Source organism: Coffea arabica, chromosome 9c (genome assembly GCF_036785885.1).
Source record: "Coffea arabica cultivar ET-39 chromosome 9c, Coffea Arabica ET-39 HiFi, whole genome shotgun sequence".
In the NCBI taxonomy this organism is placed as follows: Eukaryota; Viridiplantae; Streptophyta; class Magnoliopsida; order Gentianales; family Rubiaceae; genus Coffea; species Coffea arabica.
Genome location: NC_092326.1, coordinates 28,926,832 through 28,998,920, shown reverse-complemented (window position 1 = coordinate 28,998,920; position 72,089 = coordinate 28,926,832). Strand labels below are relative to the sequence as shown.

Genomic DNA, 72,089 nt, shown 5'->3' with positions numbered 1-72,089 from the left:
TCGGACGTCCAACAGATTCCTTTTGGACGTCCGACATGAGTGTCCTGTTTTTGCTTTTTCTTTTGGTTGATTTGCATTCCATGACATATTCGTACCTGATTCTTTGATAGGCAAAAACACTTATATTTGAAGAAAGTTAGATAAACATTTCAAAGTACTTTGTGATCATCAAAACCAAAAATAACATCAATCAACTCCCCATGAGGTTGAACTCAGATTTAACAGGAAGGTCGTTGGATGCAGTTCCAAACGACATTATAACAGGCGCAGGTAACAGATTCAAGTATATACAGGAAACAAGTCACACAGGCCAGAGAGCGAGTGTGATAAAGTACACCCTCGTCTCGTACAAAATAAACAGTCGGGAAATACATTCAAATAGCAATTTGCAATTATAGATAGCCAGTTTAGCAATAATTTAGGGGAGTGGTACACTCACCTGTTCAAATATAGATACTTCGAAAGTTTTCACTTCAAACTGGCTTTAATCGCCAAGAAACCCTAAAATCACCAAAGTAAAACAATTGAAGATTTCACATCCAAAATCGAGTAAATGAAATGCACAAGTGAGGCTCGACTACATGTCGTACGCCATTCCAGGTTAGGTACTAGTACAAAAGAATAAAATATGACTTTTGGACAAAAAGATAACAGTTGGTTTTAGGGTTACAAACAACCCCCAAAACCCTTCATTTTTACAAAGATCAACTCAACTTGAAGGAATCGCGTAGCCCTAAAATTTTGGGCAGCATGCCCTCTGTATTTTGCTATATTCCAGCCATTTATGGCTTCATTATTTTTTCTCAACTCAATCCAATCGAACACATAAGAAATCTCAATACAATAGCCCTGCAACTAGGCTCAAGTTCATCCAAATACAAAGCAAGTCTAGGAATGCAACTGAAAATCAAGTTTTAAGGACAATAGCTAAATAGCAGGTTTGATGTCTCTTAGCGTATCGGTCACAACCGAAGCTATGCTTATTGGATTGGGAAGCAATTTATATTGTTTTGAACCTAAGACATAGAGCTACAACTTTGATGAAGACCACTCAGTCCAGTTCCTAGTGTATCTAGGTCAAATTGTCAAATTATAGAACCAAAATCTCACAATCAGACTAGTTAACCACACTATGATTGAATGACAATAACTCTGGCTACCGAAGTCCGATTGAGGTTTATCTTATGGCATTTTGAAGCCAAGACATATACCTACATTTATTATGCAGACCTCCAAAGCCAAATCATGCATTTTCATGGTCAAATTGGAAAAACCCACGAAAACAGAAATCTGTCCTTGAAACAGGGTTCATAGGCAGTCAAGGGTATTTCGGTCATTTCACATGCTACAGTGCTCCGATTGTGCTGAAATTTTGTAGGCTACTAGTTAACACCATTTGATACAACTTTTATGTTTTAATCTAAGCCTGATTTGGCCTCTAATATGGTCAAACAGAATCGGGCAGAACAGGGCAAATTGGAACCCTAACACTGAAATTTTCCGCACAAGCTGAAATTTTCCGCAAATAACCGTAATTAACGTACAAGGGATCCATTTAACACAATTTAGAGCCATCAACCCAAGGCCAATCATAATCATCATATGAAAACAGAAAAATCTCAAAAAAAATCAGAAATTTAACTAATTTCACTTTAATCCATGAAATCTTCCATAAAATAACATACTTAGCCACTACAAACCACTAATTGATCATTATTAGGAACAAAAGTAAGTTTCCAAGCAAAATACCTTAACCCCTCAAGAAAGGTAGTGGCTTAGTGGTTCCTTCTCCAAAATAACTCCACCAACTTCTTCAATACCACTTAACAAAGGATTTTTATGGAGTAAATTTGAAGTTCTATGGTTGAATCACAAGATTTGGGCAAGAAATGGATGAAGTAAGTTGAAGACTTTCCTTTCTTTTTCTTCTTATGAGTTTCGGCCAAGGGGATGCATATGAAGATGAATTTTGGGTCAATTGTGGTTATTTGATAAAGTTGAGGTAAGATGGTCAAGTCCAATGTTGAATCATAAAGTGACACATGTCGCCTTTTTAAGTTTAAACTTATCCTTTTGTCTTTTCAAGGTTAATCCATCTAGGTAATCTCTAATTATTTCCTAACACCTAGTAATTAAATCCCTCTATGCACAACTTAACTTAATTGGCCGAATTTCTCTCAATTAACGCACTAGCGGATCCCAGGTTCAATATACGCTCGTAATTTCTCATGAACTAACTTATACTAAAAAAAATGATTTAAAACTATATTTACTTATAAAATCTCTGGAAAATCAATATATTAGGGTATAATGAAGAAAATGCATGCGAGAAAATAAAATAAAATATTCTAAAATAAAGAAAATTTACGGGTCCTCACACTCTCTCCCCCTTAAAGAAATTTCGTCCTCGAAATTTTCTTATCACACGGATCTATAAAATCTAACGTAAATGGCGGATCGTACCTTCTACGTCCTCAGACGGGTCAGGGGTTGGATGTGAATCTAGGGAATACACCCGAGCCGACACCTTTGGTCCAGTCCTTTCCCCCTTCGACTGGTTAGAGTTGGTCTTGGTTGATTGTCGATTCTCACCCCTTTCTCGAGATCTGCTTGGGCAATTAGCGATTTGATGATCTGCACTCCCGCAACGTAGGCATTTTTTTCCTTTCTTCTAGCAGACATCCTCCGTGTGATTCGGCTTTCCACAGTACCCGCAGGGACCATGGGAAGTGGAGCCCGAGCCTCTCGGTGAAGCACCACTTGACATTCCAGGAAATCTTACCCCTTCAGTTCCTTTTCCGAGCATGGGAGGTGTACTCGTATCTTTTTGTCCCATGCTACTTTCAGGAACAGCTCTTTTCTTCGCCTGAAAGGTCCTAACTTGCAACCTCGCGCTTTTTACTCGTTGAGCCTTTTCCACCGCGTCACTGAAGGCATTCAGTTGGGCTACGGCCAGATCCTTCTGAATCTCAACATTTAAGCCCTGGACAAAACGCCTTATCTTCATTTGCTCAGTTAAAATTAGCTCGGGAGCGAACTTAGACAACTTGGTGAACTGGCTCTCATATTCGGCAATAGTCTGAGCTCTTTGGCGAAACCTAATGAATTCATCTTCTTTCTTTTCCTGAATTAAAGGTGAAAAATACTTCGTATTGAACTCTCTCATGAAATTTACCGTGTTCTCGGTGTTTGTTCTCTTTCCCATTTTAGTCTTATGATATTCCACTAAGAACGGGCCGCTCCCTCCAGTTGGAAGACGGCAAATGTCACCTGTTGCTCCTCAGTATAGTGTAACGCAGCAAAAATATCAATCATCTTCTCTAGCCACCTCTCGGTCACGTCAGGGTCGGGTCCTCCAAGAAATTTCGGTGGCGAGAACTTCTGAAATCGTTCGAGAGCCCTATCCTCCCCCTCTATATGGTTACCAGGGTTTTCAGGTTGAGGAATAGGGTTTTGGCCCTGATGCTCTACTAAGTGAGCTAATAGGTCGGTCATGCGCTGGATAGCGGCATCTACTTGAACGTTAGGATCCACTCCAGGTTCGGGATTAGGTTCAGGTATTGGTTCCCGATTCCCCTCTTCATTCGAGGGTTGCCTACGTCCATGGCCCCGACCTCGTCTACTACGTGTTCCTTCCATTGGATTAACTAATCTAGGCTCGAGGCGCGAATACAAGATACAAACTAGCGAGGTCAGTCAGTTAGATATATATATATTATACATCCGAATCAATTCCAAAACAAATATACATATAACACGACTATATCAACGAATCACACAGTAACAGTCAGTCAGATACAAGCAAAGGAAATCCTATAGAAATGAGAGGGTCATTCGGTAGTACACAGAACTAGACCAAGAGTACAAAAGCAACTAACGAGAAGCTTTTTTCCCCCCTTACCCCTAGGGTTCCATCCATAATTTACAAGAATATCACAATTTATATCTTAGGCAGGGTTAATCATCCTTAGTGATCTCTACACATCATATAAAGTTTCGTAGAATCAGATTTCTAATTCGCCCAAGTCATTTCTAACCTAAACTTTCATCCCTTTTCGTATTCGGGTACAAGAATCCAAAATAAAATAATTCACCACTCGAGCTGGCCACTCCCAAGAGTAAATCATCCATATTTGTAATTCCTACCGGACATACAGATCTATAGTCTCCAAGTTCCAGACTAATGTTTTGAACCCTATAGTATACCATGATTCATAGCCTATGCACAAAAGAGTACTTAGTCCCTTACATTCATTCACATGAGCGAGACCACAACACCACTTAGCCCCAAACTCACTCCGCGTAGAGACCACGCGAATCGGCTCTGATACCACCTGTGACAGCCCCACCTTACCCTAAGGCGAATCAAAGGGTTCGGCGGATGGCCTGCCCAACTCTCGCCAGGACTACTAAGACAGTTATACACAATCTAAGACATTTCGAAGGAAAATAGCGCGCTTACACGATTCAAAATTGCAAAACGAAAACGAAAAAATGAAAAAAATCGGAACCGCAAATGAATAGTGACTGCCACGTCACCATCCAGCCAAAATCCAATCGAATACAGATAACGTTATATAACTCAGGAGCAAACATTTCCAAACCAAATAGGATGTATGAACATGGTTAAACAGTTTTATACACATACGTTTCAAATTTACAAATTAAAAGAAAAATATTTGGATCAAGGTACATTTAGGATTTTCCAACTTCCAAGGATCTATGCAAAAAGGTATTTATACAAGCTCAACTCATTCTTCAAAATGATCATTAGTCCAAAAGATGGTTCCCTGTAAGGAAAACAAGGATAACGGAACGGGGTGAGCTAGAAGCTCAATGAGGTACCAAAAGTATAAACAGTAGAAATCATGAGAAATCACTTTTAAGGCACTTATTCACATCAAATACGAGAAATGAATGAACACCACAAGGTAAAGGATACAGGTGGCTCTCAGGAGCCAAATCCCCATTGCTATACTTGATCCAGCCTCGTTGACCCTTCGTCAACGTTCGAATAAAGGAACCAGTCCAGTAGAACACCAGTTTAACGCCAAAATCCCGTTCACCAAACATACCCCCTTACCGGGCCCGAACGCCAAACAGGAACAGGAATGGTAATACTCGAGTATACCGGAAATCCAGAATCTCCAATACCCATAGATTCCCCAGGAACAGGCACCCATGGATTGTCAATTTCCTCGATCAGGCCCTTGCTGGCTCGATTCAATCAACTCCTCATGAGGTTGAACTCAGATTTAACAGGAAGGTCGTTGGATGCAGTTCCAAACGACATTATAACAGGTGCATGTAACAGATTCAAGTATATACAGGAAACAAGTCACACAGGCCAGAGAGCGAGTGTGATAAATTATACCCTCGTCTCGTACAAAATAAACAGTCGGGAAATACATTCAAATAGCAATTTGCAATTATAGATAACCAGTTTAGCAATAATTCAGGGGAGTGGTACACTCACCTGTTCAAATATAGATACTTCGAAAGTTTTCACTTCAAACTGGCTTTAATCGCCAAGAAACCCTAAAATCACCAAAGTAAAACAATTGAAGATTTCACATCCAAAATCGAGTAAATGGAATGCACAAGTGAGGCTCGACTACTTGTCGTACGCCTTTCCAGGTTAAGTACTAGTACAAAAGAATAAAATATGACTTTTGGGCAAAAAGATAACAGTTGGTCTTAGGGTTACAAACAACCCCCAAAACCCTTCATTTTTACTAAGATCAACTCAACTTGAAGAAATCGCATAACCCTAAAATTTTGGGCAGCATGCCCTCTGTATTTTGCTATATTCCAGCCATTTATGGCTTCATTATTTTTACTCAACTCAATCCAATCGAACACATAAGAAATCTCAATACAATAGCCCTGCAACTAGGCTCAAGTTCATCCAAATACAAAGCAAGTCTAGGAATGCAACTGGAAATCAAGTTTTAAGGACAATAGCTAAATAGCAGGTTTGATGTCTCTTAGCGTATTGGTCACAACCGAAGCTATGCTTATTGGATTGGGATGCAATTTATACCGTTTCGAACCTAAGACACAGAGCTACAACTTTGATGAAGACCACTTAGTCCAGTTCCTAGTGTATCTAGGTCAAATTTTCAAATTACAGAACCAAAATCTCACAATCAGACTAGTTAACCACACTATGATTAAATGACAATAACTCAGGCTACCGAAGTCCGATTGAGGTGTATCTTATGGAATTTCGAAGCCAAGACATATACCTGCATTTATTATGAAGACCTCCAAAGCCAAATCATGCATTTTCATGGTCAAAAATGGAAAAATCCACGAAAATAGAAATCTGTCCGCGAAACAGGGTTCATGGGCAGTCAAGGGTATTTCGGTCATTTCACATGCTACAGTGCTCCGATTGAGTTGAAATTTTGTAGGCTACTAGTTAACACCATTTGATACAACTTTTATGTTTTAACTTAAGCCTGATTTGGCCTCTAATATGGTCCTCACAATTAGAAGTTACTAAACTTAAATAGTTATTTTTAGTGAATTTTTACTTTTGTGAGGGTAAAATTAAAATATCAAAAGACGGTGTAAAATTATTACACCAAACTCCATACTCATGCTTTATACATGGAAAAAGATATCTGTAAATAGTCCAAAACTTTTTGGTTGGCGATATTTTCAGAACAATAATGTTCCTGCTGGAGCAAATTTTTCTCAAATGCTAAGATTATTCTCAATCAATCAACTCCATATATTTTTCTTGATTTTTTTTAGGTCCATTAAGCACTAATTACTGCTATTCTTCTCTTTCCAATTAAAGTTTTTCCTACTCACTTATTTAGATTCTTCTCTCTCTCTCTCTCTCTCTCTCTCTCTCTCTCTCTAATTCATCAATAATTTTCACGATTTACTAAATTGTTCTTGGTTTTACTCCTATTCTTCTCTTTCCAATTAAAGTTTTTCCTACTCACTTATTTAGATTCTTCTCTCTCTCTCTCTCTCTCTAATTCATCAATAATTTTCATGATTTACTAAATTGTTCTTGGTTTTTATAATTTCTTGTATACTAATTCAATCTACTTGTTCTTATATTTTTATTTTTAAAATTTTACTTGAAAGGTTTCTTTTTTGAAACACAATGCAATTCAAGTCAAAATAAATATTATTTTAACATGAAAATAATCTCAAAAAATAGCCTTACTTTCCCTTCAATATTCATGGAATATGTAATGTAATGAATTTAAACTTACTTTCATCTAATTATTAGAGAATATCAATACTTGACAGAAATCAAGTCTTACATGATAAATATGAATATTTGATAAATGACAAAAGTCAAGATTTTCAAGACAAGTATAAAAGAGAAAAAGATAGTAAAATCTTAATAGTATTAGTTTCTCAAAGGCATGATAAACAGTATTATTGCATGATAAACAAACAGAAAAATGTATATTTCATGGCAAAAAAATTTTATGCTAAAATGTTGAGTTGCAATGATATTATAATAACAATTATTTTAACCTGAAATTTATAGGAGTTAAATGAAGTTCTATTTGCAAAAAATAAATATGAATAAATAAAAGTTTAGAATTGAATAAAAAAAAGCAAGAGCGGATAGAACTAAAAAGATACAAGAAAGATTAAGGCAAAAACTACGTTATTTAATTATAAAATAATATATCTATTAGTGTGTGAGTGAGAAAGAGAGAAATGAGAATAATAGGAAGAAGAGTGAGAGACACTAATAGAAAATACTTAATTAGAGAGAGAAAAGAGAAGTAATTAATAAATAATGCATCGTAGGAAAATCAATGAACATATATAAAGTTGATTGATTGAGAATAATTTTGGCATTTGAGTAAAATGCTCTTTGGCAAGAAGATAATTGCTCTGACAATATCGCTTGCTAAACTTTTCACTAATTGTTATCGTTTCATAAACTCCCAAAGCACCAATACCATCCAAAACAAAGAACTTTCCTTTGACAAAAATTGAAAATAAAAAGGAACTTTCCATTGTTGAAAATTAGTTTACATTGAGATGGATAGATGAGATATTATTTTCAAATTCTTGCACATTCTAATTGTGTTCCCATCACTTAAAAGTTGAGACGGTCTCTTGTTTATTGAAGATTGGCCAAGATACTAACTATCAATTTGTTGAAATCCTTTGATATCAGATGTTTTGCTGTCTCATCAATAAGAACTTGATTATTTGTATACATATAATAGTAGATAGACTAGATACAACACTTTGTATATACTGAATCTTTGTTACTAATGGGAATCCTAATGCAACTAGCCAAAGTCCTTGTCAACTTGTATGAACGGTCTTATGACAATTATGGTAAATCTTTTTGTTTCGTTTTAGGTATGGAGAGTTACAATTTTGAACCTTAATATTTAAGGCATGAACCAAAAAGGTCTCTTTTACATTCGCTAAAAAAAATTTAAAATTTAAGTCACCAAGTACATTCCAAAGAGAACCTTTTTTTTCTTTTCTAAAAAGTATTTTTTTAATCTTTTTCTAAAGAGTACTTTTGTTATCTCTTTTCTAAAGAGTACTTTGTTATCAAGAGAGAAAGGGTGAGATATAAGAAGTGAAAATAGGGGATTTAAACCCAAGATCTCTAATTTTTCGAGTCTCAACCTTAGCTAGAAAACTAAGGTCTCCTCAACTTTCCAAAGAGTACTTGAATATCAGTAGTGCTATAAATATTAGGGATCATTTTACAAATTTCCTAAGAGTTTTGATAATTTCACTGAGAACCGCAATCATTTTACAAATTTCCTAAGAGTTTTGATAATTTCACTGAGAACCCTTGCGGTTATCAAAAATTATGCCCACCTCCCTTGTCTAGTTGTCTATTTAAAATGATCATAATAACATGTAAATGCTTATATTATAAATGATTATTTTTTCTTTTCATTTTTCCTTCTTATTCCTCATTTTGAAGTTTCGCTGTCAAAATCTTGGGATTGACGCTATTGCCCCAATCATTTGCTATAACTTATGTAAGATGATGATATTTGTGACAAGCTAACATTTGAATTTGATCACTTGTTGTGCCTTTTTTTTTTGCATAAAAAACAGCAATAACTCAATGAAAGTTGCCAAAATCACAAGCTAGCAATGATGGCTCCACCACTCCAAAGATCTACAAACCCAAAGATATAATTTTTTATGCCAATATTGTCTTCTCAATTATACAAATCTATATCCCCAATAAATCACGGTCAAAAAGCAAGTTATTGTAGTGATAGAGTGATAATAATAGATGCTAATCAAATAAGAGAAACTGATACGAAAAACTTGACTTACATTCTTTATAATTGTGCTCAATTATTTTACAATTGTGTGGGAGAGTTGTACATTACATGAGAGAATTTTAGGTTACTCATTTAAAATTTTAACCAATTCAATGTTGTTTTAAAGTTTTGTTACTAAAGCTGTCAAATCATGAGCAATAGATGTAATTTTTGAAACATAAAGAGTGCTTAGTGAAATTGCCAAAAATCTTAGAAGAGGTTTCTAAAATTATTCAAAAATAAATTTAGAATAGGAAAGAACCAAAGGAATCTTTTTGTGCATTGTACAAATTTAACTGCAATACTTAAGGAATTTTACATTATATGGAAATTAATGTTAAATGCAAGAAAAAAGTAATTTTAAGGCCCCTTTCTATGTCAAATTTTATTACCATAATCTAGTGATAATGAATTTATTTACTTATCTACATTTTTTGGGTAGTGTTGATCTTGATCCCTATCTTTTGATGTTTACAAAACAAATGGATGATACTAATATTTCTTCAAGATATACTTTCATTTTTGAAGTTATTTGATTCCATGAACAAGTACAATTGAAAGAAGACAAAGGTTGTTGAAAGCTGTCGGACGCTCAAAAAGACTGCATCGGACGTCCGACAACCATTGAGTATCTTCGGACGCAGAAAACCAGTCTACCGGACGTCCTAAGGAATTGAAGAAAATTTCTCAGTTTTACATCATACCTTTGGACGCAGAAAACCAGCCTACCAGACGTCCGAAAAGAATTGAAGAAAATTTCTCAAACTCACTGCCTGCTGTCGGACGCATAAAACAGTGCTATCGGACGTCCGACACTACCAACGACTAGTTGACTGTTCAGCTACTTTCTATTCGTTGGAAGCATTAATGAGGCACTTTCTTGGTCCTATATAAATAGTGGTTGGTCAGACACTTCAAACAACTTTGGCACACTGAAGATACAAAAGATCTAGAGAGATTTTAGTGAGAAAATACTCTTCAAAAAAGATTTGTAGTCTTAGTGGTGTGAGGTTCATTGTAAGTTTTTCATTTGTGAGTGAATACTTCATGAGTGTAGCTCTGTGAGGGTTATCCGAGTGATAGTAAAACTTTCTTGCTTGACCAAGTACGGCTTGGGGCGAGGAGGAAGTGATCCTTCCTTTGTACACAATAGTGATTGTAATTCATCAACTTGAAGTAGATTGTTTGAATCAATCTACAAGCTCAAGAGGAGTTGGGTAGTTAATTGGTTTGCAATTCTTTCCTTTTTATTTACTTATTCTTACGTTTATGATCTTTAAATTGTTTATCTCTTCTACTCACAAGCACTTGTGCTTTCTTATCAACTGCTCCATTGTGTGGTCGTCTAGAAAAAGGTTGTTTTCGGGCCTTACAATTGGTATCAGAGCTTGGTCTCCTAGAGATTAAGCTCAATCGGTTTTGGAGTAAAGATGACAATCAACAATGCTATGTTCTTTGAAGGGCATTCTGTCATTAGACCACCTATGTTTAATGGGTCAAATTATGTGAGTTGGAAAGAAAGAACGATTATTTTTTTGCAATCTATTGATATTGAATTGTGGTTTATTATTAGTGAAGGTCCATATGATGCCTCTCTTATAGATGAAAATACTCAGAGATCTAGACCAAAAACAAGAAGTGAACTGACTGCTGCGGATAAAGCTCATCTCACATTAAATGCAAAAGTCATGAATGTGTTATATTGTGCTTTAGATTCAAATGAATTTATTAGAGTCAAAGGCTGCAAGTCAACCAAGGAAATTTGGGATAAACTGAGAGAAATTCATGAAGGTAGTGAGAATGTTAGAAAACAAAAGAAGTCCATTCTAGTTACAAAGTATGAATCGTTCAAGATGCAACCTCATGAAAATATTGATGAGATGTATTGTAGATTTAATGACCTTATTAAGGATTTGGAGGTGCTGGAAAAAGAATATTCTCTTGGTGAGAAAAATAGAAAAATCCTGAATGCTTTGTTCAATGATTGGGAAAATAAAGTGACTGCTATTGAGGAGGCTAAAGATTTGAATACTATACCTATTGAATCTCTTATTAATTCTCTAACCTCTTATGAGTTGAACCTTAAGTCCAAAATGCAAGAGAATGAGGATGCGAAAGTAAGAAAGAGCATTGCTCTAAAGGCATCTCAAAATGAAGATGATTCTGCCTCCCTAGATGAAGAAGATGTGGAAGGTGATGACAATGATATCGCTCTCATCACAAGAAGTTTCAAACGAATACTCAACAAGAAGAGATTCAGAAAAGGTGGACCTAGCAATTCATTCCCAAATCAGTTCAACAACTCGAGAAATAAAGGGAAGCTAGAGTTCAACAAAAGGCAAACTGATAAGTGTTTTAAATGTGGCCAACCTGGACACTATGCAAGTGAATGTCCAGTGATGAAGAAGAAAGAAGGAAAAAAACCAAGATTCAACAAATTTCAGTTCACATGAAATGAGTGCAACTCCGATGGTGAAATTGAAGAGGATGAAAAATCTGCTCAATTGGCTTTCATGGCCATTGGAGATGATGAGGTAACATCTTCTAACTCTCAATTTGAAAGTGATGATGAAACTGATGATGATCTTGAATCTTTCATTATAAAATTGCATGATAGTTTGAAAAAATCTTATGCTAGAAACAAGAAGTTAAAACAGAAAATTAGTTTTTTGTTTCGAGATAATGCAAATCTTTTTCAACAAAATAAAAAGTTGAAAGCTGAAAATGATTACTTCAAAAAGAGTGAGACTGCTTTACACTTTGAACTTGATAGAAAAACAAAACTTTGTGAATTGTTCAAAAAGGAACAAGGTGATTTGGAAAGAAGAATGGATGGTCTAAATGAGTTGCTTAAACACAAGAAACAAATCTGTTTTCAAATGAATAGGTTGAATTCTAATTCCAATGAATTTGCTATCCACAAGAAAAGGCAAGTCAGATTTATTAAACCCGTTCATGTGAATCACTCTTTGGTTATGTGTAATTTCTGTTGTCAAAAAGGTCACATGAAAAGTGATTGTTATGTGAGAAAGAATATAAAAAAAGGCATGAAATGCATGTGGATAGTTAGACATGATGCTAACTCTAACAAGTAGGAGATTTTGTTAATCATTGCAATGATTCTTGTTCATAATATTTTTTTTTGATATTTCTGACACTTTGATATGAGTTTTTGAATTTTACTGAATCTGTATGATATCAAAAGGGAAAGAAAAGAACAATTCTGATCTAAAGATGGTTTGCTTTGTCAAAACTCTCTGTCATATGTTGATTCTTCTTTTGATATCAAATTCTCTGTGATATGTTGGTGATTGCTGTCATTTTCTGTTTTTATACTCTGTTATTGTTGTTGGATTATGATAGTTGATTTTTTTATTCTCATCTTATGATGACAAAAAGGGAGAGAGATGGATGCTATGTGTAAGGGGGAGTTTCTCTGAAATTATAAGTTTTGGATGCGATGATTGAGGGGGAGCTTATACTTATTTTTGTTTCTTTCCATCCATTGTTTTGTCATCATCAAAAAGGGGGAGAATGTTGATCTTGATCCCTATCTTTTGATATTTACAAAGCAAATGGATGATACTAATATTTCTTCAAGATATACTTTCAGTTTTGAAGTTATTTGATTCCATGAACAAGTGCAATTGAAAGAAGACAAAGGTTGTTGAAAGCTGTCGGACGCTCAAAAAGACTGCATCAGGCGTCCGACAACCATTGAGTATCTTCGGACGCAGAAAATCAGTCTACCGGATGTCCTAAGGAATTGAAGAAAAATTTCCAGTTTTACATCATACCTTCGGACGCAGAAAACCAGCCTACCGGACGTCCGAAAGAATTGAAGAAAATTTCTCAAACTCACTGCCTGCTGTCGGACGCATAAAACAGTGCTATCGGACGTCCGACACTACCAACGGCTAGTTGACTGTTCAGCTACTTTCTATCCGTTGGAAGCATTAATGAGGAACTTTCTTGGTCCTATATAAATAGTGGTTGGTCAGACACTTCAAACAACTTTGGCACACTGAAGATACAAAAGATCTAAAAAGATTTTAGTGAGAAAATACTCTTCAAAGAAGATTTGTAGTCTTAGTGGTGTGAGATTCATTGTAAACTTTTCATTTGTGAGTGAATACTTCATGAGTGTAGCTCTGTGAGGGTTATCCGAGTGATAGTAAAACTTTCTTGGTCCTATATAAATAGTGGTTGGTCAGACACTTCAAACAATTTTGGCACACTGAAAATACAAAAGATCTAGAGAAATTTTAGTGAGAAAATACTCTTCAAAGAAGATTTGTAACCTTAGTGGTGTGAGGTTCATTGTAAACTTTTCATTTGTGAGGGAATACTTCATGAGTGTAAATCTGTGAGGGTTATCCGAGTGATAGTAAAACTTTCTTGCTTGACTAAGTGCGGCTTGGGGCGAGGAGGAAGTGATCCTTCCTTTGTACACAAGAGTGATTGTAATTCATCAACTTGAAGTAGCTTGTTTGAATCAATCTACAAGTTCAAGAGAAGTTGGGTAGTTAATTGGTTTGCAATTCTTTCCTTTTTATTTATTTATTCTTACGTTTATGATCTTTAAATTGTTTATCTCTTCTACTCACAAGCACTTGTGCTTTCTTATCAACTGCTCCATTGTGTGGTCGCCTAAAAAAAAGTTGTTTTCGGGCCTTACAGGTAGTTATCACAGTTAATATGTGACAATTTTATCTTGTAACGAAAGAAGAGAAAAACTACCATAAGTTATATAAAGGAGTCCTTATAAGTTACTAATTAAGTGTTTATTAGGGTCCTTAATTAGTCAATAGTGGGCGTGATCCAATTTCCCTTTGATGTTCCACATAAATTTTAACTTTTTGTAAAATAGCTAAGGAGATCTTAGTCTTGCGGTAAAAATTGAGATCTCAAGAATTAGAAGTCTTGGGTTCAAATCCCTTTGTCCCTTCCACACTTCTTAAGTCTCATCTCTCCCTTGTTTAGAAAATTTTTATAAAGGAAAAAACTATTTTGGTAGGAGATTATTTTTTTTAGGTTTTGATAGGAAATTAATATTTTTGCGAAAAATTTTTATAAAGAAAAAGAATATTTTGGTAGGAGATTAATTTTTTTTTAGATTTTGATAGGCAATTAATATTTTTAGGTTAAAACAAATGATTAATTTTCCCTTCACTAATAATGTATACGATCTAGATGCATTTCACATTTTTTAGGTTAAAACAAATGATTAATTTTTCCTCCAGTAACAGCTTATACGATCTAGATGTATGCCACATAATCTCAATTTGAATATAAATACCAAGCTTTGCATATGGGCTATGTAGCTAAGCGTGCTAGTGTACAATAAAAGGGACTATTTTGATACATGATCCAAACATTGGGACTAAAATTACAATTCCCTCAAATTGGGTACCTTTTTGTCCGTTACACATTCCACTTCTCAAGATGGATATCTGCAAAGATTTTGGCCGCATTATATCGGGGAGCTGAAATCCTGAAAAAGCACATTTGGTGCCCCAACAATCACTTCTTCGCTACGTTAGAGCACCAGTAAGAATCAATTACTTTTTATAAAACAAAACGACGCCGCATCTCGACAAATTAAAAGAATCAAAATACAAAACGACGCCGTATCTCGACAAATTAAAGAATCAAACTCTATCTTGAAAAGATGCAACGGTATAGAAGGAGGAGAAACAGAGCAGCGAAAAAATACTGTGAAAGACAGAACTTCAGAAGCAGATTATTGAAGAAGAGATGGCAAGCAAGCGGCCTTACCAGCAGTTAATGAAGAGAATTTGCAGCAGTATGAGAAGGGATGCTAGGAATTTCAGTGCTGTTCCTCAAGGCACTGCCAGTGCTTTGTCTTCTCAACATATCATTAACCTGGAGTACAAGTACAGTGCTCACAAGTAAAGAAAACTTGTTCCTTTCTGGGCTGTGATTGAATATTTAAATGATCATGTGCTATGTATTGATTATTTGTTTTTCTTTCATATTTAATTAGTGATTCTGTGCCTTTCCATACTTTTTGTGATTGTTACTTGAATAAGTTGTGAGGTTCTTGTGTGCGGGATGGTTGAAATGTGGCATGTCAAAGCTGTAGCATAGGGGAAGTTCTCAGTTGCTGTAGATTTTGCGAGTAACTGATTAATCAGAATCAGTAAAAATTAATCTTGGTGGATTCTTGATTTGAGTTTGTTTTACCTATTTTGTAAATCTAAAATCTGGATTCAAGAGCAAACGAGATAAAAAAAAATTGATTTTTGAAAATTGAAATCTAAAATCAGGTTAAACAATCAAATAGGAGCACCCCTTTTGAAGGTGAAATATTTGGCATTTATGCTGTTTGGTGAAGTGTTTTGGGGTGGTCAGGTTGTGCTAGCTGGGGCGCCTCCATGAGAAAATGATCAGACAACCTAATTTAATTTTTGTTTCTGGAAGGACACTCTGATATAAATTGATAATGAAGAGAGAAGTGAATAAAAGTGATAATTTGGGAGTATATTTTGCTGTTATGGATGTGAGGTTGCATGGGGTATTTATAGACAAAATTGGATACTGCCAGTAAGTTCAATATATGGCTAGCGTGCTCCTACAACTTGTCTTTGACTGGCCATGTGGCACTCCTGTATTGAGTGCACATTTCTTGTATCATCAAAAATTGATCTTTTGTTTGTGCTTGAACAACTAAATAATCTATTGTAAACATGCAATCCGTCGTATTGTTTCAGGTAATTAGGATCAATCATTGGTCTCTGCAGGTTTAGTTGGAACTTGATAGGGCCAAAAACATGAGTTGCCTCACCTGTATATCAAATGGTACTATAAAATTTTCCTCAAATGGAAGTTGGTATAAATAAAAGACTAAAGAAGCACATTTGATTTGTGGGTCTGATGCTAACAATCATGGTTTTCAACCTTAAGTGTCTTGCTTTTAGATGCACAGATTTCTTCCGTACTTAAGTCTTAATATAGGAAATCGTATTATATCTATAGATTAAAACACTGAACTCCCTTTAACCTTTCCTTAGCTTAAGTTCGTGACATTGAAATGAATCTTGTTCCTGAAACATAGTGCCTTTAAAATGAGAGTTAAGTTTCTAGATGTGTGCTAATTGCTTTAAGTGTATTCAAAGCGAATGGAGAGCATGAGAACCCATTTCTTCGAATATGTTATGCCTTTCCATTTTTCCTGTAACTCCTTTCTGTTCAAAGTAGGTACAAGGTAATACTATATCATTTTCAGGTACAATGCTGGTGTAATGAGATTCGAAACTTAATTAAGCAAATTTATAAAGTTTGGGTACAGATGCCTATGTTACAACTGACAGGCAATTATTTGTAAAGAACTGTGCCTGAGAATTTGGGTGGGGATCCACTCCTGCTATAGGGTTGTAGAAGGTTTTCCAAAATTTGTGAAAAATTCTGAACACTTTGACAGCTTTTTTGTGGCTATGGTTTTACAGGATGAATAGATAGCTTGAAGTACTGCTTTGATATGTTTCCTTGTTTGGTTAAGTTTGAGTGCTTGGTTGGGATGATGTTGGGTATGATGGGTTGCTGTCTCTGGTTAGACCTTTTTACCAGCTTGGACCCCTCTCTCTGATAAATGAATGCATAAATCCACAGTGAAGAAAGCGAAAGTGATGCTTACTCAAGGAAAATGTTATCAAGGATAAAGAAAGATCGCTAGACTTTCTTCATCCGAGCTTTGAAAGTTAAAGAAAACTTTGAGAAACTCCTTTCTGATGCATTAAATGATGTTGGCAAAGTTATGATCTTATCCTAGTTATTCAAGACATACATTTTCTCTAGTCAGTATGCTGGTCACAGTATTTTGTTATAATTGTAGTTATTATCCAAAAGACTTTTCTTCATCTGAGCTTTGAAAGTTAAACTACAAGAAAATTTCGAGAAACTCCATAATTAAGTTATTGAATATGAATTTTCTGATGCATTAAATGAATTTCACAAAGTTATGCCTCATCCTAGTCATTCTAAACAAAAATTTCCATTTTTTAGTACACTAGTATCACACTATTTTGTTGTAATTGCAGTTATCATCCAATTCCTATGGTTTTTTCTCAAGCAAAGGGGTGTTCCATATGGGATCCAGAAGGGAACAAGTATCTTGATTTTCTCTCCTCTTACTCTGCTGTAAATCAGGTAACAACAAAAAAAAAAAGAAAATGAACTCAAAAATCGAAGCATAGTGACAAAAGTTGGATGCCTTTTTGTCAGTTTTTGAACAAAAAAAGAAAACTGAATTGTTCTGTCATATCTCTTGTTCTAGACTCTGTACAACATTTATACAAATGGAATTGGACTTTTGTCAATTCCATGAAATCTGTAATTTCCTAAAAATTAGGAGCTAATTTATTCTATCCTAAAATACATTAGGAGTAAATTATTCTATCCTAAAATAGAGCAGAAATCATGGGATATAGCAGAAATCATGGGATATACATAAAAAAAGATATTCTAGATTTTCAACACTCCCCCTCAAGATGGTGAATAGATATTTTCCATTCCCATCTTGCATGTAATGTCTTCAAAGTTGGAAGTTGGCATTCCCTTAGTTAAGACATCTGCCAATTGATTATTTGATGCTACATATGGAGTGCAAATCATGCCACTGTCCAGCTTTTCTTTAATAAAATGTCTATCAACTTCGATGTGCTTTGTGCGATCATGTTGCACTGGATTGTGTGCAATGTTGATGGCAGACTTGTTGTCGCAATAGAGTTTCATAGGTCCTTCACTCTTGATTTTAAGATCATCAAGTATTATTTTGAGCCATAGCAATTCACAAACTCCATGAGCCATAGCTCTAAACTCTGCTTCAGCACTTGATCTTGCAACAACCGATTGCTTCTTACTCCTCCATGTCACTAGGTTCCCACCAAGAAATGTACAATATCCTGAAGTTGATCTACGATCTACAACAGAACCTGCATAATCAGCATCAGTATAAGCCTCTATGAGCAATCCTTCATTTTTCTTGAACAAAATTCCTCTACCCGGTGTCCCTTTGAGGTAGGATAGAATTTTATTGACAGCCTGCAAGTGTTTCTCTCTTGGATCATGCATAAATTGGCTTACTACACTTACAGCAAATGCTATGTCCGGCCTTGTATGGGACAAGTATATCAGTTTCCCAACCAACCGCTGATATCTTCCCTTATCTACTGTGATATCATCCTTCCCTTCATTCAATCTCAAGTTAGGCTCAATGGGTGTGCTTGCTGCCTTGCATCCAAGATTGCCTGTTTCTTTAAGCAAGTCTAAGACATACTTTTGTTGGGAAACAAAGATGCCTTTTCTTGAGTATGCCACCTCAATGCCTAAAAAATACTTCAGCCTCCCTAGTTCTTTAATTTCAAACTCCTTTGCTAAGCACTTTTTGAGTGTTTCTCTTTCAATTGGATCATTCCCGGTGATGATGATGTCATCTACATATACAAGTAGAGCTGTAACACCTCCTTTTGAATGTTTTATGAACAAAGTATGATCTCCTTGACTTTGTTTGTATTGCATTGCTAACATCACTTTAGTAAATCTTCCGAACCAAGCCCTTGGCGATTGTTTTAATCCATATAAAGCTTTCTTTAACCTGCACACTTTCTTTTCAAAAAACATTTCATTGAAACCCGGTGGAGGTTCCATGTACACCTCTTCTTCTAAATCCCCATGTAAGAATGCATTCTTCACATCAAATTGCTGTAAACACCAACCAAAGTTAGCAGCTAAAGACAAAAGAACACGCACAGTATTCATTTTTGCAACGGGTGCAAAGGTCTCTTGGTAATCTATCCCATATGTCTGTGTATATCCTTTTGCGACCAACCGAGCTTTATGCCTTTCTAATGAACCATCAGCTCTATATTTCAAAGTAAACACCCATTTACACCCCACTGTTTTCTTTCCTTTGGGTAGGTTTACAATTTCCCAAGTCTTATTTCTCTAGAGGGCATTCATCTCCTCTTTCATAGCATGTAACCAATTCTTATTTCTAAGTGCCTCTTGTAGTGTTTGTGGAATTGAAATAGAGTTGATGGTGGTAAGGAAAGTTTTATGTTGTGGAGAGAATCTATGGAAAGACACGAAATTTGAGATTGGATGCTTAGTGCATTCTCGTGTTCCTTTTCGAACAGCAATAGGCAGGTCTAAATCATTAAATTCACAAGGAGCAGAGTCAGATTGAACACACAAAGGAACAGAATTTTCAGTACCTGATTGTGGTTCAGATTCTTGGATTTGCACAGGTTCAGAAATATGAACTTTCTTCCTTGAGTAGACCTTGAGTGGTGTAGTTGGATTTAAACCAGATTTTCCCTCAACTCCAAGATCAGGTTCAATTTCTTTACTGGCATGTTCAACTTCAAATTCAGGTTCAGGTTCACTGCTAGTATGTTCTCCTTTAGAATTTGGTGTATGGTCCGGCTTGAAAGACTATAAGTTTAGTGTAGAACTTTGAAGATCAAGGAGAAATTCCTTATCTTCCCAAGAACTCTCCCCCTGGGGATGAGGATTGTTACTTTGAGAGTAAGGTTCATTTTCAACAAATGTGACATCCATAGAGGTAAAAAATTTTTTTGAAGGAGGATGATAACATTTATATCCTTTCTTTGTGTTTGAGTATCCCACAAAAATACATTTTAAAGCTCTTGGATCAAGTTTCCCTCTTTGGTGTGCATGAACATGTACAAAAGCAACACAACCAAACACCTTTGGTGACAATGTGCAAGAGACATTAAAATCAGGGAAAAAACCAGAAAGAGCAGCAATGGGACTTTGATTATTTAGTACTTTTGAAGGTACTCTATTTATCAAATGTGCAGCAGTTAAAACAGCCTCCCCCCAAAAAGTTTTTGGAACTTTATGTTGAAACAAAATTGCTCGAGTCACATTGAGTAAATGTCTATTTTTTCGTTCAGCAATCCCATTTTGTTGGGGTGTATCTACACAAGATGACTCATGTATTATACCCTCTTTTTGGAAAAAAGATGAGAGAATTTGATTAAAATAGTCTCTTGCATTATCAGATCTTACTCTTTTAATCAAACTTCCAAATTGTGTACAAATCATTTTATGAAACATTGGAAAAATACTGCTTACTTCTGATTTTTCTTTCATAAGAAATAACCAAGTAGTTCTAGTACAATCATCAATGAATGTGACAAACCATTTTGCTCCAGAAATACTAGAAATTCTACAAGGTCCCCAAATATCAGTATGTATCAAAGAAAAAGGTCTAGTAGATCTTGTATTACTCAATGGAAATGATAGTCTATGATGTTTAGCAATTTCACATGTATCACAATGGAAACTACTAACATCTTCATTCTTGAAAAGTGAAGGAAACATGCTTTTAAGTAGCATAAAAGATGGATGACCAAGACGGAAATGATGAAGCCAAATTTCAGATTTATTATTTGAGGAGCAGGTGAGGGATAACTGATTTTTGTTCTTCTTGTTGCCACTCATCTCCTCAAGGTAATAAAGCCCGTCATTCACCTTAGCAAGTCCAATCGTCCTCCCCGTAACCAAATCCTGAAAAACACAGTGAGTAGTATAGAAAATTACTCTACAGTTCAGATCTTTGGTAATTTGATGGATGGATATGAGATTGGAGGACAATTTTGGGACATGCAACACATTATTTAGGGACAAAGAATTTGATAGATTTACTGTCCCTTGGCCTGCAACAGTTATAGGAGATCCATCCGCAACAGTAATTTTTCTATTTCCAGGACATGGGTTGTATGTTCTAAATCTGATTGGGCTGTGAGTCATATGGTCAGTAGCTCCTGAGTCGATGACCCAAGAGCCTAGAGAAGACATGCTTGAGGCACTTAAAGCATAAGAGTTAAGGTACTTACCTGATTGAGCCAATGAACACGTACTAGAGGACTTTTCAAGGGAATTTAGGAGGTTTCTTAGCTTTTCAATTTCTTCTTTCTTGAATTCTCCCATACCAGTCTGGTTGGATTTTTCTTGTGTTTGGTCTTCTCCAGCAGTTAAGTGGGCTTTTCCCCCTTTGAATCCTCCTTTACGACTAAGGACTTGTTCCTTCCCATGGAGTTTGAAGCAATCATCTCGCGTATGGCGTGATTTTTTGCAGTACGTGCACCAAATTGTGTCTTTATTTGACTTTGTAGAAATCATTGCCGAGCCTTCTAATGTTTTAGGCTCTAACATGACTTCTCGCCTATTCTCTTCAGCTCGAACCAATGATATTGTCTCATTCAGAGATGATAATCTTTCCTTCCCCAATATCTGGACTCTGACCTGATCAAATTCCACATTCAGACCTGCAAGGAAGTCATAAACTCTATCCTTTTCGATAAAGTTTTTCAAGGTGGCTGCATCTTCACTACACAACATCTGAACACACCGATATTGGTCCAGTTCCTGCCATAGATTTTGCAAAAGGTTGGCATATTGAGTAACAGAAAAGTTGCCCTGTTTAGTGGCTGAGATCTTTGTTTTGATCTCATAGATTAGGGCAGCATCTCCTGCCTTTGAATAGGTCTGTCGAATAGTAGACCATATATCTTGAGCTGTTGATAGGAACATGCAAGTATCGCTTATTTCAGGTAACATGGAGTTCCACAGCCATGACATGACCATAGAATCCTCTTCATCCCAAGCAGCGAATTTAGGATCTCCCTTTTTCGGTCCAGTTCCAAGCAAGTGGCTGATTTTGCCCTTTCCTTTGAGAAATGTTTGAACAAATTGTGACCACTTCAAATAGTTTTTCCTGTTGAGCCTGTAGGCTGCCTGGATATTCTGCAAATCCCCTGTTTGTGGAATATTTGAGGTCTCTTCTGATTTGGTATTGGAGTGGATTTCTGATGTTTCAGTTTCAGACATGTTGGAGGTTTCAAAGAAAAATTGGCAATGAAGGCCTAATGAAAAATATCAGCAATGAAGGCTGGAAATTGCACTTGGCAATAAAGACTTGAAGAGAGGAAAGCACTCAGCAATGAAGGCTGACAAGAAGAGGTCCCAAGAGCAAAAGCTCTGATACCATGAACAAAAAAAGAAAACTGAATTGTTCTGTCATATCTCTTGTTCTAGACTCTGTACAACATTTATACAAATGGAATTGGACTTTTGTCAATTCCATGAAATCTGTAATTTCCTAAAAATTAGGAGCTAATTTATTCTATCCTAAAATACATTAGGAGTAAATTATTCTATCCTAAAATAGAGCAGAAATCATGGGATATAGCAGAAATCATGGGATATACATAAAAAAAGATATTCTAGATTTTCAACAGTTTTACCTACCAGAACTTAGTCATGTATTTCTTTTCTTCGTCTAACTGCCTAATTTCTCTCCTTACCAACTTATGTTTATGAAAACCTTTCATTTGGTTGAATGGCAAGCCCTAAGGTTGTTTCTCTGTATTGGGTTTCCTGTACTATGTTGATCTTTTAGCTAGGGTGGATGGCAGTGACTGGATGAGTCAGAATCACACGTTAAAGCACTTTTTTTTGTCTGGCTGATCTTAGCTATGCCCATAGTACTTAAGCTGGACTTTTAATATTTTGCTGCAGGGGCATTGTCATCCCAAGATCATGAAAGCATTGGTAGAACAGGCTGAAAAGCTCACTCTTAGTTCTCGAGCCTTCTATAATGATAAATTTCCAGTATATGCTGAGCGTCTAACGAGCATGTTTGGATATGAGATGGTGCTACCAATGAATACAGGTGCTGAAGGTGTAGAGACAGCTTTGAAGTTAGCAAGGAAATGGGGATACATGAAGAAATCAATACCAAGAGACGAGGTACAAAATCTTTTTTTTTTTTTGGCTGCTTCCCTGGTTAATGCTACAGCCTTGCGAAGGAATTTATTTTAATTACAGTAGCTACCACTAGCAGTGAAGATAGTATAAAAGCTGCATGGTTGTGTATTTTTAGGCCTTTTTGTCACATTAGGAGAAAACTAATAGTTGAGGCTGCTTAAATGTGGCAATCTTTCATTTATCTTCTGGTGGGTGAGGTAGTAGTACTTGTGTCAAAGTCTGTTAGACAGCTATTCTAAATTTCAATTGCTCAACAATTATACAGACTGGTCGAAGTGAGAAGACAAAAAAGTATGAGATGAATCCAAAAAGTGCCATTGGGCTTCTATGTGCTGTCAGTTTCACCTCTGTGGCTCTTGATTCTCTAAATATATAATTGGGCAGAAGTTTGGTTTGCTAGGGAGATGGAGGACAAAATACCCCCTTGTTATTTAGTTCAACTGACAGAAGATTCTTTAAGTAGCTGATGGGTATGCATTAACTGAAATCTGCTCTCTCGAATGGGTGACAAAGTTGATTTGATGTCATGTTCTACAGAGTCAATTGATGTGTTTGCTAATGACCTTTGGCTGATGGTTGAAGTGAAGGTAGAATGTTAGGCTTAAACAGGATTTGATATAGTTTGCACGGTAGTATGTTTTATAGTGGGTCTTGCCACAAAAATAGGGTTAACCATCTTAGTTCATTATTTGGTGGTAGTTGCAAAAACATTCTCTGATTCATTTCAGGACATGAATTGTTATTATCTATCTTTTTAAATTTAGAGCTTGGATTTTTGTAATTTTGTGCCTTGGACTCTTTAAACAAATTTTTTGAATTAAAAACTTTTAAATTTCAAGATCTGTTCCACTCTTGCTCTCCCGAATTATTAAGATTGTCCAAATTTGTCCCTTAGATGGACTCAGTAGAAGTTGAAACATTGTAAGAAATGTATATTCTCCATCTAAAATGCGTAAGTGAGAGGACAAACTTAAGGTGGTCCATTCAAGGTTAGCTTTAATGTCTTTGATGGACAGCTTTTGCAGTTTTCTCCATTGTAGATGTCATTCTCTTATCTGACATACTTGTTTCTTTGCTATAACTTGTGCTTTATAGGACTTTCTAGCATTATGAAACATGCTATAATGGTAAGGAGCAGTATTTTCTCATTGTTTTCCTATCCTTTTGTCATGAAGTCTTAGAAATTCAAACTATACAGCTAACATACTGAACATTGATTGAAACCAGTGAAGTTTATTTTGGATAGAAATTTCATCTAAAGGTTGTGTAGAATGCTATAGAGGCTACCAAATACAAAATCTGCCTCTCTAGTGTAAACTTCATGTTCTTGTACTTCTGGTTCATTTATCAGCATTTGGCAAATATGTTGTCCTTCATTCTCATCGGTGACAACAAAATGAGATGACAGCTAGTCTTTCTTCTGTCAATTATGGAAGCAATAGATTTGAAAACCTCAAATTTTCTAACTATGTTGCTTCTTTTTCCCCCTCATCCCACATAATTACTAACTCTTCTTTTGAACTTTGAGGGATTAATCCACATTTTTGTTCTTCAATTTCTTCAAGCTAATAAACTCTCTAAGATTTTCATGAGTAGAGCCTCTTACTTGTCTAAATTTCAAACATAGTGGTTGTAGCTAGAGTCCCGTTGGTTCTGCAATGGAAAGAGGAATGACTGTAAAATAAGAATGTAGAGATTCCCTGGTTCAACTTCTCATCACGCTCATGATTCTAAGGTTGAGTTTCTGGCAGCATCTATATCTTTCAATCTTCAAAATAACAGGGTTAGTCTCTCCTTGACGTGTACACCTCATGTAGAATTTGGCTAAATTGTTATGTATTTGACTGTTTTGGGCCTACCGCTATCTTCATATAAATTGAAGAAACTGCATCTAACTTCAACTTGTCCAATATGCTGCTTCATTTATTTTATTTTCTGCAATTAATTCACTTTTGATTTCATTTTGTCACCATAGGATAGTGTTCCTGGATTGGCTAGAGAATAAAACATGATAAAAAAGGGAAAAAAAGAAATAGGAAAGAATAATTTATACGCGTCAGAACGAACAAAAATTGCTGGAGAGCAATGATAATTGCGGTGATGATTCAGAGCTTATGGATTTCTAACTAGGAAATCTAAGAATAGGTGTGATTGTAGGCTCTATAAAGGTGAGATGATAGTCAGTCTCGTTATTTGTGTGCTGATTAGCAAGGTGTTCAAGAATATATTGACCCAAATTATCCTGATGATTGAGAATGGACATACAGAGGATAAAAAATCGTAGGGCCAAATGACCAAAATTACATTGGAAAAATAATCAGAATGAGGAAGAGTTTGTGTTTATCTAGATTTTGATACACCTTTCTCTGTTTTGAAACATATAGTGGACTTAACATATACTGATTGGACTATGATGAGGCTAGAGGAAACTCTCTTTTACTTAGCAGCTTTGTATTAAGGATTTTGGGTCTGTTTTGCCACCTTGAATAGTGCATGTGACCACATGGGTGAGAATAAGAGAAGATGATGTTGGTGCAGAAGTTGATGAGAAGGTGACAACAATGAAATATCCTCTAAGTCAAGTTAAATTCTCATTAATCGACTCTGTCAAAGAATTAGTTAATTGAGTGATTTTGTATAGACTAGATTGTCTGCTAACCTGAATGTAACATGATAAGATTAGAATTGCATGACTAGTAGACTCTAAGATTCATCTAAGTCATCCAGCAACAAATAGTAATTTGAATATAATTAATTACTAAATTCGCATTATTAACCAGAATAACGTTGCAGTGAGAAGGAAGAAGAAAGTATTGTTGACTCCTAAAGGTCAAACAAACAACTCCTAAGCTAAGAACAGCTATCCAGCATCTTTTCAACTGTAGTATAGACTCTTTGGGCTATCGCGTAGCCTTCCCTTAGTTTCAGAAGCATATCCTTCTAGGCTTCCAATAGGTCCATGGCTTCTATGCAGCCAACTTTAAGCCACTGAACTATGATACTGGATGCTAAATTAGGGAAAAGATTGATATTTCCTACTACTTATGGTTCTATTGTTGCCTTGAAGCATGACAAGTTATTTCCTTGAACAATTTCATCAGTTTCATGAGTCGGCAGATTTTCTCAGAAATTCAAGAACTGAGGTTCATCAAGAAATACCATTGTAACAGTTAGGAAAGGAGAGCATTTTTTAACTCTTGTGGAATGCATTTTTAGCTATAATTTCTGTGTTTAACATACTTACTGATGCTTCCCATGTTTCTGAGTAAAACTATTTTGAGTTTATGTTGGTGGATACCATTATGGTGGTGATTGGAGAGTATATTATTCTTGGATTGATGCTCAACTGAACTCATAATAATACTTCTTGACCATACTGGTTTAGGATAGAAAATGTGCAACATTATGGGTAATCCAACAGTTTCTGGTACTACAAGATGGGATCTCATTTAAGCTTATTGGACTACCTTCTGCTGCGTTGCCAAGTTATCATCTTGCAAAGCGTATTTCATTAGGTTTGAGGTTCTAAAAAGAGAATTCCCTTAGTTTGGCTAGATATGACTCTTATTCTTTCTTTACAAAATTATGCCCTTATGCTGTTACAGCCAACAATTCTTCCTTATCAATGTTTTGTGTGGTAATTTCAACTCCCTTTTGCGTCTTTGTGATCAAAAGCCTCTATCCTCATGGAGATTCCTCTTGCTTTATTTTCTGGTACTTGTTTTGCCTTGCCACCTAACTTTTGTCATGCTCCATTCTTCCTTCAGACATTGAGCTATATATATAAATAGACTTCCCTGAAAGCCCTAGAGCTGGTGTAACTTTCAAGATACCTTTAAGTTGAAACCCCTTGAAAAAATTTGATTAATGCTCTACTGCATGTGAAACTTAGGTGGTTTTATTACTAGCAAAAGATATGCTTTTTGTTGCATTGGCTTTGCTGGGTCCTAGTTTCATCAATGTGGACTAGAAGAGGTTTTGTTGAAAATTTTAGCAACTTTTCTTCCTACTCCACGTCTCATTTTTAGAGATACATGTGTTCACAGAATTTTTTCACTCTAATAGTGGGAGGGCTTCAATAGTTTAATAAAGCATGGCTACTTATTGTTTAACTTAATTTATTATACTTGCCAATAGTCGTGAAAAACATTGTAGCAGTCATTCTTTCACCTAGACTTGCTCCCTGGTTATCTTCTTCTACATGTCTGTATGGAAATCTTCCTACAATTTTTGGTTGTTAAGGATTTGTATTAGCACATAGGAAGAATAGGAGACATGCACAAATTTTGGTTCAAGAAATCTGCAGTTGTTACTCTCTACCCATAATCTGTGATATATGATTTGAAGTGAGCACATCTACTGATCCATTGTGATTTTCTCTAGCTATGACTCCGGTACTTTTGAGATGCTTTATGATGGATTCTGCTATCATCAGTGGTAATTTGTAACGCCCCCACTTCTCCCAAGGGCGAACCCTAGGGTATCGGCGGGACGCCTGCCTAGCTCGCGCCAGGACTCGAAATACAAAACTAATAAAACTAGAATAAACCAAAGAGTACTATTTATAATATATACAACCGCCAAAAGTTCTATTTACATCTTCAAAAGTATCTGGTCAAACCACTATACTACAGTGTGATAACAACCAGCAGGAAGTAGACCCTAAGGAGGGTCCTTATACAAACCACCAAAACAAAAACATACATCTTAATTGTCCAACTATTACAAGCAGACCTAACTATACTAGTGAATATGCCCAGGCGTTCCCCGTGCCATCCCCTGTTAAGGAAAACAAAGGAAATGGGGTAAGGTATATGCTTAGTAAGTAAACAGGGGTAAAATCATAAATTTCACAGTTAGATAAACAACTATTTCACAAAAGTGTCAAGTCAAGTGCAAAAGTAACAATACAAAGGAAGGATACAGGTTGGCTCCAAAGCCAAGTCGTTTGCCATGCGTGACCTCCTACCGACACTCCGTCGATCATAAACAAGGTCCGTAGGACTCCACTTGTACTCCCACCTAACACCTTATCATCCTCACTGGCCAGTCACCTCACAAACCTGCTCGAGCGAACGAAATTGAGCTTGGTTCACAAGCTTGGTTCACAAACTTGGTTCACATGCTCCGTGAACCGAATTCACAAACTTGGTAACCTCAGACTAGGCTGGACTAACTTCGACCAAGCCCTAACCGGCTTGAATAGTCTATTGAGGTCTTGAGATCGACCTCAAACTCACAAAATTCACCAAATCACCAAAAGTCACCCCGAGCTACCAGCTCGAGGGTTCTAGTTCTAAAATAATTCATATACATATGCCATGTACAAATACGTGTGCAAATTAGGGTTTATGTCGAGTGCGATAAAGTACACCTTCGCTTAGGTACCCTTTTCATACAAATCATAACACATAAGTAACTAACGCATAAGAATGGCCTGAATACTTACTCAAAACACAAAAGTAGTACAAAAGCAGGAATCACTTCGTGCGTGTTAGCTAGTAGGCCCCACCAGCTCCGCCTAGTTCACCACGGTCTGAAAGAAAAGATTGCATCTCATTTTATCACAAGCGACCACTAACATGCCCAAAACAAGCAAAACGGCAAAATTGGCACATGCAAGTGCGGAAACGGCAAAATTTGCCATCTCAAACCGTTTTGATCAAAAGTTAGGCTAGGAATGTCGGATCAAGATAAGTGAGACACCGTTTCGAAGCTACAAGGAAGGGCTACGACTTTTATTTAGACATCTCAACCCAGATCTGAATCAAAGTAGGTCGAAATCATGGAAAATAGTACCTGAAGTTTGCATTTTGAATGACAGGCAGGGTCTGTTTACGGGACCATAACTCCCAGCTCACGAATCCAAATCAAGAAATTCCAAAGGCGTTAGAAAGCTATGTCATAAGGCTATAACTTTCATGTTTGGACCAAAAATTGAATCAATACAGAGCATGGAGGAAAACGGGTCCAAACATTCCTGTCAGAACTGTCCAAATTCGAAGGCAGTTCTGACAACCAATCTTGTTTTGGTCATAACTGGAGCTACAGCGGATTTGGATGAACTTTATACCGTTTCGAAGCTAAGACCAAGATCTACATTTCTTATGAAGAGGTCAACACCCAGTTCGTACGTTATCAAAACGAACAGAACATGGTCAGAGGCTAAAACAAGAAACACGGCAGAATGCTGAGTTTAGAATAGATGCGACTATTTTGGCCATAACTCAGGCTACATAGATCCGTTTGAGGTGTTCTTGGTGGCGTTGAAAAGTTAGGACAGAGTACTGAAACTTTCATGTTTTGGTAAATGGCTAAATCCGCACGGATCATATTGAATCAATACAACCAAATAGACTGAACTGTCTACGCGGAACACTGGAATTTAACCTAGGGCAGTGAGGGTATTTTGGTCTTTTCACAGGCTACGTTGCTCCGATTGGGCTGAAATTTTGTAGGCACCTATAAAATACCATTTTCTACAACTTTCATGTTTTGCACCAAGCCAAATTCGGCCTCTAACATGGTGCAATAAAACTGGATAGAATAGAGTTAAAATTTTCCAGAAATCTGGAATTTTGGGATTCAATGTAACCTTTCTTGATTTCTTGCTCCAATCATCACCACAACCACTTATATAAGCTTGAATACAACATATATCATCCATATAGCAAGGATAGGCAGCAATCCATTAAATCCTAATTCATGTAACTAAAAGGAAAAACACCTAAAACATGATAACAACCATCATTCACCACAAATTTGAGATGCTAAGCTAATTTAAACAAGATCAAGAGTAAGAAATCATCATCCTTACCTTGCTTAAGTGTCTTCCAAGAACAACCCTAGGTTTCCCCTTCAAAATTTCACCAACACCTCACTAAATAAACACTCAAGGGTGCCTTTAATCGGTTTAGTTTTCTTTCTATCTCACTTGGTGGCTAGATTTCAAGAGGAAATGGTGAACTCTCCCTTGGTTTTTCTCTCTCTCTCTCTCTCTCGACCAAGTAGCAGAAAAATGAAGAAGAAAGGTTGCCTAAGGTGATAAGAAGGTAAGACAAGTTGTCTTGGTCAAGAGCCCTTAGGTGGCCGACAAGTGTCCTCACCACCCTCCACTCATTTTTTTGTTTCTTTTCCTTGCTATTTTGGTCCATAATTTCGGTCAAAGCTAGCTGGAATTGAGGGGATATTTTGCTCAAATATTAATGAGCTCATATGGTAAGAAAGTGGTGGTCAAGTGGTGCGTTCAATCGGTAGTGCGCGGTACCCGTCGGTTCGCGCCGTTTTTTCCTTAAATCACACGTACTAGGGTTTTTACTTCCTATTCACTAACTTTTTATCATTGCTCCTAATCACATATTATTTCTCACCTAAAAGTCACTCTTAAACACCAAATTTGATCCTTGCTCCTTGCCGGATAATTACACTACAGATACACGTGAAAACCCTAACTTGCTCCAACTTGAAAACGAAAAGTGAAACCTCACTTTCTAGATTCATTTGCACTTGTTGTGGAATGATTGAGTAGTATTAAGGGTTTTAAACCCAACTTAGAATTCTAACAAATCATATCACTAGAAACTTTTCTAGTTTAGGGTTTTCCTAACTTTTAAACTCACTTAATCACCACTCGAACTTATAATTAATACAAAACTAGGGTTTCAATCCTAATCCCAACTTAGGGTTTTCGAAGTATTCCCAAAACCAAATGTTACCGCACAAATAATGAATATACCTACTATCGACTTAAGAACGGACTGGGGCCTCACATAATTTATCTGTATGATTCTTTATTTGGTTCTATTTTTATTTTCTTTAGAATTTTCATTCAAGAGTATTTGCTCAACAGTACTTAGAGGTTCCATAAGTGCAAGTTTTTCTCGCATCAGTTTTCCTATCAGGGGTGTAATTTTGTGTTTCAGTTGTTTGGGTAGCTCAGAATTTGTGTTATGAATTTTGTCTTCTTTCTAATTTGGAATGATATCTACAGTAGTAGTAGTGGGTCGTGGACACCTTTGAGCATATGAACAGTTTGTAATTTGTTCTGCACCATCTTGAACAGAAAGGATCAGATTTACTTGAAATGGAGGAAGCATTGAAAATTTTATAATCTAGTTAATTTTTTGGACTTCATTTAAGTTATTGATTGCTTGTTAGTTTTTTGACATGCTGAGATGTTCTTTTGATGCGTCAATTTAACTTTGTTCCCTTGCAGGCTATCATTCTCTCATGCTGTGGCTGCTTCCATGGTCGCACATTGGCTGCTATATCTATGAGCTGTGACAATGACGCCACTAATGGTTTTTGGCCCTTGTTGCCTGGTCTTCTCAAAGTTGATTTTGGTGATGAAGTTGGCCTTGAGAAAATATTTAGAGGTATGTAAGGTGGAGCTCCTCAATTATCATGCTTCCATAAGTGATTGTATGAGTTGATTTACCCCATCATAATGGTATATTTGCGGTTTACATTTGATATGATGTGCTCGATACAAATGTTAGTTTGTCTATATACTTCTGGCATCCTTGAAGGGCCACTACCTTCATTTCAGCCAATCATGGTTGGGACTTATTGTTATTCTGTTGTCATGGGATCCAGAAAAAGGAGAAAATATTGCTGGGTTTTTGTTTGAACCTATTCAAGGGGAGGCAGGGGTATGTCCTTTACTTTTCAGATTGTTATCTTCAAAAAACTGTATAAATTTTAAATTTGAAAGTAAATTGAATTCTTCTGTTCCCTCCCACTTTCGTTACTTCTGCGAGCTTTGGCTTGTGATGGTAGGTTATACTTCCTCCGGATGGTTATCTAAAGGCTGTTAGAGATCTTTGCTCAAAATATAAGGTTTTAATGATTGCTGATGAAATACAAAGTGGCCTTGGGCGCTCTGGAAGAATGCTGGCTTGTGACTGGGAGGGAGTCCGCCCTGATGTTGTTGTAAGGACATTCATTTACTTCTCATATAGAATTGAAATGATAGTTTGAACACTGACCTTCGAGAATAGAATTGACACATGATCAATGGGATATAATTTAATACCACTTTCCTTCTCATATAAAGTTGTCAGAATCCTAGTCTCTTCCTATCAATTTGGCTTATGACTAGACGGCTGTTAGGACAATTATGAGGTCATGCTTTTTCCCCATGCATCCTTGGGCAATTTGAGCAAACTTTTTTAATCATGTTTTTTATTGTCTTTGCCATGAAGTAACTTTATTTGTGGACATGGAGCTTGTTGCATTATATAGTGTGTTGAAACTAAAAGCATAGTATCTTAATTCTGGTCATATTTAAATTGTATCATGTCTTGTAATGATATCTTTGGACACTCTATTTTGATGTCTCATGCAACAAACAATTTTGTCATTGAGAACAAGTAAAATTAATATGGTGGATATCCAAAAGAGACACAAATAAGAAAGAAGTTGCGTAAGACTCATTTGCAGCCTCCCTGAACCTGTTAATGATATCGTTAAACAAGAACCTTTACCCAACGTCCAAACTTACAGCGTAGAAAGAAGTGACTCCATTAGAAAAAGTTCAAAAACAGATATTGATCATTAACAATCTTATTTTCTGCAACTTCAAAGCAACAAAGTTGCAACAGTGAAAGCTTTAATTTGTATAAAATCTTTAAATCTAGAGTGGTACATTGACCAAATAGATTGATTCAGGCCTTTTCAAGTACTTCTCTATTGATGCTAATTCAATTAGGAATGATCATCTAACTAAGTGCTTCTTTTCCGAAGAAAGCCTTGGTCTCCATCCTATTTGTCCCAAATAAAATAAGGAATATTATCTTTCTGTGAATGAGATAAAAAGGATGGTGAAACAAAGAAGCCAGAGTTTTTAGTTAATCCTAATCTAATATCTTATAGTGATATTGTATTACAGAGATTATCTGTTAGGTTTAAAGATGGGTGTCTGTTTCAGGAATTGACTAAAAGTATAACCTCTATGTAAAGGTCATAGAGAAAAGATTGAGGCAATAAGAAGGTGGGATAGGCTGAGGAACTTTTGGGAGAACGCAAAAAGAAGACCAATGATCATAAAAACAGTGAACATAGGAGCTGTTTCCATGTAACCAACATATGCAAATGATTGAGAAGATATTTGCAATACACTTTTAAGGGCCTATCTCTTTGTTTTTGTCTCCCCCCCCCCCCCCAACAAACCCCTCCCTGTCGAACATCTGAACTCTTACATTGAACATATATATCACTCTATCCTACCTCCTTTTGCCAGTTGGATATGTACCCTTTTCAGCTTCATTGACCAAGGATCTCATCTTGAAACTAGAAGAAAGATTTGGCAACCCGAATTGCATAGTCTAAATACCTCAAAAGTTAGGTCTATTAAACACAGTTCAACTTGCTCAAAAATCAATATCCCTATTTCTTGTGCCTAAGTACAAAAGCATCGTCGTTCTTTCAATTCTATCAGCTCTCCCAGCTGGTACAGCAAAATCATGACAGGGAGTATGAATAAGTTCTAGAGAGCAGCTAACAATACAAATAACATGGACTGATGGAGATATATAAACCCTTTACCGGCCCTTTGGACGTGCATTACCCTTAAACTACTTGTGATTTTTACATCTTAAATCACAAATAATGCATGGCTCCTCCTCTTCTTTCTTAAGGAACTAAAATAATTCTTTTTAAAGAACATTTCATTCTTTTTCTAGAGTTCTGATATCAGATTGTTGTTTTTCCTTTCTTTCCTGAATTGGAGAAAACTATTCATCAGATATTCAGTCAACTATTGTCCATTGAGTTTTCCATATGCCTCATGTTTCAATCTGTTTATCCACTCAACGATTATTTTTGCATATTCCCATAAAATTACAGTATAAAGGTTCTGCTTGATCCTTGATTCAGATACTGGGGAAAGCACTTGGTGGTGGGGTGCTACCTGTGAGTGCTGTGCTAGCAGACAAGGATTTCATGCTTTGCATCCAACCAGGGGAGCATGGAAGGTTTGCTTTGTTATGCTTAGTTACTGCAGATAACTTATCTTGGTTTTCCTCTTGTTATACAAATATTTAGCCATATTGAATATTTTTATGCAATGTGAGGAGGAGGAAATAAACACTTGGATGAGATGGAACATTGTGAAAACTGTAACCCTAAAGAGAGGATGTACAAGTAATTGTTTCTTCTCCTTTGGGAGTACAAAACGCTTTTCAAAATTTGCTACTTTGTGAACTCTAATTATGTAAGTTTTGGTTTGTTTAGATTGAAGGTGTTGCTTCCTTTAACTAAAACTTCATCCCACTTGTAGTAAGAAGCTATTGGAGCTTATTTACATTGCTTGACATGCATCATCTGCAGCACCTTTGGAGGAAATCCTTTGGCAAGTGCAGTTGCCATTGCATCGTTAGACGTGATTAGAGATGAAAGGCTTGCTGAAAGGTATCAAGCTTTTTTGAACTTTTTATGATTTGCATGTGCAAATAACTGAAAGAGGAGATTTTGACAACTCATACTTAGTAGATTATCTCATCCCCTCATCACCTGTGCCCATGAGCAGAATTTAATTTGACATTCGTCTTTGTCTTCCAAACGGATAATCCAAGTTGTACGAGGCATGAAAAGTCAAGCATATTAGACATTTAACTTGAGCCCCTTATTCCTGTGTGAAATAACTTGCTTGTTAAATTAGGAGCTTCTCTCAATTGCCAGTCACAGGGTCAAATCTCAAGTAAAGAACAAGCGGGCTGCTTTGGTACCATTCTATTACACCTTGGCCCTGCATTTGGCCTTTGCACAACTAGGTTGTTATGCACATTAGCATATTTTAGTTAAGTACCCCAACTACCTAAAATAGATATTTCAAGTTGTTTAAGGCGCGTGTATTCGTACTTAAAAACAATCTGAAGCTTTCTTCTTGTCCTTTGTCAGATAATGACTGCTTGTACAGATAGTATATTATGGAAAAAATGCAAGATGTATAAGTTTTTCTTGCTTGCCTAAGATGTTTGTATGCTCAATAGTCTATGTACAAATTAAGAATTCTATCACTTTATTAAGTATTAAACAAAGACCAAAATCATTATTAGAAACATTGGTGCCCCATGATAGGAGTATTGTTTTTTGTCTTGAAATTCAACCTTGTAACATACCAGTTTAAGTTAAGAATATTCTTATTTTTCGTAAATCTCCTCTGATAACAATTTCATACAGCATGTAGACTTAGATTTTATTAGGTCATGTTATGATTGCTAGTCTATTTTAATTATCAACAGATCTGCTAAAATGGGAGAGGAGCTCAGGCGCCAGCTATCGATAGTACAGCAGCAATTCCCTGAAATCATAAAGGAAGTGCGAGGAAAAGGTCTATTCAATGCTGTGGAGCTTAATAGCAAGGCTTTGTTTCCAGTGACTGCCTATGACATATGCCTGAAGTTAAAGGAGAGGGGAATTCTAGCTAAGCCAACTCATGATTCTATTATAAGATTGACTCCTCCACTTTCAATGAGGTACAAAACTTTCCTTTTGATTACTGTGTATTCAGAAGTGTTTCTTTCCTCTTAGTAGTTCCTATAATCTATCTACAATGTGCTTGTTCCAATAATAATGATGTCAAGGAATTAGTATGTTGTTTGTATTCTAGTCTTTTCAGAGCGGTTTATCATGCAAATTAGTTATGAAGGTGTTCAACCATAAGTAAGTGGAAGTGAACCTTATAACAAAGGGAAATGAAGAGCAAAGAAATTAATGTGTCATTTTCTTTCTGGTGCTGCTATTCTTTTTCCTTTTACCATCCTTGCTGTCAGTAACCTATATCAAGTAAATTTACACTTGAATGCTTTTGATACAGAATTCAAGGACAAGACAAAAGGATATATTTGGAATTCCCAGAGTTATAAACTTGTGGACTTTATTGCTGTTATCTTAGTCTATTGATTTGATGCATCTTTACAGTCCTACTATGATTGTCTTGTTTTATAGGTTATAGGTTTTTTAAGGTGCTGAAGATATTAGGTTTGGGGCTGCCCCTTAACATTGTCAAACCTAACTTGAATCCTTGTGCTTCTGTCTCTGTCCTTGTTGTCCACGGTTTCTAAGTCTTTTTCGTTGACAGTTTTTATATATAGGACAAGACCTAAGAGAATGACCTCTTCTGCATGGCTTGAACATTTTGTTAGTTGTTAGGTTCTTCTAGCAATTTAGTTTGCTTAGCCACTAAGGATCCTTAGCTTGTAATACTTTATATAGAATGCAAAGAAATTGCATTTGATTGTGCTATAACGTTTTTCTTGTACAAATAAGCAACCTTATGTTGGCTTGTCAATGCCGAGAAAATCTGGGTGGACTTCCTAGAATCTGTTATTGCTCCTCCTTATCTTGATCTCTGGCATCATCATAAATTTCTGTTTCTCTCTCTATTTCAAACTCTCAATATTCTCTTCCAGCATCAGATTTCACTGCCTGTTGCTTCTTTCGTGCTGCATCAGCTTAAATTTCCTAGCCACTGGAAGCAGGGGAGAATTGCATCTTCCACTTTTCCATCTATCTTTTTCTCTTCTTGATTCTTGGACTATTACCCTAGATATGGCTCATGGTATCTAGACATCTTTAGTTTTGTTCCTAGCCTACAACTCCTTACACGGACTCTTGAACCATGCCATAAGTGCTCTTGAAGTCGGTGATATCTAGGTGAATCAGAATTGGGACACATTTAATCATCCTTGCCTCTCCTGTGCCTTGAACTCTTATGATTCTCCAAAAGTCAGGCTGGTTTATAGAGCTAAAATCTTTTGTGCTGTGTTATTTTGCTGTTACTTGCCTTCAAAACTTCATAATTGAAGAATCAAATGATTACATGGAGGAACACTTGCATGTCTGGCATGGCAGAGTCATGGCCGCAGTTATGGTAGGGATAGACTTGATTTCACTGTTGCAACCCTGATTAATAGATGCTTTCAATATTGTGAAATAAAACCATTGTCTTTCAGCGTTTTATGTCGATTTGGTGCCTCCTGAAATAGAAGTGTGAGATGAAACAGGGAAAAGAAGTTAGGCCTCTCTTAGATTCTGAAGTCCATCTGTTGTCCAGATTACACCCTGTTTTGGGTATTGTCTCGGTGTATAAATTGTTCTTGTGTATTTTTCCTTCAGTCTGTAGTTTGACCAAGAAAGCAGTGATGTGCCAATCCAAGTTTGAAATTTAATTTTTTGAAGAATATCAGGTATAGAATGGTCTCCATCTCTTTCTCTCCTGCAATATTATTGAATTCTGTTTCCTTAGTTCCCCAATTAAGTGGACAAAACCTGCAGCTGCATTTGGTCTAAAAGATGTAGTTGAGACAGGGAACTGGGTTTCAAAAGGGGTAGCAGAAAAATTTGTCATAGTGGGAAGTTACTTTTTAACTTATTTTGCACTTGTTATCGGTGGGTGCTCATGGCAAGTGAGTGATGAATTCAATGGCAAACTGCTTGTACTGGCAACTCTAAGGTGGTAATTTAGCCATGGAATTTGTAAAAACAATTCCCTGGTGCTGTCACTAGTCATTTCTCTCTTTTCATTGTCTTAAGCATAAGCATTTAATGAGGTTATAATTCCACATGGTAGTAGGATAGGAAAAAAAATCTTGGGTTCAACTCTTTTTGGTACTTGTTATCATACTTCCTCATGCTCAGCTGGTCATAGGCAAGAATTTCTTCTCTTTTTCTTTTTATTTTAGTCCATCAGTCTCTCTGATGCAACAGCTATCATGTAGGCCTCTTGGAAACCTAAGACTCAGAATATACCATCAAGAAAAGCTTTTGGTTTAGAGCTAGGTGTCAATGGAAGTTTGTTCTGTCTTCCAGTGTTGAATTTTTATTTTTTTTACTATGTTTTGTGGAATTAGAATCTTGAACATATTTTGTTTTTTCTGAAAATGCTGAAAAGCTGCAGGTGATCTTGTGCTTTTGTTAAAGTTGCAAATCCAACTATACTTTCTGGGTTTCCTCTCTTCACCTGCAGATTGGTGTAGTCAAGTTTAGATATAAAAGTAAACCTTGCCTTCTTTCATTTCTGCCCTAATCACCTCTCTCTCTCTCTCTGTGTGTCACAACTTAGCCTCAAAAAATTCATTCCAGGGAAGGGTGGATTATCTTTTATTAATTGTTGAGGATATGTAAGTTGCCAAATAGTTTATTAGCTCCTTTTAGTTTCCAAATTTGTCCTTGGTGGGAATATTTCGCTTTTAGCATATTGAATTTATAGAGTACATATTTCTTGATTATTGGTCATTGGAATAGAATCAAGTTATGCACAAAAATGAGGTAAAGATTATTTTCTAGGTCTATCTGTGGGTAGATAGCCATGTTTCTTTTAAGGATCATCAACAAAATTAAAGTGGCCCTTCACTTTTATATTTATGTCAAAAGACAAACTATTTTTAAGATCTGAATTATTTTTCAGGCCTGCAGATATGGATAAAATGAACCTTTTTCTTTATATGTTTAGAAAGTTTAAAGCCCACCAGAAGTCTTATGCATATTAAGAGGGGGAAAAAAACTTATGACATTTGACTTCATTGATCCATGTTTTATGTTTGTTTGTATGTTTGTTTGTTAAATCCTGTCATCAACTGGATTCTCAGGATCATGGTTAGTCATCTATTCCACAGATTTACTAGTTGTTTGCTGGCATATGTTTATTACTCTTTCACGGATACAAGAAGATAATACTACTCCCTCTGTCCCAAAAATTTCGTCGCACTTAGAAAACTGTGCTTTTTATGAACAGTTCCAGCATAAGTGAGTTGCTTACCGTTTTGTCCCTCGCTCAAGCTCTTCATGTAAATGGAATAGGTTCAGGTATTGATGCCAATTAAATTAAAAGCCTGAACAACTACTGGAGGGTGGAGCCAGAACTTCTGTTTTGTTTGCATATATCTTATGCATGCTTTGCATGTTGGGGGTCTCAACCAAGTTCCTTATGGTTTTTCACTCCACGCGCATATTTATATGAACTTTTCAAACACATTAATACCAAACAAGTGGGCTCAAAGGGCTGACTTGATTATTGTGGGGAACAAAATGGTAAAAGGGTGAAATTGAATGAAAAATTTTTACTATTTTTAGCAAGTGACAAATATTTTGGAACATCTCAAAATATAAAGTATGATACTTTCAATGGGATGGAGGGAGTATTATTTGAGAAACTGACAAAAAAAACTAATTGGTAAAAATTTGCTGTTTCCTTTATTTGCCTAACTGATTAATTACTATGTTCTACAAAATGGCTTAAGTTTGCTTTTGCTATAATATTTATGGCTTATTTGGCTAACTCCCTTGCTTTGATGCTAACTTATATTTATGGAGCACCTGAAGCCCATTGTTCCATGATAATTTGTGATAATTACTGTTGGAACTGCCTTGCCGAAAGGGGGAACAAAGTTACTGGGAATAATAGCTTCTCCATTTTGAAATTGGAGTTTGAATTAGTCCTCATAGGTACTAGAAATGGAAAATACTGTCAATAGTCTTGAAGTATATTATCTAAACATCATGAGGTCATTCTGTACCAGTTCCTATCTGTGTCTAGATCAATGTGCTAAGGGCTTGATCTTGATTGCTTCTAAGTTATTAGATTCTAGGCTGTTTATTGAGCTGAAATTTGTTTTGCTTTCTCGTTTGCTTTTGACTTCTCTACTTCTATCTTAGCTTTTGTGAAGAAAGCTTATTTGGAGAAGCAGCCTGGATGTACTCTTCACACACCAGCTTTGTCTTTTCGAAAAATGTTTGCACAAATGTTTCTTTTCAGTTACAAAACAGCATTTTGAGGTGTCACTTTCTCTAAGAAACTTCAATAATTGATGAGTAATGGAAATCAGGGCATTAGTATGTACCTCTATATTTACATATGCATGCGCTATTGATTCCAAATGTTGTTGTGTTACCAATAAAAGTTCCATTTCTGATTGTGTGACTCTAGACTCAAAGCTCTGATTTGTCATTTTCAGCTTGGATGAGCTTCAAGAAGGTTCAAAGGCACTACGTGATGTTTTGGAACTTGATCTGCCACAAATGCAAAAGAAGAAGCCACTTAGTGTCTCCCATAATGTAGCTAATGTATGTGATCGTTGTCAGCGCAACTTATATGGCTCTTCATAAAAATATGATTTCATGAGAAGTTTATGAAAGCGGTTACTTGGTTTGATTGAATCAGGCCCCAACTTATTGGAGCAGTGATATAGACTTGTTCGTTCATCATAACATGGTCTTCCTGTCATTTGTTGGTGGGAATAAAGACTTGATTTATTTGCAAGCAAAAATCTTTATTTATTGGCAGCATCATCACTATTATACAAATGGAAAAAAAATGTGTAGCTTACTTTTTGGTTTCTCTTTTTCATGTTTATACTCGACTTGTTGGAAAGAAAATAGTGGATACTTGAATAACCGTTGGACAGGGTGGGAAGTGGAAATGGGGCTGAGGTAGACATCTGTAGTTAAATAACCTTAACTGAAACTTGTAAGTACTGATATACACGAATGCTGTAGTTTTGATTCTTCCTCTTATTTGGGACAAGTCATAAGCCCTTGGTTTCAAGTACAATGGTTGATAGGAGTGCTGCTATCAGAGGTTGGTAGCTTTTCAGATTTTCGGTCATTGTATTTGCTACCGATGCTATATATGTCACAGTTATTTACATCTTGTGAACAATGATTAGTTGGTTATAATGCCTGAATGTTGGGGAAATATTTGATGTGGAAAAGGTGATGACTTGGGATTAATTCTTTAGTAGGTTGGTAAGTTGTTCAGCCTGTATAGATTATGTTTTTCAGTTGTCTATCTCTTCTATAGCCATGATGTTTGGTTTATTCTCATACCAAGAATATTTTCTCACAAAGACACTTTGCTTACCGCAAAGGGACTCTCTCTCTCCCCCCCCCCCCCCCCCCCCCTAAAAGTAGCAGAGATCCTGGTATTCCTGATCAGAGGGGAAAATAAAATCCTAGACTTTGTTTTTCAAAAGATTTGGAAAATGGGTTTAATTAACTGATGAATTTTTTATGTATGTACTAATTCTTCAGGAAATGGAGTCGGTTTCCTGTTCTAGATCTGCTGCTTATTCTCAAACACAGCATACTTTTTCAGCATGAAAGGTATTAATTTCTTTTCCTCCTTATCAACCAAGGGATACTCAATTAACTGGTAGGTATCTTGGAATAAAGTAACTTTTAATCTAACAGGGTCTCAGTATACCTAAAACCCTTTAAAAGATTAATTTGGTGTGAAGATTTAATAGTGGTTCATATCAGTTTGTTTAACATTGGTTTATTGCACAAAATTTTAGGGTGTAGTAGCTGTATAAATGTTTAAATACAGAAAGTTGCACAATGATAAGGGAAAAAAGTAAAAATATCTAATGTATCATATGCAAACATAATATTTTCCTTACTTCATGCTACTACTATGTCATGTTACCCATTCATGTTTCCTCCTCCTATTTATGTTCAAAAACTACTACGTACCTAATGTGTATTAGTACAAGTAACAACGGTAATTAATCTTATATTAGTTCTACTCACGCTACTTACTCAAGGTTGATGATTCAAAGAGATAATTTAAGACATACATGGGGTAATTAATCTTCCAGCAATCTGGGATTTTAGTGTCAGAAGTGTGTATTATTTCATCATAATAGTCTATAAAAATTTAAATGACTTACAAAATAATTAACAGGCTATATTAGGTTTCTACCTTTATACATGTGGTGTTGCAAAATTATGAACGATCAGTGAACTAATCAACAATATAAGAAAGATTTAGGCCCAATTTGATAATTCAATTCAACACTTAAATTTAATAAATTCAGATATTAATATGTTCAGATGCGTTCTGTAATAAAAAATTAAACATCTAAATTAATTAAATGATACTGAATTTCTTAGGCAACATTTGCTCCAAAAAACAAGTAATAAGCTATTCACTTATTATTTAATACGATATACACTCAAATATGTCAAATTTAATATTTAACAATTTGATAACTTATGGATTTGGACTTCAAACTTCGGACTTCAAATTTCAGTTTTCAAACTTCTGTTTTATTAAATGCACCCTTACTCTAAATTTGTTATTAGCTGTTTGTGAATTGTGATAGATTACATTTTGATAAGAGGTGAAGAAAAAGGGCATTGTCATTAGATTACGGGAGTGCTTGTTTCACAGATTGGAATCAGAAATGGAAATGGAATCATAGAGTCTGGTTTTGGAATTAAACTTTTCATTCCAATATCTATTTTGGTTCACACATTGGAATTAGCATCATTCCAATTTCTGATGCTTGGTTGGATGAGTGGTTCGAAATTAAATGCAATTAAATTCCAAATTTACCCATGATATAACAATTCTTGAGTAAATTTCCAAAAAAAGGGAGTTTTCAAACTAACTTCCCAAAGGGTTTTTAAAAATTCAAAAAGTGTTACAGTAATTTCTTATATATATATAAAAAAACTAGTAGGTTATCTATTTAACATAAATTAAATATTTTTTAAAAAGAAATATCCCATAAAGTACCAACTCTTTATGGCTTTTCTCTATTACATGAATCAAGTACCAAGTTTTTATGAGCATTTTATTCTGAATCATTTAATTTATGTTAAATACATAAATATTTGCAAATATTATTACGAAAGGGAAACTAGTAGATTTTGTATTTAACATAAATTAAATACGTGAAAGTAAAAAAATAAATTACCCACTTTTTACTAGATCTTTACGGGTTTCTTCTATTACATGAATAAAGTACTAGCTATTTATAGGTATTTTACTCTAAATCATATAATTTATGTTAAATACATAAATTATATGTAAAATTTAAAAAGTGATATACTAATATTTTTACGAAAGGAAAACTAGCACCGTTTTGTATTTAACATAAATTAAATACGTGAAAATAAAACAAAAAAAAATTACCCATAACATATCGGCTCTTTATGGGATTCCTTTATTACACGAACAAAGTAATAGCTATTTCCTTGGATGCGTTTTTCACCCTTTGGGAAGAGACTCAAAAATCACCACCCTTTGGGAAGTTAATTTAAAAACTCCCTCTTGTTTGATATATCTGAATCTCTTGTTTAATTTAAAAATCGCTACCATCATTCTTGTTTGATATATCTAAACCTTTCACATTTTTACCAGTTTTTAAATCTCCCAGAACCTAAAAACAAAATCCCAAAAATATATCTGAACGTTTCACATTTTTACCAGTTCTCAAGCACTTGCTTTAATCTAAATTTAAAAAAAAAAACTCCTTTTTTACATAACTATGATAGAAATATGGGATTCCCCCCCCCCTTTTTTTCTCTCTATCAATTTCCTAAAGATTAATGAAATCTTTGCAGGGTCTGAATAAATCAAAGAACGAAAATCCGATCAAAATGTTCGAAATTAAAGTTTAAAGGAATGGCAACCTCAGAAGTCGTTCTCCGGTGCCTCCCTCGTCCCTCACGTCCCAATAGTCACCAAGTCTTCAGCAGTCAACATTCAAAGCTTATAAAGTAGCAGAAATACTATTGTATATAAGAACTTAAATTTTGCATCCGCGAGGCTGAAGAAGTCAATACTCCAGGAGGGACTGGGGGCAGAGGGCGGTCGCCGGTGAGGGAAGTGGGAGCTGGCTATAGAAGGTCATCGGGTGGTGGACTATGAGGAGAGCAAAGGAATATCAATTGGGAGTGTGGCGTGTGATGGAGAGAAAGAGAGAGTAGGTTCGTCATAAATGTTGTCTGAGGAAATAAGTTGAAGGTTTGGTTCAAAACCTCCCAATTTGCTCAGGAATGGGATAAGTCGGATTTTTTAGAAATGATTCCAAAAATTGCATTCCAATAGGCTTAATCCAAGCAACAAATAAGGGGTTTATTCCATTCTGTGATTCCCAAACCCTTTAATCAATTAGCTCTTACATTTTGATCAATGGTGAAGAAAAGGGGCAGACAAAATGATGGTGGACCTTTCAATTGTTGCCTTATTACTGTACTAATGGACAAGATCTCCTCTTAATAATATTGAGATTCAGATTGATAGATCATGTGTCAACCATGAAAACCCTACAGCCCCTTAATAAAATCTGAGGGACATGCCTCCAATCTCCAGGCATTAATTAAGGACCGCAGCTGGATCATTTCATTATTCAATTGTGACAATAAAACAATCATTGAGAAAGGATTAGCTGGTTCCCTGTGGCATGAATATGATTAGCACACTTTCCAAGACGGTTCACCTGTTTGTTCTGCAACTTCCGTCCACAACGGGAGTAAGGAGCTTCATAGAACATGACGAAGAGGGACAAAAGTGGTATATGATGGTAAGCAAATATTTTCTCTCAAAGTTACAATGCAACAATTAGAAAGCATCGCCTTGTACTGGTGCTGGACGGAGTCAATTCCTAAAGGGTGGTGGCTTTTGAAAAGAGTCTCCAAACGGTGAGACTTGAAAAAAAATGTATTCAGCGAATTTAACTTATAGAAAAAAAAAAGTTATTCAGTGCATGCCTTAACCCTTTAACAAATACAAAGTGTAGTGGGGGCAATTAAAACTTTAATGATAGTGTATAATCACGTCTCAAGAGTTGTTAATTCTCCCATTTTGTTGTGGTTCATTATTTAGAGTTTTCTGCACTTTTAGTGTGCTTTGTTCTTTGTTTTGTACCATACACATCAACGATCTTAAGGTTTTAATTGTGATTCGTTGATGAGAATGGCACCTTCATCCAAAAATGCTCTTCAAACTATCAACTATCAAGTTACTAAACTCGATAGGCTTCATGGCACTAGGACAAACTTTAGCAGATGGAAGGAGAAGAGCATGTTCTCCTTCATGGCGATCAAAGTGGTATACATCCTTGATCATGCTTTTGTGACAGCTCTATTTCCCCCTAAGGCGAACCAGAGGGTTTGGCGGACCGCCTATTCAACTCTCGCCAGGACTACGGAGTCAAAACACTCGTAAACCCTACATAATACGCGATAGAACCGCAAGAAAACGAACGATCAGAAACTGATCTAAACACGATTACCAAACCATACAGTGCAATAGGACTTTAAGTAAACGCTCCAATGAAAATCGAAAACGAAAGCGAAAGAGCCACTGCCACATCACAATTCGACCGGATTGCCGGCCGGATTCAAGGCAGTGAGCAACTCATTTTTTTTCAATTTTCCCTGCTAATGCGGCTAGGTATCCTGTCAAGAACTGGCCGGATATACGGCCGGATTCCCTGAACAGTTTTCCCACCAAATTTTTTTTCTTTCTCGTTCAAAGCCCACATTCGCTCGAATCCCCAATGGATACAAGTAAAGTTCATATAAATCCATAGAACTTACATTCCAACAAATACTCGAAGGAGACATGAATAAACACTTATATACATATGTTGGAACTTTGCAAGTCAAAGTGTGATACTAGATAAAGTTACAATTAGGTTTTACATTACAGAGGAGCTTAACAAAACATGTATCTATTTTAACTCGACTCTTTCTTCCAAAATCAATGTTCTAAAGTATGGTTCCATGTAAGGAAAACAAAGGTAACGGGGGTGAGCTTACGCTCAATGAGGTACCATAAGTACAAGCAGTCAAGAATCATGGAATTTCGTTTAAATCAATCATATAGAAACACCAGATATAATAATGAACAAACATATCAGTTAAACATAGTAATTCAACTAGAAAGAATAAAGGTGGCTCTCAAGAGCCGAATTCCCATCGATTCATCAGAGCTTGATCAGGTAGTAGTTGACATTCCGTCAACTTTTAGGTAAAGTAACCAGTCCAATAGAGCACCGTTTTACACCAAATTTCGTCCACCAAACATACCCCCTTACCGGGCCCGAACACCTCAACATGAAATAGTGGTGGTAATACTCGAGTATATCGGGAATCTAGAGTCTCCAATACCCAAAGATTCCCCAGAAACAGTCCCCATGGTTTGTCAATTTTTCTCGACCAAGCCCTTGCTAACTCGATTCCATTGAGTCCCCATGGGGTTGAGCTCAGGTTTAACAGGAAGGTCATCGGATACACCTCCAAACGACATCAGGTCATACACAGTAACAGATTCTAGTTTATACAATAAACAGTCACACAGGCAAGAGAGACGAGTGCGATAAAATACGCTCTCGTCTCGTCCAGAATAAACAGATATTACAGTCATTCAAGTCATGAATTGCTGGTATAAGTAATCAAGTAAGCAACAAGTCATGCAAGTGGTACACTCACCAGTCAAGCAAAAGGACTTCAAAAGTTTTCTTTCCAAGTATGCCTTTGATCACTGACTCGTCCTAAGAATAATCAAGGTAAAATAATTATGGTTCCCAAATCCACAAAACCTAGTAAAGGGAATGCATTATTGAGGCTCGACTACGAGTCATAAGCCTATCCGAATGAACTACGAATGCAAGGATACAAAAGTGTGGCTTCGGGATGGAAAAGTAACGGTTGGTTCTAAAACACGAGCAACCCCAAAGCCCTTCATATATCACCAAATAAAAGCTCCAAAAACCAACCACAATCAAGCTCCTCATCCCATCATAGATAGTTTCCTTGCTCAAGTCCAAGCCCTAGATCACGAATATCATGTCAAGCAAAGGAAATTCTAAAATCGTCAAGTTCCACTTACCTTTTGGCATTTTAGTTACAACTGAAAATACACTTATCGGATGGAGGCAAATTTTATGGCGTTTCGAACCTAAAACATATATCTACATTTTCTATGAAGACATCGACACCCAGTTCTTGCATTTTCAAGGTCAAAAATCGAAATCTCAGAGAAAACAGAAAACTGTCTGTGAAATAGGGTATTTGGGCAGTCAAGGGTATTTTAGTCATTTCACAAGTTACAGTGCTCTGATTGAGGTGAAATTTTACAGGTAGATAGTTAACTCAATTTCCTACAACTTTCATATTTTGAACAAGAGCTGATTCTGTGACGTCCGGAAGAAGAAGAAAAGGAAAAAAAATCTTGGTGAATAGTATTCTTGGTGAATCCGGCCGGAAATCCGGCCAGTTCTTGGCCGGATTACTGGCTGGATTGTTGGAGCCTTTTGAAAAAAAATGTTTTTATGCCTCTGCCTTGAATCCGGCCAGATTCTGGCCGGATTGTGATGTGGCATGTCGGCCATCAACTTTAACCAGCTAATTTTCTTCCTTCTTATATTGCTTTTGGCCCAAAATATCTTCATTTCTTTCCCTTGCTCAGCCGTGCATCATAGAGAGAAGAGAGAAAGTTCCTTATTTTCTTAACTTCAATCTTTGCCAAAATCTTGAGTTTTCACCGATGATTTTGGAAAATATTCCATACAAGTGAGTACTAAGAAGGTTTAAAGCTTTTGATGGAGTGATTTTTGAAAGTGAAGCTCTAAGTTGTTAGCTTTCTTGATTTTAAGGTAAGTTGGATAAGAAAGTTCCCTCTTGCTTTAATAATGGTTAATTAGTGGTTTATGATGGTTAAATATATTGTGGATGATTTCATGATTTTAAGTAAAGTTGGACCACTTTCTAATTATTGGGGAATTTTCTAATTTTATATGATTATGGTTCATTGGTCATGGAATGATAGCTTGTGATGGTGTAAAATGGAGCTTGGATACGTTGGACATGATTGTTTGCGGAAAATTTCTGGTTTGTGTGAAAATTCTGGTTTTAGGGTTTCGAATTGGGGTTTAATTGTAATTGGTTGTGGAGCTATCTATTGGCTCAAAATGAATGGGTATTGTGGCCCTAATTACATGTGTTTTATTGCCTATGATTTGTATGCGTAAATGTGATTGAATTGAGATGGGGCTGGTAATGTTTTGTAGGACGGAAAATAGGAAAATTAAGGGGAAATGCTGTCCAATCGTTGAGAGCATTTGATTGCTTTGAGTAGAGTTAACCTTTGGTAGAAATGAAGGATCTTGCTTTGCTTGTTTTCAAGGTGTTGGAAAGCATAATCATTAGAACCTTCTTTTGTTCTTTAATCTTGTGATTAAGTATTGGGTAAGTTGATCTTAATTAAATTTATGGAAATTCTTGTGATTCGGAAGTGGGGAGGATAAGTACCATATTAGTGATATTTCTAGACTTTATCTAAGTTATTTCCTCTTTGATTTTGGCATGTATATGAGTAATAAGCTATTCTAGTGTTAAGGTGGAATTACTAGCCTTAATTGTAACTGGGGACGGTTATATGCAAAGATTAGTTTAGAAATGTAATTTCAGTCTTTATGGTATTATTTCTACCCTCATGTGATAAGTAGTGGTTGTTCATAGCATGATAGCTTGATATTGTGATAATTGAAGCTTTGGTATGCTAGTTTGGATTACCTAAAGAAATTTCAACTAGAGTGCATGAACTCCGGATTAGGGTTTCGAATTGTGGTAGTAATTTGTCCTGTTTTTGCATTGTATGTTTGACCTTGAGAGAGACTGAATCGGCCCTTACTCAAAACATGAAACTTGTAGACACTTGAGTTAACTGTCTACCTGCAAAATTTCAGATTGATTGGAGTCTGTAGCTTGTGAATTGATCGAAATACCTTTGACTGTTCATAGACCTTGTTTTGCGGACAGTTTTCTGTCCTCTCCGAGATTTCGATATTTGACCCTGAAAATGTATGATTAGGCTTTGGAGGTCTTCATAAGAAATGTTGGTATATGTCTTAGCTTCGTAACGCCATAAGATTCGTGTCAATCCGATAAGTGTAGCTTCAATTGTGATTAAAGTGCCCAAAGGTGATAGAAGCTTGATAATATTAGAATTCCTTTGCTTGACCTGATATTTGTAATCTAGGGTTTCGACTTGAGCAAGTGTATATTGGAAAAGGTTCGTGAGCCGTGGTTGGTGAGTGATCCCTCAACTACTTCCCAAAAGTTACTTTTGAAATAATTCTTGCATTGATTACACGATTGCATATCATTGTGTATGTGTGTGTGCCATGACATTTTGGCTCCGATGAGTTCTTGGGAAAATCTTGTGCTTAGAACCAACGTCTCTACTACTGTTTACGCATTCTTTGGAGCACGATGGCTCATTATTTCTGTTTATCCGTTACTTGATCTAAGGGAGCGTTGGATATTTAAGTACAAGGATTTCACTGGCTCCAAAGAGCAATATACGCATATTTGATCACTAATTTATGACATCATTTACATGCACTATCGTAAAGCTTATTTGATTTCTGGATTTTACTGTTCACTCGCTGAGCTTCTAGCTCACCCCAAATGTTTTCTTCTCCCCACAGGGATCGAGGCAAAGGAAGCGCTTGTATTACATTATGTTGACCTTGGTTCCTAACTTTTGATGATTACAAAACAAATGGATGTTGCTAACATCTCCTCAAAGGCTTTTTCAGAAATGAATCAAATCAGGTTCAAAGATTAATCACATTTGAAAAAGACAGAGTATGCTGAACCTGTCGGACACTCAAGAAGACAGTACCGGACGTCCGATAATCATTGCACAACTTCGGATGCATGATTCGGACGTCCGATAGGATCCTTCGAAGTCGACGAAACTATCGGACGCTGAATATGTCTTTATCGGATGTCCGATAGAAACAAGATAATTTCTCAAATCTCTTTGTTTGTTGCCGGACGCACAAAAAGCTTGCACCAGACGTCCGAAAGAATTGAAGAAAATCTCTTAAACTCACTGCCTGCTGTCGGACGCATAAAATAGGGCTATCGGACGTTCGACACTCCAACGACTAGTTGACTCTTTAACTACTTTCTATCCGTTGGAAGCGTTAATAAGGCACTTTCTTGATCCTATATAAATAGTGGTTGATCAGATATTTCAAACAACTTTGACACACTGAAGATACAAAAGATCTAGAGTGATTTTAGTGAGAAAATACTCTTCAAAGAAGATTTGTAGTCTTATTGGTGTGAGGTTCATTGTAAGCTTTTCATTTGTGAGTGAATACTTCATGAGTGTAGCTCTGTGAGGGTTGTCCGGAGGGATAGTAAAACGTCCTAACTTGACCGAGTGGAGTTCGGGGCAAGGAGGAGGTGAACCTTCCTTTGTACACAAGAGTGATTGTAATTCATCAACTTGAAGTAGCTTGGTTGAATTAATGTACAAGCTCAAGAGGAGCTGTGTAGTTAATTAGTTTGCAATTCTTTCCTTTTTATTTACTTTTTGTTACGTTTGTGTTCTTTAAATTGATTATCTCTTCTACTCACAAGCACTTGCGCTTTCTCATCAACTGCTCCATTGTGTGGTCGCCTAGAAAAGAGGTTGTTTTCGGGGCTAACAATTGGTATCAGAGCTTGGTCTCCTAGAGATTAAGCTCAATCGGGTTTGGAGTAAAGATGACAACCAACAATGCTATATTTTTTGAAAGACATTCTGTCATTAGACCACCTATTTTTAATGGATCAAATTATGTAAGTTGAAAGAAAGAATGATTATTTTTTTACAATCTATTGATATTGAATTGTGGTTTATTATTAGTGAAGGTCCATATGATGCCTCTCTTATAGATGAAAATACTCAGAGATCTAGACAAAAAACAAGAAGTGAACTGACTGCTGCGGATAGAGCTCATCTCACATTAAATGCAAAAGCAATGAATGTGTTATATTGTGCTTTAGACTCCAATGAATCTATTAGAGTCAAAGGCTGCAAGTCAGCCAAGAAAATTTGGGATAAATTGAGAGAAATTTATGAAGGTAGTGAGAATGTTAAAGAACAAAAGAAATCCATTCTATTTACAAAGTATGAATCCTTCAAGATGCAACCTCATGAAAATATTGATGAGATGTATTGTAGATTCAATGACCTTATTAAGAATTTGGAGGTGTTAGAAAAGAAATACTCTCTAGGTGAGAAAAACAAAAAAATTCTGAATGCTTTATCGACGGATTGGGAGAGTAAAGTAACTGCCATTGTGGAAGCCAAAGATCTAAATATCTTGTCTATTGAATCTCTCATTAATTCACTGACTTCTTATGAGATAAAACTCAAGTTCAAGGTACAGGAAGAAGGAGATACAAAAGTGAGAAAGAATATTGGTCTAAAGGCTTCACAAGATGAAGATGATACAGTCTCCGTGAGTGAAGATGACATGGAAGGTGATGATAGTGATATTGCACTCATCACACGAGCTTTCAAAAGAATACTCAACAAGAGGAGATTCAGAAAAGGTGGACCTAGCAACTCCTTCCAGAATCAGTTCAACAAGTTGAGAAACAAAGGAAAGATAGAGTTCAACAAAAAGCAAACTGATAAGTGCTTTGAATGCGGCCAACCTGGACACTATGCAAGTGAGTGTCTAGTGATGAAGAAGAAAGAAGAAAGAAAACCAAGATTCAACAAATTTCAATTCATATGGAATGAGTGCAACTCCGATGGTGAAATTGAAGAGGATGAAGAATCTGCTCAATTGGGTTTTATGGCCATTGGAGATGATGAGGTAATATCTTGTAACTCTCAATTTGAAAGTGATGATGATCTTGAATCTTTCATTATAAAATTGCATGATAGTTTGAAAGAATCCTATGCTAAAAATAAGGAGTTAAAATAGAAAATTAGTTTTTTGTTTCGAGATAATGCAAATTTTTTTCAACAAAATAAAAAGTTGAAAGCTGAAAATGATTACTTCAAAAAGAGTGAGACTGCTTTACACTTTGAGCTTGATAGAAAAACAAAACTTTGTGAATTGTTAAAAAGGAACAAGGTGATTTGAAAAGAAGAATGGATGGTCTAAATGAGTTACTTAAACACAAGAAATAAGTCTGTTTTCAAAAGAATAGGTTGAATTCAAATTTCAATGAATTTGCTAGTTATAAGAGAAGACAAGTAAGATTTATTAAACTTGTTCATATAAATAACTCTTTGATTATGTGTAATTTCTGTTGTCAAAAAGATCACATGAAAAGTGATTGTTATGTGAGAAAGAATATGAAAAAAGGCATGAAATGCATGTGGATAGTTGACATGATACTAACTCTAACAAGTAGGAGATATTGCTAAGATTGATGAGATTCTTGTTCATAATGCTTTTTTGTAATTCTCTTTTGATGTTTCTGATGTTTTGAACTGAGTTTTTATTGATTTTTTACTGAATTTGTATGATGTCAAAAAAAGTGAAAAAAGGATAATGCTGATTTCATGATGATTTGCTGTGATTGCTGTCATTTCTCTGTTTTTATTTGGATTATTGGATTCTCTGTTATTGTCGCGCCCCACTTTTTGATGGTGGTGTGGTGTGAAAGTAGTGTGTATGTGAATGTGTGTGAAAAATGAAAATAAAAGGCCGTGGGACTTGAAAATGCGACGGTTTGGCCAAATAAAATTCAAAAAAGGTTTTTGGATGAAAAAAATGGAGTCGCCACTTGGTACGGAGTTAGGGTGTACCAAGTCACCCAAAAATGATTTTTGTTTTGTTTTTTAAAGAAAAAGTAAACAAACCCTTTTGAAGAACTTTTAGGTCTACGTAACCAAAGAAAGGGATCGGGGGTCACATTTGATAAGGGAGAAGGCAAAGGCAAAGCCTAAGGCACTCCCTTACCCTGGCCAAAGCTAGTTGCGTGACTTAGCCCCACTTTTCCTAATTTTTCTACCCAAGGTATGTATCACACGCTGGATATGACTAATGGATGCGAAAAGGAAAGAAAAATACAATCCTAAACCTAAAATGTTTCTCATGAGGCTTTTAGGTCCCAACCACATGAATTGTGGTGGCCAAAGAGGAAAGCTCTCATGGAAGTCGTGATTAATGCAAGTAAGGACTTAAGTGTAAGTGTGCAAGTGTGAGAAAATAAAGGTGTTGGTGTGTGTGAATGAATAAAAATAGGATAGTAGATACATATAAGTGCAATTGGGTGCCATTTGTGAGATAAAAAAATAAATAAGTGATAGGAAAAAGGTGGTGAGAAAATGGATTGAGAAAAATCTAAGTAGTGAGAAAATGTGGCTAAAAGAGTGAGGAGGTGATATTAAAAGAATGCAAGTGTATGACCCTAAAGGAATGCATCAAGTCGGGCACGGGAAGGACTCCTAATTTTACGACTTTGATTTTCCCTTGGATTAGAAGGAAGAACTAGCGTGCTAAGGCTATTTTGTAGCCAAACTCGCTCGTTTCCCTTATCGAAAGGGGACTCTCAAGCAAATGTACACTACGACTAGCATGAGATGCAAAAGCCTAAATGAAGGGAAAAGGTTGGAGGAGCATGCCAAATGATAAAGGCTAAGAAAAATGCATGAAATGTAGTGAAACATGCAAAAATGTACTATCAAGAAGGGACGATCTATTGGGTCTAGCATTGGACTAGCCCTTTCTATGAATTCCTAACGGAATAATGAGCCACAACTAGCATTGGACTAGTGTGGTGACGTACATTCATCCATCACATTCATCTACGACTATAGAAAGCAAGTAGACATGCCAAACGCTCATAAACACATAGCACATAACATTTAGCATGCTCGACTAGATGCAAGAGCCTAATAAAGCAAATTAACACATAGCAACAAAATCAAGCAATCAAGCTAATGGACCTATTACATTTGCTAGCTAGGCACACGTCTTCAATAGGTCTTCATCAAATGCTCCTCCAAGCCCTATCTATTACAAGCCAAGAGGTGTACACATACCCCATAAAAGAATAACTTAATTAAAAACAAACGTAAATGAAATAAATGAAAGAGATTAAGGAAAAGCAAGGAAAATAAAGTAGACATGCAATTCTCACTTAGCACATTGGATCACATAGGGGAGATGTCGCGCCCCACTTTTGATGGTGTGGTGTGTGAGTGGTAGTGTGTGAAATGTGAATGTGTGCGAAAGTGAAAATGAAGGCCGTGGGATTGTGAAATGCGACGGTTTGGCCAAATAAAGTTCAAAAAGGGTTTTGGGTGAAAACTGGAGTCGCCCTTGGTATGGAGTTAGGGTGTACCAAGTCACCCAAAAATGATTTTTGTTTTTGAACGAAAAAGTAAACAAACCCTTTTAAAACTTTTAGGTCTACGTAACCAAAGAAAGGGATCGGGGGTCACATTTGATAAGGGAGAAGGCAAAGGCAAAGCCTAAGGCACTCCCTTACCCTAGCCAAAGCTAGTTGTGTGACTTAGCCTCACGATTCCTAATTTTTCTACCTAAGGTATGTATCGCGTGTTGGATATGACTATATGAATGCAAAAACCTAGACCTAGGGGGACATGGGGGAAATTTCTCTTCCAAGGTTGAGTGGTGCCAATCACATTAATTGTGAAGCCCAATAATGATCCTTTGGAGAGGTCACAATTAATCCTAAATGACGTAAAAATGAGTGAAATGAATGCATGCCATGTGAAAATGTGAGTTTGTGTGAAGTGAGAAAAGTAATAAAAATAATAGGATGTAAGTGGAGGTGTGCAAATGTATTTACAAGGTAAAGTGAGTAAAGAATGATGATGTGAAAATAACATAAAGTGCATGTGTGCGAGTGACATGGTATAAAGTGTGAGTAGTTAAGTGAAAACGTCCAAAAGTAGTGTGAAGTGAGAATGTGGAAAAAGGGTTAGAATATAAAATAGAAGTGTATGTGATAGCGAATGAGTAAAATGCATGAATCCTATAGGAATGCATCAAGACGGGAACGGGGAGTCCTAACTTTGTGATTTTAATTTTCCCTTTGATTAGAAGGGAGAACTAGCGTGCTAAGGCTATTTTGTAGCCACACTCGCTCGTTTCCCTTATCGAAAGGGGACTCTTCAAGCAAATGTACCCTATAACTAGTATGAGATGCAAAAACCTAAAATAAGGGGAAAAGGGGTTTGAGGAGCATGCCAAATGATAAAAACTACGAAAAATGCATGAAATGAAGTGAAACATGCAAGTATGGACTCACGAGAGAAATCCCTAAGGGTCTAGCGTTGGACTAGCCCATTCTATGAATTCCTACTAGCGTTGGACTAGTGGAAACGTACATTCATCCATCACATTCATTCATGGCTATGGAAAGCGAGTAGACATGTCAATCACCTATAAACACATAGCACATAACACTTAGCATGCTCGACTAGATGCAAGAACCTAATTAAAGCAAGTAATACATAACACATAGGCATGCAAATCACGCAAGGCAAATGAAGTGAAGGAACCCCTAACTATTACACTTGGGGAGGCCCTATTACAATCTAAGGGGAAAAAAAATAAATAACAATAATAAAAATAAATACCTAACTATTACAAATTTGGCATTCAAGTGCCTTTCAAATGATAGATATACAAAGCTAAAATTAATAAAGCAAATAAATAAATAAATGAAATAAATAAATAAACATCCAAGAGGCATGCAATTAAACATGTGAAGTCACATAGGGCACATAGAGCCAAATAAAGCAAGAAATAAGGGATTAGGGTGTACCTCCCTTAAATTGGGGCTCTAATGGAGTGAAGCCACTTATTTACCCTCCAAAAATAATAAATGAGTCAAGGCATCACTTTAATCAAGAAATAATCACAAAAGATAAAAATGAAATGTGAAATTGAATCAATTAAATCATATAAACAACCCACATTTAAGCAGTCAAAAGAAGAAAAGACTTGATTGCAAAAATTAACAAAGCTTTGGGGTCAAAATTAAAGAAAAATAAAGTTTAGAGGCCTATTTGCAATTAAACCAGGGACTCAATCGAAAGGAATGGAAATGTCTAGGGCCACAGTAAAAATATCCAAAAGTCAGGGGACTGGAATGAAATTGTGTCATCGGGCTACTTGACTTAACAGGCCATTGGGCCCTTTTCTTTATTTGTTTGGGCCAAGACTCTTTAGGCCCATCGCAAAACCCAGAGGCTTTAGGTAGGTTGGCCTTCATTTCTTAACAAAGCAAACCCAACAAAAGGAGTGAGTTTTTATTCCCTAGGCCCAAGCCAAAAATCCAAATAAAAAGAAGCCAATTCACTTGCACAAACCCAATCAAGTATTATTACCCAAATCATAACACTAAACCCAATAACATTAAAAAATTAAGCCACAATTATGAACTAAAATAAAAAAATTAATCAATCCAAAAGGCTACTTAAACAATATTGAAAAAAAAATGATTAAAATCTAGGAGGGAGAAATGAGTTCAACTTTTCAATCCTTTGGGCTATATCAAGATAAGGGGGAAACTTGGGAGGTTCAATCACAACAAAATAGGGGCCCAATTGAAAGAAATTAAAAGTTTTTAGGGCCTGATCAAGATTTTTGAATGTTATCATCTTCTTTACCGAGAAACTGAAGCAATCACCAGTTAACATTTCCGTTGTTATTGATCAGCAATACCAGAAACTTGTTTCAATTCCAAACCAACGAAATCCACCCAGAATATGCAAAAACAAATTCATCTCCTATCACTGATTCGGATTGGAGCAAGAAACAGAGAAACAAAACAAAACAACAATTCATCAAGATTTCTCAAACGCAAGGAATGAGCTCACGGACTTGGAAAAATGCCGGCTAATCATCTATCAATTAGAACTTTCACTCGGACAATTTAACAAGCAATGGATGGGCATGAAAGAACTTCAGCAAATTTCGCTCAATTGACTCTAGAATCCGCCCCAAAATTTTATTAGCAACTCAAGAAATACAACCCAATGAACCCAGAAAGCATTTATGCCCGAAATTGTAGATAATCAACAAGAAAAATTGTGACAATAAACTCACAAGAAACATGCTTGGGGTTGGGATTTTTCAGCATTTGTGCTTGAAAGGCACATTGAAATTTGATGGAAGGAGTGGCTTACCATGTTTTCTTGGTGAAAATTGGCAGACGGGCACTGGATGTGGTGGAAGACGATGGCGGCGTTTTCCTGGGACGACGGCTCCAGCTTTCCAAATTCCCCCTTTAGTTTGCTGAAGCTTTTCCTCTGTTTCCATTTGCAGCTGCGGTTTTAGTTTTTCCCTTTTTGCTCGACTTTTCTCAGTCGCAAACCTCCCCTGTTTTCTTCGCTTTTCCCATTGAAAACCTCCAAAATCTGGATCATTCACAAGCTGCACAAATTGTGGATGATCCTCTTGCGGCAAAACAGCGGAAGGGGAGCTCGGAGTTGTCGACCATGGGGCCACCGTGAACTTAGGTTGCCCAAACCTCTTCCAGTGTGCCCAAGTTCTCTTGATCCGCAACTCTGTTCTCAAGTACCCGTTTGGATTTGGGGCCAGGAGGCCGTCCAAATGGGTTGTCTCTCCCTCTGGCTCTCCTTGTGGTCTGGAACATAGGCGGTCATCGTCGCTGCAGTCTTGATTGACGGCAACGTTGCAGTTTGACGATGAAGAGGAAGATAAGGCTTGGATGGCCATCAGATTATACAATGAATTGGGCGGCTCTGTTCTTTCTTTTTTTCTCAACCCTATTTTTCTTTCTTTTTTCCGTCGCCGCCCCTCTGCCTTCTACTCTCTCTCTCGCGTTTTTCTTCTTTGTTTTTTCCGTCTTTGTTTTTAACTCCAGAAAAACCCCCCTGTTACCCTTAGTTTCCCCTCATGTTTTTCTTCCTGTCCGCCGCCCCTCCATTTTTACTCTATTTTTTTCCAGTCGTAAGCCTCTCTGTTTTTCTTGCCGTTCGCCGCCCCCCACGACGAAGCTATCTTTTCCTTTGCTCTCTGTTTTTCTTTCTTTCACTCCTGATCTGAGCCGAAAACCTTACTCGGCCTTCTCCACTCTTACCTTTTCACTCTCAACCTTTTTCTTCCGCTCTCTTCATTTTTTATTTTCTGCTGATACCCTCCTCCTCCTTCTAAGTTTGCCCTGTTTTTAGCCCCCGGCCCTACCCCCATTTCCGTTGTCTCTGTTTTTCCTTTTTTCCCTTGCTTGGCCCCTTCTCCTATTTTTTCCTTTTCCTTTTTCTGCCCCTAAACTCATTCTCCTTTCCTTTGGCTTGCGGCCCTTTATTTTAAAGGCACCTCCAAGACTAAACCTAACTTGAAAGGCCAAGATTTCAAACCCCAAAGTAGGCTTATGTGTCTTATTTTTGTCCTTTTGATTGATTTTTTTTTTCTTTTTTTTCTTTTTCTTCTTTTTTTTTCTTTTTTCTTTCAAAACCCTAGAATCGAAACAAACAAAAATAAAAATTAAATGACTAAATGATGAAAGTTTAATGAAATGATAAAAATGACTTAAAAATAAAAGACTAAAAGCAAATGAAATTAATCAAAAATAAAAATAATAGTTAACAAAATACCTTAAAAATTTGGTGTCTACAGGAGAGACAAAAAAGATAAAAGAAGTTATACCTCCCTTGGAATGGTGTCCCAATGAAAGAAAAATGGCTTATTTATCCTCCAAAATAAAAGAAATGGTCAAGGTACCAATTTATTTGAGAAAATTAAAGAAAACATGCAAACACGGGCTCACATGGTCATAAAACTCTTAAATTCATGCATGAAGTGCAATTTAAACAAAGCATGGTAATTATTTGAAGCAAACAAGCAATAAAAATTGCAAAATTAAAACTACCAAGGATCAAATTGAGGAGATTATTCAATTGGTTGGGTCATAGTGGCATAAGGGGAAACTTGAGGGGTTGGAATGCAATTTTTCTTGGACATTTTTCATGCAAGAGCATACAACCCACGTAGAAAGCTTTCTGCCAATATTTCCTTATGCTTTGAAGCTTTGACAACTTTACAAGACAGATTTTTAAGAAAGGGAAAAAACAAAAACTCTCAAACGAAAAACCCAACATCAAGCTCCTACCAAACTTATCATGCATGCAAGAGCCAAAACAAAGATGATGCAAATTTGATACGATAACTGAAAAACCCTCCAGCAACAAGAGAACTTTCAGCAGCCAAGCTATTCTTATGCAGTTTTCATCCGCAAGCTTTTGCAACTTGCGGCATCTTTCAGCAAACAAGAGTTCACACAAACACTTTTAAACTGGGGTTAGCTACACACGGCTAAACATTAACAAATGCAGTCCTGGAAGCATGTCATGCAAGCTACAAATGAACAAGATTCTGCAACAAAACTTCAGCAACCGATGAAGCTATCGGCAAGGTTTTGCAGCATAATTTTCGTGCACAATGTTCCACAATTTCAGCAAAGAAGACTCATACAACCGCTTTGAGATTACTTCGATTAAAACATAGCTAAACATCTCTTAACAAGGCAAATAGTTTGGAAGGAATTCATGCAAAGTTTTCATAAAAATACAAAGGAAACAAATTTCTGCTATAACAAGGGAAACTCTCGGCCACTAATGAAGCTATCGCAAGCTCACACCCTAGTTCAAACAACTAAAAAAAACACAGCTGAAACCAACTCTCCCCTTAGCACTTAGACATTTTGATTACCCCAAACCAAATAATAAACAACGACGCATTGAAGATCAAATGACTGATTAAGAAGGAAGCATGTATTGCGGCAACAAAAGAAACATCAACTTATGTTCATAAAACATTCACTTTCCTCCACAGATTCATAAGTGCAATCATTCAAAGGGTACGGCGAAGATGCAGGAGCAGGAAGATTTAGAAAAATCCAATGCAAAATTCTGGGCAAGTATACAAACATTTGAAGAACGAAACTGCTGCAACTAGCTGAAAGTTCCAAACTTGCCGCAGCTGTTTTTCCTTTAAACGAATTCATGCGATGAAATATCATGCTATAGATCTATGCTAAAAAACCATCATTTTCACAACAAACACCGTATCTGACATCGGACTCCAGAAATGAATCACTACCAAACAGATTTCAAGGTACAATATTGCTGAAGAATCCATGGGCATCGTAAGACTTGTGACAGCCCCACCTCTCCCTAGGGCGAACCCTAAGTATCAGCGGACTGTCTGCCCAGCTCTCGCTAGGACTCAGTCGTTCAAAGAACTACTATCATTAATGAAGCAATGTAACATCATCCACTCACAGAAATTGAAACCCTGATTCAAGCATAATCCCTAATCCAACATTTCAGCTTAGCACATATATCATCATGTCAACTTACCACACTTTACTCCAATTTACATAATAAAACCATACTTAAGAAATTAAGCTTACAAGTCTGCTTAAAAGGAAGTCACAACCTCAAAACGCAAAACGGCAAAATAAAGCTAAGTATGCCCTTGATCAAAAGCCTTCCCGCTCTGTTAAGGAAAACAAAGGGAATGGGGTGAGCTAAAGCTCAGTGAGGTTCCAAGTAAAACAAGTAAGCACATAGCCAAACAAGAGCACAGAAATAATCAAATAAATATCACACAGTAGGATAACAGTTTAATCACAATTCAATTCAAGGATACGGGTGGCTTTCAAAAGCCAAAGATCCACTTCAGCTTGATCATAATTGCCTCCTGTTGACACTCCGTCAACATTTGTATGCATAGTATAAAAGGGTCCGTAGAACACCACTTTCACCAGTCTCCGTCCACCAATCTACCCCCCACCGGGCCCGCACTCCATAAACAGTAGTTTGGTAATACTCGAGTATACCAGGAATCCGAGTTCCAATGCTCAAGGATTCCAATGAAACAGTATCAAGCCGAGGATTTTATCACTAGTGGTGCTGGACAACACAACAAGCAGCACAACGGCTATGCTTCACCAGGAACCTCCAAGCAAGATTCAATTTCCAGTGAACAATAAACAGTCCTCAAGGTTTATCGGCCTTCTCGACCAAGCCCTTGCTGGCTCGATACAACCGACTCACCTATGAGGTTGGGTACCCAAACAGTAACAGTAGTTGAAGGGATATCACCCTAACAACTAATTCATAGTCACAATTAAAATTTCACATCACAGTGTAACAATATATAGAGCCTCAGTGGAAATCAAGGAAGGTCGAGTGCGATAAAGTACACACTCGCTTCCAACTTTAATTAAAACAGTGATTGGCTCAGTCAATAGCACATCAAGGTTTTCACCTATACAAGTATCCCACATAACAAGTAGCAGGTCGTGGAACACTCACCTGTCAAACAAAAGTCATTATCAACTTCAAATGATTCAGTTACAGTCACCTCCGTTTCCCGATCCTAGGGCAACGAATGAAAATGATAACAATAAGATTCGTTTCTCACTAAATTATAGGTTCATGAAGAAGCTAAGTAACTAAGGTAATCTACTTAATCCTTCATGTAAATGAGGTCCAAAGTATAGTAAAAGTTCATGAAAATACATGTTTAGTGTTCATATGATTGCTTGGTAAAGAAAGGTTTCATTTAAATTCAAAGGTTTCATTTTCGGTTTGAACAGTGTCGGCCGGCCAGTCTCGGGAAAACGGTCACGGCTCATTGTAAGAGAGTCGGAAGTAGGTTTTGTCAGTTGCGTTGGAAACTAGGTTCATAAGGATAAATTTGTCTAGAAGAAACCATTTCCAAAATCCCAACATAAGTAGCTCCAAATTAAGAGACCAAATGAAATTTCTGGACTGCCACGGATGAACAGTACCGCCCAGGCAGCCGACTTCCATGACTTGCCACGGATCGCTCAAGACGAACCAGAAAATGAGCTTGGTACCGTTTTAAAGCACTAAGAGTCTACTTTCAAATGCCACAAACGGCACTCAATTCCGATTAGTGAGTAAAACGTTATGGCCTTTACAAGATTGCTGGACAGAAAGTTTCTGGACCTAGTCCAGTTTTGTCCCTTTGCTTGCAACTCAAAATTTACTCAACCAAATTGGCTAATTTTTTGTAGACAACCTCTACACACATAAACCAACATATATCACTCACATTTGTAGCCAAAATATGCATGAAACATCAGGGAAAAATTCGGAAAGCAAGCTGGACAAATTTCGGTCAGCACACTTAATTCTTTCCCAACTTTCACTCTTCTCATTATTTTCACTTTTTGCATATCTCAAGTATTACATCTGACCATATAGGGTTTTAAAGCATATCAATACCTCATAAACATACATGAATAAGGGTTGAACATTTCATCAAACACTTGGTGTGCATACTAACAATTCATCCACTACTTGTTTAATTCAAGGGGTTAACTTCCAATTCCAACCACAATAACTTGCAATTCATGATTAGAGCTTATAGTAGATAATCTAACACATAAAAACCCCAAATTAAAGAATACTTACCTTACTTACAAGGTGTTCAAATCACCAAGAAATCCACCAAGTAGAAGCTCCAAGGTTGGAATTCAACACCAAAAACAAAGAAAGCTTCCTTGCAAACCCTAAATTCTTCTCTTGAATTTTGGTCTTTGATTTGTTTAGGTAAGAAAACCTGATTTGGGAGCTCTCTCTCTCTCTCTTCCTTGAGCTGAAATTTAGCCAACACTCAAGAAAAATAAAAGGCTTTGGCTAGTTTAAATAATCTTCTAATCTTGGTTCCAACAAGATACTTGGCTAAGGTTTTGCCACATGTCCACTTGCTTGTCCCATTCTTTCTTAATCTTTGACTAATGGTGTCTTAGCCTTTCCAAATGCACCAATCATTCTTTAACACCTCTAACTAACCTTTCCAAGTGTACCAATCATTTTTTAACACCTCTAACTAACCTTTCCAAGTGTACCAATCATTCTTTAACACCTATAATCCTACATGTAAGATCTCTACCACTAATATAAAGACACTTGGTAAAATGCAAGTGGTGTATAATTAGAATCAACTCAAGAAAAAATGTTTTATTACAAGTAAAAAGGAATGAAGTGTAATGCATGAAAATTATTATAACACCTAGAAAATATAATGTAAGGACATATAATATATGATTTAAATCCTAGGATAAGGCTAGAATAAGGCAAATAATTTGGGGAAATCATATTTTAAAGTGAGAGTCAATACAAGGAATTTGTTGTAACACATTGTAAAATATAATGCTAGGCATATAAGAGGTGGTTTAAATCTTGTTGCAAGGCATGTAGTTTGGGGAAATTGTATTTTAAAAGTGAGGGTTCTCACAAGACTATACTGTTTTTCTTAAGCCGATGAGATGCGAGTGGAAAAAAGAGAAAAGGTTTACCTTTAACACCAGGAGACGCCAGTAAAACATGAAGAATTCGGGGATGGCAAGATTCGAATCTCAATGAAGAAAGATGCTAGCTTGCTATCCGGATTCTGGAGTTCCTTTTCTGCACTTGGTTCCCTTCGTCTGAAAAATCTCCCTTGCCGTTCATTTTTCCAGCCACCAACTTCCACTCTTCTTTTCTGAAACCCAAAACCTTGGCTCTTCTGGTTTCTCCTCAAGCTTAGCCGCCCTTTTCTTTCCAAGAAAAACCCCTGTAGCCTTCTGCTGTTTTTCCTCTCCCCCACAGAAACTTAGCTCTCTCTCCCTTTCTTCTCACGGCTTTCCTCTGCTTAGCACTCCCTTTCTCTGTCTTTTTTTTTTTTTTTTGGTTTTTCCTTTTTGCTGTTCAAGAACCTCTCTTTTCTCAGCCTTCAAGCTCTCGTCCACTCTCGGCTCTCTCTCTTTCTGGTTTCTGGTTCCTTAGTCATCAAAAATTCTCTCTCCTTAGCTCTCAAAACCCCAGCCGCTATTTTCTCTCTTCTGATTTTTCTTTTGCCGTTCCTCTCCTATCCCTCTCCTGCCTTTTTCTTTTTATACGGGACTTCAACCTTAAACCCTCACCTCAACGATGAGGATGAGGGGCTTGTTACTACTGTAAAATCTAGCCCTCCAACTCCAGTCACATTCCCCTGAAGTTGCCGCTGCATGCGGCTTCTTCTTTTTCTTTTTTTTTTACATTTTCTCTTTTTCCTGAAAATAGTTAAAATGTATCAAAAAACAATAAATTCTGTTACGATAAAGAATTTTTCTTCAATTTTCAAGCTTTTCACTTTTTCCAAAATAAACCAAAATGCCCTAAACCTTTTTTTTATTTTCTTTATTTTTTAAATAATGAAACTAAATCTAAAACAACTAAAACATATATTTTTGAATGCTTTTCTTTTTTTTCTTTTTTTTACTTTTTTTTTCCGAGAAATTCTATGCTAAAAACTTAAAAATAAAATAAAAACTAAAAACTAAAAACTAAAAAGTGAATAAACCTAACACGACAAACAAAAACTAAAAAAAATAGTAAATGAAATTACACTAAAAATTTGGTGTCTACAGTTTGCCCCTCTTTGTTTGAGTTTTGAAAAAACTTGAGACAAAAAAGTAGACACCAAATACTTACCTGCAAACTGGCTGCAAATTATTCGAGCGACTGACGCTTTTGAAAATGAGGACTGGCCTCCTTTAAAATGTTGAGAAATGGGATTGACCCAAACAGAAATTTAAACGGGACTGACCCGAACTGGAATTTAAACGGGACTGACCCGAACAGGAATTTAAACGGGACTGACCCGAGCAGAAATTTAAACGGGACTTACCCGAGCAGAAATTTAAAACGGGATAGACCCGAACAAAATTTAAAATCATGGGACTGACCCGAATAAAATTTTAAAATCATGGGACTGACCCGAATAAGCTTTAAATCATGGGACTGACCCGAATAAGCTTTTAATCATGGGACTGACCCGAATAAGCTTTAAATCATGGGACTGACCCGAATAAAACGAAAATCATGGGACTGGTCTGAACAAACTTTTAATCATGGGACTGACCCGAATAAGCTTTAAATCATGGGACTGGCCCGAATAAAATGAAAATCATGGGACTGGCCCGAATAAAATGAAAATCATGGGACGTACGCTAGTGGGACTGACCCACGGCTAGCGGCGATGAAAATGAAATGCATACTGGCGGGACTGACCCACGCTCCAGTGGCTGTGAAAATGAAATGCACACTGGCGGGACTAACCTCACGCTCTAGTGGCTGTGAAAATGAAATGCTCACTGGCGGGACTAACCTCACGCTCCAGTGGCTGTGAAATGAAATGTCATGACAGTCGGACAGTGGGATCAAACCCGAGCCTGCCGAGATGAACTTGATTTGATTTTTGATTTTTTTGATTTTTTGATTGATTTTTTTTTTGATTTTTTGATTTTTTTTTGAGAGAATCTTTCCAAAGATAATTTGCCCCAGTATGATGAATTGGTCAGTGGGATGAAACCCGAGCCTGCCATGATAATCGGCTAGTGGGATAATACCCGATCCTGCCGAGGTTGGCGGGATGAAACCCGGTCCCAACGAGATATGAACGGTCAGCGGGATAAAACCTGGTCCTGCCGATATTGGCGGGATAGAACCCGGTCCCAACGAGATATGAACGGTCAGCGGGATAAAACCCGGTCCTGCCAAGGTTGGCGGGATGAAATCCGGTCCCAACGAAAATATGAACGGTCAGCGGGATAAAACCCGGTCCTGCCGATATTGGCGGGATAGAACCCGGTCCCAACGAAAATATGAACGGTCAGCGGGATAAAACCTGGTCCTGCCGATATTGGCGGGATAGAACCCGGTCCCAACGAGATATGAACGGTCAGCGGGATAAAACCCGGTCCTGCTGAGGTTGGCGGGATGAAACCCGGTCCCAACGAAGTAAGCGGTCAGCGGGATAAAACCCGGTCCTGCCGATATTGGCGGGATAGAACCCGGTCCCAACGAAAATATGAACGGTCAGCGGGATAAAACCCGGTCCTGCCGAGGTTGGCGGGATGAAATTCGGTCCCAATGAGATATGAATGGTCAGCGGGATAAAACCCGATCCTGCCGATATTGGCGGGATAGAACCCGGTCCCAATAAGCCATAAGCGGTCAGCGGGATAAAACCCGGACCTGCCGAAGTAAGCGGGTCAGCGGGATAAAATCCGGTCCTGCCGAAGTAAGCGGGTCAGCGGGATAAAATCCGGTCCTGCCGAAGTAAGCGGTTATGAAATTGAATTTGATTTGTCAAAAAAAAATGATTTGTCAAAAAAAAAAACAAGCAATTAAATTTGATTTTCCAAGAAACAAGAATTTGAACTTGATTTTTGATTTTTGACTTTTGAATTTTTCTGATTTTTTGAGAAAATCTTTTTCAAAAATAATTTGCCCCCAGTATAGGGCCCTTTTCCCTTCTTTCTTCTCTTTCTTCGGCATCGGCCTTCCACATCACCAGATGCTCTTTCGTCGATTTCAACTATAAATACCTGAACAGGGGGCTTGCCAAAGTATGATATGCACTTGAATTATTTTAAAAAATCAATACAACTACTACTCATGGAAAGAGTAGCGTGATTGATTTGAAAGTCTTGCTTGAATCTTTGATGAAATCCTCAAATGAACTATAAAAATTTGCCCCAGTGTGGGCCCATTTGATTGCAAAAATTGGTTCGGATGCCTCTTCGTTTATTTGAACAAAGTAAGAAACTGTATTTCCTATATAATGTGAAGAAATCTGAACGTCTTGCTTAAACTTACACAGAAAATTTCACGATAAATTTCTCAAAATAATGCCGAAATAGATTTCTTCCTCACTTTTAGCATCAGTGCTTAGGGTAACGGGTCACCACCTCTTATTGGCTCATTTTTCAGGAGCAATCCAGTGATCTTATTTCTGATTTTTGAGGGGGTTAAGGGAAATGAGAAGTCAAAATTTGTCTGGTTCTTGTGCTCAAAATGGTAATCCATTCAACATCACATCTTAGTGAAAGCAGAGAGTTTGTCACCCTTATTTCTTAAGAAAATTGAGTCAACATATAAGCTTTAAGCTTGCAACAAATGGGTAAGAACGATAGCTAAACATGCGAAAACTGGTTATACCCTTATGATCACAAATGATTGATGGATTTCTTATGAGCATTGTGACGGCCCCACCTCTCCCTAGGGCGTACCCCAGGGTTCGGCGGGTCGCCCGCCTAGCTCTCGCCGGGACTCAGTCGTTCACTACAGTCCTCAAATAAATACAATACTAATTTCAAGTATACATCAAATGGTCAACAAATACACATCCGTCTCCAATAATTACATGTCACAAATGCAGCGGAAACTAATCCCAAATATACATAAAATAATTCTAAATCCAAAACTGTACAAGATATAGGCCATCCATTCACGTGAATAAGCACAACAAGTCCTGCCTTCGCCTTGAGCCCTGTGGAGGGGAATAAAATATTTTTGGGGTGAGTTGGAAGCTCAGCGAGTAACCAGAAAATCAGTAATCAAATCGGTTTAACAATATTTCTTTTCAATGATGTCATAAATCAAATGATAAGTCCAGAAACAACTACAACATTTGCAAAACAGTAAATATGGAGTATCAATAATTCAAGAAACATGTACAATGGAAAGCAATAGTAACATTCATTAAAAGGATACAGGCTCACATGGAGCTATTCGTTTATTTGTTCGTTCCCCTGACATTTCCCCTTATTCCTCCAATCGTTTGAAAATACATTTTTTTTGTAAGTAGAATCCCTCGTTCATCCTTTTGTTCGTTCATTTTTTTTTTCCGGACGTTGGCCGGTCTCCACCCATCCGGACGTAGCCGGACTCCACCTATCCGGACGTAGGCGGACTACAAGGTAATACTCGAGTATACCAAATTCACCCAGGGTCACCATATCGCCCGACCGAGTCCGCTTTTGGCCCGAGTCGATCGGTAACAAAGGGCAGTGGCCAATTCAGCCAAACGGCTTACATTCATGCGCAACTAGCATTTCAATAATTAAATCCTTGAAAATTGCACAGTTATTTAGGTCGAGTGCGTTAAAGTACACACTCGCCTAGAAAGCTCGTTTTGAAAATCATTGAAAGCACTTAACACGTTATCAAACAATCATAGAAGTCATGAAGTCAAGAAAATACAACAACCAAGGAATACTCACATACAAGCACGCATGATATGCAATCGAGTAAATAATGCAAGAAAACAGTTCAAAAGTAACTTTCGAAACAGTTTAGGGTCACTCACCTCCATGGCTCAGAAACCATCCATCATATATCATTGCCTTGCTCAAATCCAATTCTTAGATCACAAACTCAATGCAAACAAGTCCTTTAAAAGTTCGGACAGCACTTCCCTTAAATTTGCTTACTTTTCCAGTCATCATGGCTTCATTATTTCCTCAGCCAATCCCAAAGGTACACACACAACAACAAGTTCATCCAATAGCCATTCAGCAAGCACCAAGTAGTACAAAGACAAGTCAAGCTAGGAAAAAGTCCGGAAATGAAAGTTAAGCTCAAAACCAGAAAAATAGTTTTGACGTCATTTTGCGGTAATCGTACCAAAGGCACTACGATTATCGGATGGAGGTGTAAGATATACCGTTTCGAAGCTAAGAGATAGGGCTACAATGTTCCAGAAGGTAACTTTGTCCAGTTTTGAGTGTAACAAGGTCAAAAATGCAAGATACCATACCTGAACCGGAAAAACAGATTCACAAAACGTATTCTGCTGCAAACAGCATAACTCAGCCTACTTAAGTCCAAATCCAGAAATTCTAAAGCCATCCGAAAGCTTAGAAATAGGGTTACATTTCATCAGAAGACCTCAACAACCAATTCCGAAGCAATTCCAGCCAATACAACCAATTACAGACGCAATTATCAAATTCGGGTAGAAACAGGGCAGCAGGGGTAATTCAGTCTTTTCACAGGCTACGTTGCTCCGATTGACCTGAAATTTTGTAGGCATCTCTAAAATATCATTCCCTACAACGTTAATGTTTTAACTCAAGGCCAAATCATGCATTTACATGGTAAAAAATGGAAAACTACACGAAAACAGAAATCTGGGCGCGAAACAGGTTTCATGGACAGTCATGGGTATTTTATTCATTTCATAAGCTACAGTGCTAGGATCGAGCTGAAATTTTGCAGCCAACTATAAAATATCATTCTCTACAACTTTCATGTTTTAACCTAAGACTAATTCGGCCTCTAGCATGCTCAAACAAATTCGGACAGAACATGCCTGTTTGGAACACTAATCTGGAATTCATGCATTCAAGTGCTAATCTTCCACAAAACAACATCTAAAACAACTAAAAACCACTAATAAGCAATGAATTGAAGTAAAGAGGATGTTCTAGGCAAAATACCTTAAAACCACAAGAAAGGTAGTAGCTTGGAGCTTGCCCTTCAAAATCACTCCACTCAATCTTTTAATCTACCTTAGTAAACAACTTTGATGGAGGGTTTTGCAAAAATTCTGGTTAGAATTCAAGATTGGGCAAGAAATTGAAGAACAAATGAAGTTTCTCTCTTGCTCACTCTCTCTCTTGTGTTCAGCCAACAAGCTAAAAAAATAGAGAAGAATGAAGCTCCAAGATGGCTTTAAGATGACTTAGTCTTCACTTGGGTCAAAGGTCACTTTTCCTCCACCAATCAAATTTAAGCTTAGGAAGACCTTAGAAGCTTCAAGGTTACTAATATCTTACTTTGCTAAGTCTCACACTATGGCCCCAATAACATTTAATCTTTGCAATTAACTTCATGGTTCACCAACTAGTTGAAAAAAAACAATCGCATTTACCGCACTAGCGGGTCCCACGTTCATAATATACTTCAAAATTAACGTAGACTAACTTGGATCAAGAAAATGATTTGAAAATTATATTTCCTTATAAAAATGTCTAGAAAATTAATATATTGAAGAAAACAAACTTATAAACAAGAAAACAAAATAATGTCGAGAAAATATATAAAAATTTTCGGTTTCTCACACTCATACTTTTCGGGGCATCACAATCTCCCACCTTAAAAGAATGTCGTCCTCGACATTCCCTCTTGTACCAATCAAGTCAAGACATCCCGCAAAAATCACTCAAGCATTCCAAGCAAACACTAAGAGTCAAATCAAACCCACAGTCCGGTATCCTAAACTTCAAGCCTAGGATACACTACAGAGATCTGAAGCCTAAGCTCTGATACCACCTGTGACGGCTCCACCTCTCCCTAGGGCGTACCCCAGGGTTCGGCGGGTCGCCCGCCCAGCTCTCGCCGGGACTCAGTCGTTCACTACAGTCCTCAAATAAATACAATACTAATTTCAAGTATACATCAAATGGTCCACAAATACACATCCGTCTCCAATAATTACATGTCACAAATGCAGCGGAAACTAATCCCAAATATACATAAAATAATTCTAAATCCAAAACTGTACAAGATATAGGCCATCCATTCACGTGAATAAGCACAACAAGTCCTGCCTTCGCCTTGAGCCCTGTGGAGGGGAATAAAATATTTTTGGGGTGAGCTGGAAGCTCAGCGAGTAACCAGAAAATCAGTAATCAAATCGGTTTAACAATATTTCTTTTCAATGATGTCATAAATCAATGATGTCATAAATCAAATGATAAGTCCAGAAACAACTACAACATTTGCAAAACAGTAAATATGGAGTATCAATAATTCAAGAAACATGTACAATGGAAAGCGATAGTAACATTCATTAAAAGGATACAGGCTCACATGGAGCTATTCGTTTATTTGTTCGTTCCCCTGACATTTTGTGACGCCCCCACTTCTCCCTAAGGCGAACCAAAGGGTATCCGCGGGACGCCTGCCCAGCTCTCGCCAGGACTCAAGCAATTTCCGTCCAAGCTTAATACAATACTAGACGTTACGACTAAATATCATAAATACAATCAGTGCGTAAGCATTCAAGCTTATCAATATTCAACATCTGCCCAATCATTACATCGGAATCTCGAAATACATCAATATTCAAAAAAAATATATATATCAATCACAAGTCTAGCCCCAAAGTGCAAGGAAACCCTAAAAATAAGAGTACGCCAAGAGGGGTTTCTCCAACATTTCTCCAAATCCAATCCTGTTAAGGAAAACAAATCTACAGGGTGAGCAAAACGCTCGTGAGGCCAAGAACACACATGCAAGCACATTGTTCAAATAGCAATCCCAAATTTATTGCATAAATCCGTGATGTTTCAATAATCAACCATTCGAACAGGAAAAGTAATCAGAAACAATTCAATGATATAGTAGCTCTCAGGAGCTAAGTTCCACTCGCTCTGCCGATGTCATTCGTATACCTTCCCGCGTTGACCCTCCTGTCAACCGGGTCGGTATTTCCATTTCCGTAAATCACCACTTACTTCCCTCCGTCCACCGTACACCTCCAGGGCTCATAAGTCATTTATAAGGCGATACTCTATGAGTATGCCAAGCAAGACCTCTTATTAGGTCGAGCTTATATATCTCATGGCTCGCCTAGGTTCCCGACCAAGCCCATTGCCGGCTCGAGTCCAAGGTCGGCCTATGAGTTTGGGCGTCCCCCATTCATTTGAAAGTCGAGGAGATTCACTCCAACGACATATGTAATCATAACATAACATTTCATTTCATTCATTCATTCAATACATTCCATTCATTCATTTGAAATTAGAACGAGTGCGATAAAGTATGCACCCGCCCTTATTTTTTTAAAATTCCCAACAATTACCACAATTAAGCAAGTATCAAGAATTCACACACTTGACACTCACCGAGCAATTCAATAGGGATTATTCTTTGGAGATTCAAGTGTGCACAGTGAGATCCTCTTGAAGGTCTCCTTGTGCGCCTGGCAATTAATAGCGGATAATCACACAAATAACCCACTTATTAAGGAAGATTGTACTCTAGTACAATCTAAAGATTATTTCACAAAAGGAACCTCAATTACACGCAAATCGAGGTTCAACTAGCCTTTTATTATGTACAATATTATTTGAGTTTTTATCACGAAAAGCGAGGGCAAAACATTTGAATAATACTAAGAAAATTAAGAATTTTGGAAAAACTCCTTTGCCTTGAAAATTGAGAAATTTCAGTTTTATCCTAAATCTTTGAAAAATCGTAACTCGCTCGGCATAAGTCAAGAATTGGAAAAATTTATACCGTTGGAAACCTCTTAGAAAGTACTATAAGTTCCTAGAAGACACTTTTCCATGAATCAAAGTGGAAAGTGTTCAAAAATAGGCTTGAAGATGCAGGATTGGTTTACAAGGCAGAATTAAGTTGGATTTCGGCCAACTTTGAAAATTTGGCACGATTCACACATTGCAAACCAGCCTCTGAAATTTGCCACTCAATTAGAGTTGCAAGCGAGGTTTATAACAAAACAAGCGGATCAAGAATCGGAGTTTCGAGTACCGAGATACGGTAGCTCAAAGTTGGGGAAATTCAAGACTGGAGAAGAATTTCCAGATTTGAACCTCTAACTTTAGTAATTTAATTGGGTATCA

The 72,089-nt window shown here is 36.8% G+C and overlaps 1 protein-coding gene across 2 annotated transcripts; it reads left to right on the top strand.

The window, feature by feature from the left end:
• The first annotated feature begins 14,952 nt into the window (after positions 1–14,952).
• On the top strand, positions 14,953–40,445 carry LOC113708934 (ornithine aminotransferase, mitochondrial). Of its 2 annotated transcripts, XM_027231665.2 has the most exons (10): positions 14,953–15,208; positions 17,357–17,465; positions 22,866–23,096; positions 31,330–31,489; positions 31,710–31,765; positions 31,893–32,045; positions 33,990–34,087; positions 34,443–34,523; positions 35,357–35,590; positions 40,070–40,445. In XM_027231665.2, the coding sequence occupies exons 1-10, from the start codon at positions 15,054–15,056 to the stop codon at positions 40,218–40,220; spliced, it is 1,428 nt and encodes a 475-aa protein (XP_027087466.1). In that variant the 5' UTR covers positions 14,953–15,053; the 3' UTR covers positions 40,221–40,445. The 2 variants fall into 2 exon arrangements, with proteins under 2 accessions (XP_027087466.1, XP_071921337.1); XM_072065236.1 differs by lacking the exon at positions 17,357–17,465 and having other exon boundaries at positions 15,069–15,208.
• The last annotated feature ends 31,644 nt before the right edge of the window (positions 40,446–72,089 follow it).

Coding starts and splice junctions, on each gene's coding strand:
- LOC113708934 (XM_027231665.2), top strand. CDS start 15,054: ATGGCAAGCAAGCGGCCTTACCAGCAGTTAATGAAGAGAATTTGCAGC. Junction 15,209..17,356: donor TACAAGTACAGTGCTCACAA/GTAAAGAAAACT, acceptor TTGTAATTGCAG/TTATCATCCAATTCCTATGG. Junction 31,490..31,709: donor CCTTGAGAAAATATTTAGAG/GTATGTAAGGTG, acceptor CATGGGATCCAG/AAAAAGGAGAAAATATTGCT.